Source organism: Neofelis nebulosa, chromosome X (genome assembly GCF_028018385.1).
Source record: "Neofelis nebulosa isolate mNeoNeb1 chromosome X, mNeoNeb1.pri, whole genome shotgun sequence".
Classification (NCBI taxonomy): domain Eukaryota; kingdom Metazoa; phylum Chordata; class Mammalia; order Carnivora; family Felidae; genus Neofelis; species Neofelis nebulosa.
Genome location: NC_080800.1, coordinates 5,211,061 through 5,283,003, shown reverse-complemented (window position 1 = coordinate 5,283,003; position 71,943 = coordinate 5,211,061). Strand labels below are relative to the sequence as shown.

The 71,943-nt window shown below is 43.9% G+C and overlaps 1 protein-coding gene and 1 long non-coding RNA gene across 12 annotated transcripts in view; one reads left to right on the top strand and one right to left on the bottom strand.

Annotated features, from left to right (window-relative positions):
- Window positions 1-6,515, bottom strand: part of LOC131503113 (uncharacterized) — a 545,963-nt gene extending 539,448 nt beyond the window's left edge. For 3 of the 5 annotated variants that reach the window (XR_009257325.1, XR_009257327.1, XR_009257329.1), the window contains exons 1-2: window positions 6,272-6,495; window positions 2,147-2,214 (exon numbers count right to left, since the gene is read on the bottom strand). This is a non-coding gene — a long non-coding RNA (uncharacterized LOC131503113). Of the gene's footprint in view, window positions 1-2,146; window positions 2,218-6,271 lie in introns of all 5 variants that reach the window. The other 2 variants (XR_009257328.1, XR_009257326.1) reach the window with 2 other exon arrangements.
- Window positions 6,516-22,713: 16,198 nt separating this feature from the next.
- PNPLA4 (patatin like phospholipase domain containing 4) lies at window positions 22,714-53,669 on the top strand. Of its 7 annotated transcripts, none has more exons than XM_058712389.1 (8): window positions 22,714-22,991; window positions 24,496-24,680; window positions 28,555-28,649; window positions 28,817-28,952; window positions 38,063-38,143; window positions 40,578-40,643; window positions 52,547-52,699; window positions 53,423-53,669. In XM_058712389.1, the coding sequence occupies exons 1-8, from the start codon at window positions 22,820-22,822 to the stop codon at window positions 53,561-53,563; spliced, it is 1,029 nt and encodes a 342-aa protein (XP_058568372.1). In that variant the 5' UTR covers window positions 22,714-22,819; the 3' UTR covers window positions 53,564-53,669. The 7 variants fall into 7 exon arrangements, with proteins under 7 accessions (XP_058568372.1, XP_058568374.1, XP_058568373.1 ...); XM_058712394.1 differs by having other exon boundaries at window positions 22,966-23,081; XM_058712393.1 differs by lacking the exon at window positions 22,714-22,991 and adding an exon at window positions 23,314-23,426.
- The last annotated feature ends 18,274 nt before the right edge of the window (window positions 53,670-71,943 follow it).

The window sequence follows — 71,943 nt, the reverse complement described above, 5'->3', positions numbered from 1 at the left end:
TACGGAATAATCAAGCCCAGGTCCTGATTCTAAGGACATAGATGGGAGCGGGTATGAAGGATGCCGACCGCAGAGGTCTGAATCCACCTGTATCATTTCCTAGCTCCATGAGCTGGGACGAGTCACACAACCCCTTCTGTACGTCATCTCCAACCTGAGAACCATACTGACACGCTGTTTGTAATGCCCATGTAAGTACTGCACGACATTCTACGTGGCAGCCCTTAGCAGTGGGCCCAATAAATATTAATGGCATTAGGATGGCTACTAGATTCCTTTCCTCTCTCCCCCTCCCCTGCTTTTCCTACCATAACTACTACTACAGCTAGAGCTAATAATAATAATAATAATAATAATAATAATAATAATAATCATCCCTGCTATTGGCAGAGTAAATGGCCCTTTAAATAGACAAACTCAATTATAATAAACCCTTTGAGCTACTCTTTACCCCCTTCCCATACACTCTGCCAAAGCAGCAACATGAAGCGTGAACGACCTTCAAAGATGACGCTCTACGAAACCAGACACCCCAGGAGTGCACCAATGTTGAAGTCTGGCCATCTCTGTGTGACACGGCGAAGGTGTGATGAGACTGCACGCAGATGCTAAGCTGCATTGAGAAGCAGTGACCAGACGTGCCGCTCCAATCTGCCTTCCAGAATGAACCGAGACCCACTGCAAGTGGAGCACTGGCTGCCAGCCTCCAACCGCAGCACCTCCAGACTTGCCGCGGTGTTGAAAGTAAGGCCCGGCTCGTGCTGGGGAAGCCGCCAGCCAAGGGTGGAGCACAGTGGTGGGTATGAGGGGGCGGCCACGGTGGCCCCAGGAGCTACCACGCTGCAGGCAACCCTCCCGTCGGCCCACCCTGTCTTGGGGGGGGCAACGCCACGTGTGGTTCTCACCACCCAATCCGCTCCCAACTCCCCCATCCCTTCCCACGGATCCGATCACCGTGGCACGAAGGCTTCCCAGTGAATTACGAGCCCGAAGCACCCCAGACATTCCAACAACTCGACACAACTTAGAAACGGTGAAAAGGATAAATTATGAGCAACTGTTTTGTTCCAAAATGCTATTCTCTTATGATTTTCCAAGACTTTATTTATTTGGAAATTTCTACAAAGTCACAAAATATGCTTGAGTAGTCTAACGGAGCCCCTACAACGTGAAGCTGAAAGAGGGAAAAAAGTGATTATGGCTCATGTCCTAGACACGTCATCTTTGTTTTGCAAATTAAATTTGTGATGCCACATTAGCTCAAAGATACGAACATTTTAACAATTCCACATCTGCAAACTGCAAGAAAAACAAATGAGATTTTAAAATGTATTCAGTTCCGAGGACCTAGCTTCCTGCAGGATCTATTTTTCATCCGAAGACAGAAAAACTATTCTAAATGACTACATTTCCATTTTCACCATTTAATTTCATCCTCATTGTTGTAATTCATGTTTTTCAACATATTTAAAACATCGAAAATAATGGAAACCTTTGTGATAGATGATAAACTAAATATTAGTTTGATCTAATAATCTAAATATTCTTCATATTACTACCATCACAGTTAGGAATAATAAAATTGGTACCATGTGACAGGGTTCTCTGTTCTTTGCAATATGGATTCATTTGGATTCAGATATGTTTAGAATTTTAAGTCTAATCATCATCTTGTATATATTAACAACTACTTTATAGACTATTTTCTCTGCTGAATTACTTGTTTTTTATGTCAGTGTTTTATGTTTTAGGATAGTGACAATACAGTAATTATACAGTTCTCACTATGTGACAAACAGTATTCTGTGCTCCTTACCTGCATTAAGTCATTTAGTCTCAGATGCATTCTGTAATTTGGGTGTAATCATTATCCATCATGTATAGATTAGGAAATGAGGAACAGAGATGTCAAGTAACCTTCCCAAGGTGACACAGCTCCAAGCGGTAGAGCCTGGATTTGAACTGTCAGCATGAACCAGGAAAAAGAAGTGCTGACTCATGTTAACACCCATCAATTAAATGTGTGGTCTATGGGTGTGTCAATCCACATGCAAACTGAGTAATTTTAAATCGAGTGGATATGACTGAGACAAACGTATCCCAGTTTTAAGATGGAAATACACACGGTCCTTGTCAAACTACTCACCCCGAGGACGCGAGACATGCTCAGTACGCCTTGGCAGCCCGGCCTCTCTCGTTCGAACTGCTGAAGAGCTGCTGGGATGGAGATAACGAATTAGCAAGCCAGACAAGCAAATCCATCCTAGCGCTTAGATCCATCTGGGATTAGAGCAGAACAAGGATTTTTCAGTCGTGCAAGCATCATTTCATCAGACTTCCTGCGGTCGATCATCAGTAAGCGGTCGCTGAGTACGTACTGCAACGCCCTCCGCTAAATCCTGGGGCTTTTCAAAGGTCTGACTCGGGGCGCCAGGGTGGCTCAGTCGGTTACGCATCCCACTTCAGCTCAGGTCACGATGTCACGGCTCGTGAGTTCAAGCCCCGCGTGGGGCTCATGCTGACAGCTCAGAGCCTGGAGCCTGCTTCCGATTCTGTGTCTCCCTCTCTCTCGGCCCCTCCCCTGCTCACTCTTTGTCTCTCTCAATGTGTCTCAAAAATAAACATTAAAAATAAATAAAAATAAAACCACAGGTCAAAGGTCTGACTTGAACAGGCTACTGAAGCCACAGTTAACCACAGTGCTAACTGAAGCCTTGGCTATGACAAGTCTCTAAAGGTAGTCTCTAAAGGCCCGATTAGTACAGTCTCTAAAGGCCCCACACCACCTTGGAATTTCAGTGACCAGTATTCAGCTGAGAAGTCATGTGTCTTTCCATCGACCTGACCCCAGGGATGGGGTTGGGCGGGAGTCTCTATCACCCTGGGCCACCTTCCATGCAGGACTTACACTCCTGTCTCAGACTGGCCAGGAGTCCTCTCTGTCCATCATGACAGTCTCATCCACAATTACGTGTACACACAGCAGTCCATCAATATCGCTGAATGACTACATTCACGCATTGCGGAGACAACTCATAACCTCTTAACGCAACTACGTGGGACAAAACACTTGAAGGGATGGGCTCTAAGGGGTGGGTTTCAACAAACCTACTATATTACATTATACACGTCCTCGTCTTCACGCATTTAAACTTCTAGCATCAAGGCTCATGGCATGTCACAATTTATAAATTCATTAAGACCTAAGCTCAAACAGCTTGGTTGTTAAAATTTGTGGGGATGCGGGGCGCCTGGGTGGCGCAGTTGGTTAAGCGTCTGACTTCAGCTCAGGTCACGATCTCGCGGTCCGTGAGTTCGAGCCCCACGTCGGGCTCTGGGCTGATGGCCTGGAGCCTGCTTCCGATTCTGTATCTCCCTCTCTCTCTGCCCCTCCCCCGTTCATGCTCTGTCTCTGTCTCAAAAATAAATAAAAACGTTTAAAAAAAAAAAAAAAAAATTTGTGGGGAGAGGTTACCTAGGTGGTAAAAAAGCCTAGCAGCTAATTAAACATCAATACCTAACCTGTGTTCTGTTCTCATTCATGAGTGCACACTTGTATATGCTCACATCATCTTCAGCAGTCTGGGTTACTGATTAGATGTTGGAAGCCACATATGGAAATAGGAGTCTTACACACCTTTAATTGTATTAGCTTGTTCACTACATGATCATTTAAATTACTGTCGGTTATTTGGCTAGGTTATCTCATACTAATGGCCTTTTATACAATGTTCTGTATTCAAATTTGAGATAGGAATCTCTAGGAAGTAAATTATACACAACATTCACGTATACATGTGATATATACATCACACCTTAGTTTTACATGTACTCACTAGGTCTCTAAATCTGTATGTGTACTCTCTGAATTTTCTATAATGAAAATGTGCTTCTTTAGAAATTAGAAAAATATTTTACACTAAATCCTAAACTAATTTATTCTAAATGAAATTCTAATAGGACTTGAGTGCATTCGTGTGTGCACACAAGCAGTTTCACCACCAGTTTTCAAGTCCTAGATATTTTGTATTAGCTCTAACTATGAGAGCTACTGAATAATTGTACTAGCCAATACAGAAATTCTTATGCCTATTTTTTATTTTTTAAAGCATTCATGTATGTAAGTATGTATGTAAGTAATCTCTACGCCCCCAACACAGGGCTCAAAGTCACGATCCTGAGATCAAGACTCGTGTGCTCTTCTGACTGAGCCAGCCAGGTGCCCCACCTTCCAATTATTTTTTAAAGTTAACTTTCTGGGGTGCCTGGATGGCTCAGTCGGTTAAGCGGCCGACTTCGGCTCAGGTCATGATCTCGCGGTCCGTGAGTTCGAGCCCCGTGTCGGGCTCTGTGCTGATAGCTCAGAGCCTGGAGCCTGTTTCAGATTCTGTGTCTCCCTCTCTCTGACCCTCCCCTGTTCATGCTCTGACTCTCCCTGTCTCAAAAATAAATAAACGTTAAAAAAAAAAATTAAAAAAAAAAAAAAAAAAAGTTAACTTTCTTCGGGGCACCTGGGTGGCCCAGTCAGTTAAGCGTCCGACTTCAGCTCAGGTCATGATCTCGCGGTCTGTGAGTTCAAGCCCCGCGGAGGGCTCTGTGCTGACAGCTCGGAGCCTGGAGCCTGCTTCGGATTCTCTGTCTCCCTCTGTCTCTGCCTCTCCCCCACTTGTGGTCTGTCTCTCTCTGCCTATCAAAAATAAATAAATGGAAAAAAATTTAAAAATTTTAAAGTTAACTTTCTTCACACACAAAAAAATAATAATTCCTAAAGTGGACTTAATAAAGTAGTAGCTAGGTGGCACCTCAGTAAACATTTTAAATAAAAATAAACATTAAGGGGCACCTGGATGGCTCAGCTCGTTGAGCATCTGATTCTTGATTTCAGCTCAGGTCATGATCCCAGGGTCATGGGTCGAGCCCCGTACTGGGTTCTGCACTTTGCATAGAGCCTGCTTGGGATTCTCTCTCCCTCCCTCTCCCCCTCCCCCATGCATGCTTACACCCATGCACACATGGGCACACTCTCTCCCTCTAAAATAAAAAAAGGAAAAGAAAATCCATCAGCCTCAGAATACAGACACAGCTATAAAGTACAAGAGGAAAATAAAATTTTAAAAATTAATAAACACTGAAACCATTTATTAATTTAAAAATTAATAAATAAACACTGAAATCTGGCTTTTATTCGGGACAGAACCTAGTTCATCTACATTTCAAATCAGTAAGTACCCTGCAGGTTACAGGTGAGAAAGGCAAGAGATGAGGGGGACAAAAATGACCACTAATCTAACTGAACTGCTTTCTGAGGTTTACAAAGTTAATTTTGTACCGAGATTTCAGTCACTGACTCTGGTAAGCAACAAAAGTAGCCCTTGTGATGCAGCAAGGAGATGATTAAAAACCAACAAACTGCTGTGAACCGTTTCTCACTCCTCTGTGCAGGTGACGTGGGGCATAAAATATAGGGAGGGGAGACTCAGCCGTTTCCACCTGGAAGGAGGCCACATGAAACTGAGGCCTCCTTGGACCCATGGTTTCTTGCTGGCATTTACACCCTTCTGGGGTGGGCAATGTCCCCCTCAGGGGGCAGTCTGCAAATACTTACAGAAAACAAAACGCATCCTGAACATTCCGGGAAGCCTATTTCCGCACGCAGGCCGGATCCACCTGACATCAATTTTTATTATGCACGTCCTCTTGGGAGGATATAAGCCCACTCTTCTGAAAGTCACTCATTAACTAAGGGCAACGATTTCTGAGAATCTGCTGTGCTTAATTGCTACCATCACTTTAACTGAGTTCCTTGAACAAAATCAAGAATCACAAGTGTCCTCAGCTCTTTGATAGCAGCCAACGTACAACCACGGGGAAAAGGAAACTGTAAGAGTGATGACAGTTTTTTTCAACAGAGTATACACTAAGACCAGCCTCTGTTTATTAGGTTCCAGTGAAACGGTTAACGATATAGCCCTGAGCACAGATGAACCTGGGTTTCTTTCCTTTGCTTATTGTCCAGATCATCTGGGAAAAGTGTCTTAGTGGGTCTGTGAGACCACTCTATGTCCTCCTGAGCATTTATTGTGGGGACTGAGATGGGGAATATACGGTCAGCAAAGACTCTGGCACATAGTATGGGTACATAGTATGTTAGCTGGTTGTTATTAACGCTTACTATTTTCATGCACAGAACATGTAATCAACTACAAAGGGCACCGTACAAAATTTCAGGAGCGCTTGTCCAGCCCAGGAGCTTCCAGACCTTGGTACCTACCCTCATCAGTGATCAGTGGTTGGACCAGAGACGGATCCAGATGTATAGCTGACCAATCATATGTTCTCTCCACCAGAAGAACAGCTATCCTTAGTGCCGTCTGCTGGGTCTGAGGCAATGTAAACTTCCCAACTGAGGGGCTCCCACATCGGCCACGTGCACCTTGAGAAACAAAGAAAGTGGATCTCCTGAGACAAAAGAAAATAAAACATGCCGATGTGAATCCACAAGAGCCTGGCAATCCAAAGCAGAGGTGTGGTGTCTGAGGGATTTCCCTTCCTAGTGTCCATCCTCTACACTTCCATCTTTCCCTAGCTTCATATTCTTAAATTTTTTTCAATGTTTATTTATTTTTGAAACAGAGAAGGAAACACAGCAGGAGCAGGGGAGGGGTAGAGAGAGAGGGAGACACAGACTCTGAAGCAGGCTCCAGGCTCTGAGCTGTCAGCACAAAGCCCGACGCAGAGCTTGAATTCACCAGACGTGAGATCATGACCTGAGACAAAGTCGGATGCTTAACCAGCTGAGCCAACCAGAGCCCCTCCCTGGGTTCCTATTCTAAAAATAATTTTTTAACATATATAATGACTTTCACTTTTTCTCTCAGCAACCAATGGGATCTTAACTAATGCAGTGAATCTCGGGAACAGATTATTTTTAAGAGGTAATTACTTAAGTCTTTCAATTTATAAGTAGGATCCAATAATCAAGACAGTCTCATTTCAGGTATAGCAGAAAATGTCTTCTCTCCCCTCTTCTTCAAAGATAACATCTGAGTATACAGAAGAGTATTTCCGAGCAAGACTTACTTGATGGGCCCCAGGCCCAGAAGGACCCACATTTAAAGATCACCATTCTGAAATTCGTAATAATTTTATCTTTCAACTTGTGTTTGCTTAAGATTTTTTTTTAAGGTCTTATTTTTGGGGCACCTGGGTAAGTCAACAGGTTGAGCGTCTGACCCTTGGTTTCAGCTCAGGTCATAATCTCATCGTCCATGAGATGGAGTCCCACTTGAGATTCTCTCTCTCTGTCACTCCCCCATTCGCCAATGTGCGCTCTCTCTCTCTCTCTCTCTCTCAAAATAAAAAAAAAAAATGCTTTAAAAAATATGTTTTAGTTTTAAGTAATGTCTACACCCAACGTGGGGCTTAAACTTACAACCCCAAGATCAAGAGTCACATGCTCTACTAACTAAGCAAACCAGGCACCGCTTTTTTTAATGTTTTTTTATTTTTGAAAGACAGCAAAAGTGGGGGAGGTGTCAGGGCAGGGGGGCCAAAGCATCCGAAGCAGGCTGTAAACTAACAGCACTGGGCATTATGCGATGTCAACACGAATAATAAAATTCATGCCGGTAACTTAAAATTTTAGTTTTTCTTCATTTAGAAAGACACGAAATAGTAAACAATATACTCTATGACAAGTTGAGAGAGGTGGACTGTGGAGATATGGAAAAGGTTTTGAATGGCACTTCCCCCCTTCTTTTTGAACAAGAGTTCTTTTGTTTTCCTCCCGCATTGGACCTTGCAAATTGTATCCAGCTCTGTTCCTGGGACTTTTTGGTGCAAATACAGATGGAAGTTCTGATCGAGTGGCAGGCTCTGCCTTGGTCTATGCTGCCACGGTTTGCTTCCTGGTCTGGGGTTCACTGAGGTGTCCTCTGGCATTGTGGAGCGTTAATTTTGTTCCTGATAGTAGGGTCACGATGCTGGTTTTTGTTCTGGTTCTCAAATGCCACCAGGACTCTGCATCCCAATCTCAGGCTGGTCCTGATTCTCCTAGCCCTTCTATGACTGCTCATCAGGCTGAACGGAAGCTTCTAGGCTCTCTGATCACCATGCTAGGCTTATTTTAGCTCAGGCTCTCTATTCAGGTACCTCCTTGTGCCAAACCTTCCCATGGCTCCGGTCCCACACTGGCTAAATTGGGAACGTCTCCAAGAACAGTGGTTTTCAACCCTGGCTACACATTAGGCTTCCCTGAGAGGCATTTGCTTGCTTGTCCTTTCCTAATAATACGGATGCCAGGAATTAGTATGCTGATTTTCTTTCCTTTTTTTTTTTTTTTTTTTAATTTATTCTGAGAGACATATAGAGAGCAAGCAGAGGAGATGCAGAGAGAGGGGGAGAGAGAACACCAAGCAGGCTCTGTGGTATCAGCACAGAGCCCAAAGAGGGGCTCGAACTCACAAACCGTGACATCATGACCTGAGCTGAAATCAAGAGTTGGACGCTTAAGCGACTAAGCCATCCAAGCGCCCCTCGCATGCTGATTTCCTATGTCATTGTCCCGCTTTCCTTCTCCCAGTCTTCAACGGTGCTAGTGGGTGGGATGGGCTTTCCCCCTTTGCACAGGCGGGGACTTGCCCTAAATTATATCCCCATTTCCCCGCATCTATGGGGAGCCTATCAAAATTAGTAGTCCTCAGATCATCACGTCACCTGACGAGGAGGCCACAGCTCAGAGGCTGCACTGAAGATTTAGGCATGATGGTGCCTCCTAGTTTGAACATGCAGAGAGAGAAGGGAGGAGGCCCCAAGTCTAAGTCATGAGAATCCCCATTTCCTCGCTGGGTGCAGGATGAGCCTCTAAAGATCCGGGGAAAGTACGGCTGGACAGCTAGCGTCACTTCTCACTCTGTTCATGGAATGTCTTTGTGAAAATGCCTACTGTGAACACCTGTGAATGGACAGCTACCCTTGACTCTGGTACTGGGGAAGCAGCACGGTAACACGGTCGACAAATGAATCCTGGCTCTGCTAATGGTCAGTGATCTCAAGAAAGTGAGCCTCCTCCTGCTGCTCAGCCAGCCTTAAAAGGCGGGTGCCGCTGTAGGGACTCAACTCACTGCGTTCTTAGGAATATTACCTGCATTGGTATTCCTAAATTGCTTGAGAGAGGCGAAGTGCAAACACCATGTGAGAGTGTGTTAAATAAATAAACACAAATACAAATTGGACAGCACTTATGTTTTCCCTTAACGACATAAAATACAAAGCTAATAAAAAATATATTCAGAGGGTTTTTGTGTTGCACAAGGTACCACAACGATTTACGATTCTAGTAAAGAAAATAAGAGGCATGAACCAAATATCAGGAATACGTGTAAATAATGGAAACATTCCATGATTTCAATAATTACATGCCAACACGTAATGAAAATATAGCCTGGGTGGGTGTTAAGTACTGTAAAAGTGTGGTCGCTGATGTGCTTGACTACATTGTTACAAAAGTATTTATCTTCTAAAAATTAAGCAAAAATGTTATTTTATTTTATTTTATTTTTCTTTATAACATAAAACGAACTTAAATATTTGTGCTCACAGAATGGTGAAATTAAGCTTAATCACATGTAAACATTATCTTATGAATGTTTCTTATTTATTTTTTTTAACGTTTATTTATTATTGAGAGATACAGAGAGAGCATGAGCATGGGAGGGACAGAGAGAGACACACACACAGAATCCGAAGCAGGCTCCAGGCTCTGAGCTGTCAGCACAGAGCCCGACGCGGGGCTCAAACTCACAAACTGCGAGATCATGACCTGAGCTGAAGCCGGACACTTAACTGGCTGAGCCACCCAGGCACCCCTTATGAATGTTTCTATACACTGAAAAATCCAATTTTTTCCTAAAATGGAAGAAGAAATATATGGTCACCTTTGGATTTGAACTAATTTCCTAAAATTTGAAGTACATGAAAAATAAATAAATAAAAATAAAGTTTGAATAAAAAGAACCATTCAGGGATGAAGAACTCAATAACTGAAATTAAAAGTACACTAGAGGGAATAAATAGTAAATCAGAAGAAGCAGAAGAACGGATCATCAACCTGTAGGACAGAGTAATGGAAAGCAACCAAGCTGAACAAGAGAGAGAAAAAATAATAGAGAACTCCCATCAAAATGTACCCAAGGTGCGGGGTGCCTGGGTGGCTCCATCGGGTAAGCATCCGACTTCAGCTCAGGTCATGATCTCACACTCTGTGAGTTTGAGCCCTGCATCGGGGTCTGTCCTGACAGCTCAGCCCGGAGCCTGGAGCCTGGAGCCTGCTTCCAATTCTGTGTCTCCCTCTCTCTGCTCCTTTCCTGCTCACGCTCTCTCTCTCTCTCTCTCTCTCTCTCAAAAATAAATAAACACTAAAAGAAATTTTAAAAAAAAATCTACCCAAAACAGTTCACACCAAGACACAAGTAATTAAAAAAGCAAACAGTAGTGATAGAGAATTTTCAAGCAGCAAGAGAAAAGAAAGCAGATACCCACAAGGGAAACCCCATAAGGTTATCGGCTGATTTTTGAGCAGAAACTGCAGGCCAGAAGGGAATAGCAGGATATATTCAAAGGGCTAAAAAGAAAAACAAAACACAAACAAACAAAAACCTGCTACCAAGAATACTCTATCCAGCAAGGCTCTCACTCAGAATAGAAGGAGAGATACAGGGTTTCCCAGACAAAAGTTAAAGGAATTCATCGCCACTAAACCAGCCCTACAAGAAATGTTAAAGAGGAGTCTTTGAGTGGAAAGGAAAACCCATAGGAAGTAAGAAAAGTAGAACGTACAAGTATTTTTTACATCCAAAAAAATAAATTGATGAAAAGTATGACACTACATACCTAAATTGGGAGAGGGAGTAAAAATTAAGTCCTTTTAGAATGGGTCCAAACTTAACCAACTTAACATAGAGTGCTATATGTATGTCATATACAAACCTAATGGTAACCACAAATCAAAAAATCAGTAATAAACATGCAAAAAATAAAAAGAAGTAAAAGTATATCACTAAAGAAAGCCAGAAAAATGTGAGAGGAAAGAGTCAAAGGAAGGAGTAGAGAAGAACTACAAAAACCGTAAGCAAGTAACAAATGACAATAAATGGATATCAATAATTACTTTGAAAGTAAATGGACTAAAGCCTCCAATGAAAAGACATAAATAGTTTGTATGAAAGCACAGAACACCCCAAACAGCCAAAGCAATCTTGAAGAAGAAAAACTGGAGGTTATCCAAATCCCAGCTTTCAAGATAAAGTCCAAAACTGTATTAATCAAAGTAGTATGGTACTGGCACGAAAACAGACACATGGGTCAACAGAACACAATAAAGAGCCCAGAAATAAACCCACATTATATGGTCGGTTAATCTTTGACAAAGGAAGCAAGAATACACAATGGGAAGAAGTCTCTTCAACAAATGGTGCTGGGAAAACTGGACAGCAACATACAAACGCATGAAACCGGACCACTTTCTTACACCACACACAAAAATAAACTCAAAATGGATTAAGAACCCAAATGTGAGAGCTGAATCCATAAAAATCCTAGAACATAGCACACGTGCTAATACCTCTGACTTTGGCCGTAGGAACATTTTTCTAGATATGTCTCCTGAGGCGATGGGAAAAAAAGCAAAATTAAACTATTGAGACTACATCAAAATAAAAACCTTCAGGGGCATGTGGGTGGCTCAGTCTCTTGAGAGTACAACAGGTTGTGATCTCTGGATTCGTGGGTTTCAGCCCTACATCCAGCTCTCTGCCGTCACTTCGGAGCCCTCTTTGGAACCACCTCTTTCCCCCTCTCTGCCCCCCGCCCCCTGCTTGTGCACATGCGTGCACTCTCTCTCTCAAAAATAAGCGAACATTAAAAAAATAAAAATAAAAATAAACAGGTTCTGCACAGCAAGGAAACAACCAACAAAAGTAAAAGACAACATACCCAATGGGAGAAGATATCTGCAAATGACATCCCTAATAAAGGGTTAGTATCCAGAATACATGTGAAGAACTTACACAACTCAAACACACACACACACAAAAAACCCCAAATAATCCAATTAAAAAACGGGCAGAGAACCTGAATAGACATTATTCCAAAGACATCCCGATGGCCAACCAACACATGATAAGATGCTCAACATCACTCATCATCAGGGAAATACAAATCAAAACCACAATGAAATATTACTTCACATCTGTCAGAATGACTAAAAGGAAAACACAAGAAACAACAACTGTTGGCAAGAGTATGGAGAAAAGGGAACCCCTGGGCACCATTGGTGGGAACGCAAACTGGTGCAACCACCGTGAGACACATTCTGGAAGTTCTTCAAAAAAAATCAAAAATAGAGGGGCGCCTGGGTGGCTCAGTCAGTTAAATCTCTGACTTCAGTTCAGGTCATGATGTGAGAGCAAGTGAGTTCAAGTACTGCACCAGGCTCTGTGCTGACAGCTTAGAGCATGGAGCTGGTTTCCGATTCTGTGTCCCCCTCCCCCCTTCACGTGCACTCTCTCTCTCTCTCTCTCTCAAATATAAACATTTCTTAAAAATTAAAAATACAGTTGCTATATGATGCGATAATCCCACTACTGGGTATTTACCCAAAGAACACAAACAAGGTTGTGAGTTCGAGTTCCATGCTGAGTATAAAGATTACTTTTAAGACTAACCTGTAAAAAAATACAAAAACATTAATTCAAAAAGATATATGCACCCCTATGTTTATGGCAGTACTATTTATAACTGGCAAATTACGGAAGCAGCCCAAGGTCCGCCGACAGGTGAAAGGGCAAGAAGACGTGGTCTATATACAATGAAATAGTTCTCACCTACAAAAAAGAATGAAATCTTGCCATTTGCAACAAGAAAGATGGATCTGCAGAATATAATTCCAAATGAAGTAAGTCATAGAAAGACAAACACCATATGATTTCTTTCTATGTCGAAGTTAAGCAACAAAACAGGGGCGCCTGGGTGGCTCAGTGGGTTAAGCGTTCAACTCTTTGTTTCGGTTCAGGTCATGATCTCCCGGTTTCATGAGGTCGAGCCCGTCACCAGGCTCTGCACTGGCAGTGTGGGACCTGCGTGGGATATTCTCTCTCTCTCTCTCTCTCTGTCCCTCTGCCACTTGCCCTGTCTCTCTCTCAAATATAAACTTAAAAAAAAAAAAAAGGTAACAAAACAAATGAACAAAGAAAAAGAGACAAAGTAAGAAAAAGATTCTTACATACAGAGAACAAACAGGTGGTCACCAGAGGGGCAGTGGGTGGAGGGATGGGGGAAATAAGTGAAGGGTATGAAGAGTAGTTACCATGAAGACCACTGGGTAATGTACGGAATAGCTACTGAATCACTGTATTGTGCACCTGAAGTTAATACAGAACACTGTATGTTAACTGTACCACAATTAAGTTTATTTTTTTTTAATTTTTTTAGTATTATTTTTCAGAGAGAGAGAGAAGGGGAGGGGCAGAGAGAGGGGGAGACACAGAATCTGAAGCAGGCTCCAGGCTCCGAGCTGTCAGCAAAGAGCCCGACGTGGGGCTCGAACCCATGAACCGTGAGATCACGACCTGAGCTGAAGTTGGACGCTTAACCATCTGAGTTACCCAGTGCCCCACGTTTTTTAATCAAAATTGAATTAAATAAATAAAATTTGGAGTATCTGTACGTGAAGTTAAAGGAAAATTACACTTCAGAATTACAAAGTCTTTTGAAGACCCTTAAACTGATGGTCCATATGGAGTGTGTTCTACATTTATAGTTGCTTTTTGAGATGTGAATCTGCAGCTACTCAAGGACGACACTATAAAAAGCTTACTTTCTTAATATGGCACTTTCAAAGTATGCCAAGAGTGGGATAATGTACTCCAAGGTGAAGAGAGAGAGAATAAGGTACTGGAAAGAAAGCCTGGTGCTTAAAATGACAACACAGGTACAGCTAATTGCCTTCCATGAGAAATTTACAAACACAAAACAAGTATGAGGCCAGCACACGGGAGGTAGACTTCCCTAGGTGATGGGATGTTGTTGGAGTGACCTGAACTTGCCATCTTTCCTACGAAGAGAATGGATTTTGTGTTTTCATTATTTTAAGTACGTATGCCCACAGGGATCTAGGACAGTTCATCAGAACTCGGGGATGTTTTTCCCCTGCACGGAAAACTGCATCAGTCCATATAATTCAACAAATACTACCCCGTCGTTCTCCCACATCTTCCTAGTTCCTGCTCTGTGGCATGTGTGCTGAAAATCCAAACCATAATAGGAGATCTTGAACTTACAACTGTCTTTTACATGTCAGGCTGGGTCCTTTCAAAATTTCACTTTGACTTCCATTTCAGATTTTTTTTTTTATAAATTTTTTTTAATGTTTCCTTTTGAGAGACAGAGAACAAGTGAGGGAGGAGCAAAGAGAGTGGGAGACAGAGAATCTGAAGCAGGTTTCAGGCTCTGAGCTGTCAGTGACAGAGCCCGATGTGGGGCTCGAACCCACAAACCATGAGATGGTGACCTGAGCCGGAGCCGGATGGTTAACCCACTGGGCCACCCAGGTGCTCCTCATTTCAGATTGCTGACCCATTTTACCTGTTCATTTTGTAGTTTTCCAAACAGGGAATCCATCTGTATAGTTGGGGATGTCACTTTTATCCTAGAAATTTTTGAAGTCGTTGTAAAGAATGTTTTTGAAAGTTTGTGAATTGTGTATCTATTTGTGGCTTTAAAATAAAATACAAGATGTTCAGTGAGCACTCACTCAATGGCAACCATACGCTTTTTCAAAGTGCTTGAAAATTAGAGATGAAAAGGCATTTGGAATTGCTTCCTATTCTGCAAAATGTTTTTGGTAGAAGGGCATTGTCATTTTCGTCATTGCTGTCAAAAACAAACATTTGCTAGCATCTATTTCTTTAACGCTAAGTGTAAGGTAAGATCTTGCTTGGGATGCCTGGCTGGCTCAGTCAGTTAGGCGTCCAACTTCTGTTCAGGTCATGATCTCACAGTTCTTGAGTTTGGGCCCTGGGTGGGGGGTCTATGCAGACAGCTGGGAGCCTGGAGCCTGCTTCGCATTCTGTGTCTCCCTCTCTGCCCCTCCCCTGCTTGCACTCTATCTTTCCCTCTCAAAAATAAACAAACATTAAGATCTTGCTACAGCTCTGAGCCCCACACCTTCCTACAGGGGAATTTATCACAGGGAAACATTTCCATCCATTTACACTGACTTGATGAGCAACACCCCAAATATCCCATATAACTCAAAAAAAAGGCAAACAATGCCATAGCTAATTCAGTGCTTAACAACATGTATGCCAAGTAATATCTACTGTACATTCAAACATAATTAATACTGCAACTAACCTTTGAAGGCATCAAACATCACAGCTGTGTTCTTATTTCTTTGGGGGAATAGTCACAAGATGAGTATGTATTGTGCAGTTGTATCTAGTCGAGGAGTAAATAAATTTTTCCCCTGTCTTATATAGAGATCATACCTGCACTTTCACTTGTGTTTAATTCAACAGGTATTTATCGAACACTGCAGTGGATACATCGATGTAGACTGCCAGCCTCTTCCTAAGGACGGGGGCCCAGGCAAGTGCAGACTTTGGAACGCTTCCATCTACCTGTCCGTTTCTTGCACGGCACATGCTCACTGAGTCACGTCTGTGAGCATCTGTGCTTTGTCTTGACATATTTTGTGCATCTGTTAGCGAGATGTATCCTAAGATATCAGGTTTTTTAGGTCTGGGAATTGACAAATCCTTTTTCTATACAAATTAATGGCAATTGCTTCTGTGCCTCACATCATTTCAGCTAACGAAAGATTTCATAAGGATTTTCCACTTTCAGATACCAGGAAATCTGTAGTACAATTTGCTGCTCACAATTACTGTTCCAGAGATATGCGGATATGCATGTGATAAAAACAGAGTCTTTTTCTAAGTCTGAAAGGAAGACAGTAAAGGAAGAGCTTTTCCACTGATAGGCTAAGGGGATGGGGGGGGGGGTCACAGCAGCCTCTTGGGGATGCTCTGCCTGTGGAATGAAACAAAATGAAAACTGAGTGCTTGATCCAGCCATACCTGCAGGTAGCCCTACCTCTAAACTTCTAGATTATTTTAACCAGCAATTCTCTTCCTGCTTAAGCCAGTTTGATTATCTGATACATGCCCACTAAAGATGCCCAACTCTTATACTTACTAGTCTATACTTACTAGATGCCAGCAAAAGCAAGAAGCACCAGTCTTTCCTACCAATGAACTCTGAACACTGTGGAAGCAACTACATCTCTACTGAAATAAAAACTTATAAAGGGTATGGCAACACCTCGTGGACCAAAAAAGAGGAGGGTATGGTGAATACTGAACGATATAATGAGGCAGCAGCACCTGGTTTAGGCCTTGAAGAATAAATAGGGCTTAATAAAATAGAAAAAAAAAAAATGTGCAAGGACATTCCAGCGAGAGAAAAAAAAATTTAAAAAAACAGTGAACTAAAGGCAGAAAGTTTATCTTAAGATTTTTCCCCCTAATCCCTAGCGCAGTCCTTGTCATATACTAAACACTAAATAAAGTTTATTCAAAGAACAAAGGCATAAAGATAAATGATTACCAAAATGATTTCTCTGAGTTAAGACCTTGCTCACTGACATACATTGCTCCTACTGGAAATTATGTTCTTTTATAATAACCTACTTTGTGACACAGCTTCCAGGAAAAGTAACCAGAAAGAGTTACTGCTGTCATTGATACACGGAGAAAGGGCAGCTTTAATTACTTGCTAGACTTGCTTTTTTTTTTTTTTTCTTCTTTGCCAGATATAAACAAGTTCTCTAAATGCCATAAACAAATCTATAGGTCACATTAAAGACTTCTACCATTTTTCAGTAAAGTTTTAAGTATCTAAATACAAACACCAGTTACAAATTCCGGCCAGAGAAAGAACTGAAGGAAGAAACGAGGTTCTGAAACCTTTCATTGCCAAATAGCACAACCCTCAGCACCTAATGAGAGCTTACTATGTTATTAATTCATTTTTGTACATGAGCACTTATTAATTCGTTTTTCCAACCGTGTAGGACAGATCTGTGTACCAGGGGTGTTTTGGTCTGACGGGGATCTCGGCTGATAATCTGCGTCTGTGTGGATATGGGAAAATGGTTTTCTTTCTAAATTTCCACCCATTATGTGTGTTTTCCCTTTCCCCATTGTTGTAAAAGTTATACGCGACGGTGTTTATGAAGGACCATAATGTCAAGGGAGGTCAATAAATGAAGTAGATGCTCAGGAAAAGAAGGCATTTTGCAAAACCAAAAGAGACTGAAATCCTTAGTTTGTCCTCTTGAAATGAGGTGATTAGATAATTGGAAGTTCTAGCAATTAGGGTGCTTCTTTTGCTAACAGCAGCAATAATAAATACAGAGGTCTGCATTAAAATACAGCATTTTGATAAAATTAATGAAGCTGAAGTCACGAACGTGGACATTCTGCTTATCATTCAACAATTTCACTTATTTGACACTGACGTTATTTCCCTAATGATCTCCTCCACTGTAAGAAAACCATCTGAAGGCTGGCAAGAAGGATGCTATCCATCCACCTGTAGGAACTGTGGACCACGACTGTGGCCAATCAAGGGTAGAGCTGTTTCACAACAAAGTATACGGGGCAGCAAACACAGATCTTGTTTCATTGGGCTTTCCAAGATATTTGTAACCTTGGGGCGCCTGGGTGGCTCAGTCCGTTGAGCAACCAAGTTTGGCTCAGGTCATCATCTCGAGGTTTCTGAATTCAAGCCCACTTCGAATCCTCTGTCCCCCTTTCTGTGCCCCTTCCTGCTTGCGCTCTCCCAAAAATCTTTTTTTTTTTTTTTTAAATTAGGACTCGGTATGCATTTGGTGCCCCAATTCCACCACTTCCGTATCAAAGATTGAAACCTCTTTGCAACAAAATATATTTTTAAGTATGCAAATTTTCAAACGTCTCCTGCTCTATCTTCTGCTTATGTAGAATATCAACCACAAGTAGTGTAATTAATTCCGACACAATAGTAGAAACACTCAGAGAATCTTCACCATCCCTATTTGTCAATGCAAATGTATAACATATTGGGAATGTGTTAAACTAGAAGGAAGCTTAAATTTTTTTTAAAATTTTTTTAATGTTTATTCATTTTTGAGAGACAGCGAGTGGGGAGAAGCAGAGAAAGGGAGACACAGAATCCAAAGCAGACTGCAGACTCTGAGCTGTCATCCCAGAGCCGGACACGGGGCTTGAACTCATGGACAACGAGGTCACAACCTGACCTAAAGTCAGACGCTTTTAACCGACTGAGCCACCCAGGTGCCCCCCAAAATTTTAATTAAATAAAAGCTTATAAACAAGTGTTACATTTTAAAAACGTCTTTCATAGAAACTTGGCATTTAATTTCTATGCCATACAGACAACTTGATATTTAATTTCTATGCCATGTTTAGAAGAACGTATATATTGTTAGATGCATCCAATCATAAATAAATCACACTGAAGAATGTCTACTTTGTGTTCTTATGGTGTCAAAGAAAGGCCTTTTGTTATATACATGCAAAAGAAAGAATACGTGTATATTGCACATATAATTCAAATAGTTTTTGAAACAATATTCTCCCTTTTAGAAAGGATTCACCCAGTGCTCTTTCAAGGCATTAGTTTTTCCCGCAAATTTCTAGTAAAGAGAAAACAGATGCAATGGAGGAAGTACGTCTGTTAGTGACACTGTCTTGTTTGCAGGACGTAGAAAGTGAGTTCTAAGTACCTTAAGAAAGCAAACAGAAAAGGGTGAGTGCAATGGGGGAGTGACCCACAGACGGTCACTGCTGCACCCACAGGCTCAAGAAATGCCGTCACACCTACCCCTGGTTGTGTCTTCCTCAGCCCTGGTTCCCCTGAAGTCACGTTTACATGAGGGCTGGCTCCCTCTGCCATTCATCGATGACTTCACGTCCTTCCTCAGAGAGAGGAATCCCTGGGAAGGGATCCAGTGTATCTCCCTGGGTTCGGATGGGACGTTCTGTGCCATGACTGCAAAAGTGCCCTTCTCTGAATTCTGCGGTGCTCTCTAAACAAGGGGACGCTTCCACGAGGCACGGAGGGTGTGCTGACATCATCTACCATTAGGACCTGACGCCCCCATGGAAAGGGCACTGCTGTGAGCTCCAATAGTGTGGCCACACTGACCTGAAATCAGTAACAGTGTGCAAGATTCTGGGAGGAGGTGACAGGGGTGATGAGTTACCAAAAAGGAGAGGACAAGGCTGTTGCCAGGCAATGAGAGCCAGTCCCACAGAGGTATTAACATGCGGTAAGACGCCAAGATGGGAAAATGACATCACCGTACACGGAGAGTGTGGGAAAGAGCTCAGAAGGTCCCGGAGCTTGCAGCCATGAGTTAACAAGGCATACAGGAACCAGAAGCCTCAGGATGAAGGCTTCCAAGATCAGGCAGGTGAGATGAGGCAAACAAGGCAAAGGGCCCCCAGGACAGAAAAGGTATAGGGACAGGAAGCCTCAGGATGAAGGCTTCCAAGGTGAGGTAATCAAAATAACCAGTCAGGGCAGAAGTGCCCCCCAACTTAGTACAAAGGCAGAAAGCTGTTTTTTTTGTTTTTTTGTTTTTTTTAAGTTTATCTATTTACTGAGAGAGAGAGAGAGAGAGAGAGAGAATATCCCAAGCAGGCTCTGCACAGTCAGCACAGAGCCCAATGCAGGGCTTGAGCTCATGAAACATGAGATCAAAACCTGAGCCACAGCAAGAGTTGGACACTTAACCAACTGAGCCCCCAGGCGCCCATGATTGCTGAGCTTTCAAATCAGCTGCATGAGAATATGCTTCACAGGAAGGAAGGACCACAATAGGTAAAGAGGACTTTAGACGAGGTTGCCCTGAGCGAAGCTAATTAGCAAAAGTCAGTGCCTTGTTGGCCCTGAGGTATCATGCTCTATTTGTCTCACCCCCTAGGCCGGCTAAGACCAAGAGACAGGGCGCCTCACGACTGACTGCCGTTAACAACCATCTGCCCGGCACCAGGATTTTGTTTTGTATTGACCCAAACCCCTAACTCCGCATACCTTCAAGACCTCCTTTCCCCCACGCCCAGGAGTTAATGTTCACGGTTTCATCGTCTCTTTGTGCACGTCCATCACGCTTGTAAAAATAATAATAGAAACGGACCCAGGACCCTTCCTCAGGGCTCTTGTCTCCTCCTGGACATTACCCTCTTTTGCAGTTCAAGCCTGCGTCCGCTCTCTTGCTGGACAAGACAGAACTCCAGAGCCTATGACAGGAGAGTGGACTGGAAGAAGAGGGTAGACTCAGAAATACTGAGATGACGTCCTGTCCTGGGGGCAGAGGTGTGACAAGTACCCCTTACCCTGTCCCCTTCTCCGTCTTTATGGCACAGTTGATAAAATGCTGTGGGAGGACGCTGGGCACAGGGAAAGGAGAGGCACGTCTCCACCTGCGCTTTCCTGCCAGGTGCTCCCGTGGGCGGTCTCTCTGAGGGCAGCATTTCCTTCCCTGCAGCTCGGCGTTCACATGCCTGCACAGGATCAGGTCTCTGTAATTATAAATCAACCGCCTCCCTGTCCGTACAACCGGCATTTCTGATGAGGGAGAACTCCATTCTGCTCAACTCTGTAAGCCCTGTACCAGCACAGTATCTGTAACACAACGTATGCTTGACGAATGTTTGATGAATGGCTCAATAAACCAGTTCAAAAGTAAATTACGAAGGAAAATAGAGAAGCAAAAAGAAGCAAATGAACTGGTAAAAAATGTTCTTAAAGGGCAATTAAGTTACTATATATTCACACGAGTAATTCACTTAAATGCAACAACCCAAAACACATACTTACTGATGATGGACCGAGTGTTAATGACTGGCCTTTAAAATATGAAAACAAATGTGAATGGGTCTTATATTGTTCCTTACCTTGGGGAGCTGAATTTTTTAAGTTTATCTATTTATTGAGAGAGAGAGACAGAGAGAGAGAGACAGAATCCCAAGCAGGCTCCGCACTGTCAGCACAGAGCCCAATGCAGGGCTTGAGCTCACGAAACATGAGATCAAAACCTGAGCCACATTAAGAGTCGGACACTTAACCAACTGAGCCCCCCAGGCGCCCATGATTGCTGAGCTATTGGAATCAGCTGCATGAGAATATGCCATGGGGTAGAAGAGAAAAAGGAGACTAGTTTTTAAGACAGTTTAAAACCGTAAGAATTAGGGGCGCCTGGATGGCTCAGTCGGTTGGGCGTCCGACTTCAGCTCAGGTCACGATCTCGCGGTCCGAGAGTTCGAGCCCTGCGTCGGGCTCTGGGCTGATGGCTCAGAGCCTGGAGCCTGCTTCCGATTCTGTGTCTCCCTCTCTCTTTGCCCCTCCCCTGCTCATGCTCTGTCTCTGTCTGTCTCAAAAATAAATAAACGTTAAAAAAATAAAAAATAAAAAAACGGTAAGAATTAGTATATGTCCTGCCGAAGCGAGCACTAAAACGGTAAGAATTAAATTGTGCAGCTTTTGGAACGCTTTTGCCATGACACTTAAATGGCGAGGAATCTCACTCACCAGCAGGTGTGGTAACAGCGTGGGATCTCAGGTTTCCTTTAAGCGATGGCTCCCGTGGTCATGTTGTTCATCCAGGCTGCCCAGTGACCAAGTTTTCAGCACGCTCTGAATCAGCCTGCCGACAGTGCTCACACACAGGAAAGAGTTGCCGTCTCACCACCGCCCCAGCCTCTGGCTCTGGGGACTTTGTCTCTCCGGGAACTGGCAATGCTACCACGTCACCTGGAGCCAGATCACCCCACCAGCTACACCAGGGTTTCACAAGCTTCAGGGTGCATAGCAATGGGGTGAAGGGGGAGCAGGGGGCTCTTAAAAGGCAGATGCTGCTTCAGGACACCCGATAGGAGGCCCGGGAGCCTTCCTTCCTAGGACGCTTCCCGGAGGATGCTCTCCTGGCAGGACCACCCTCCACCACGCTCACGGGGCGGTGCAAGGAAGAAAGAAGGGAGAGCTCGTCCTCCCCGATTTCCTCGACGTACACTTCACCTTCCCTTCCCGAAACTCTAAGGGCAGTGAAAACCTCTTCACCTAACGGAGTCGCACTAGGCTTAGACATTAGGGTGTGTTCAGGACCCCCGCTCGCTCTCAGAAGGCTATTTAGGAGCACGAACACCAAAATCTGCGCACTCATCACATCCGGGGCTCTGGCTTACAGCTAGCGCTGTGGGCTCAGGTCCTGGCATCCCCAGTGCCGGAGGAAGAAAAAGCACAACGTGAAGGCCATTTGGGGAGCCCCCCCCCCTCACCCTTCACTTTCGGGCCAAGACACTGGCACATGTTTCAGATTCTCCTATAGTAGCTGCGGTCAGGGTAAATCTGTCCTTCGACAAAGGGAACCTGGAGAACCTTCCACCAGGAATTCCAGCCTCGCTTATTCTCAGATTAGACAGAGAAGCCGGCTCACTGGGGATGCCAGCGGGCTTGGCCACCAGGTCTCAAGTCTATCCGGAGCCAGCAAGCGAAACAGAGGCCATATATTGAAGGCCCGTGCGGGAGGGGCACGAGCTTTACGGTTTAGCACCAGCTTGCACGTCAGCATCCCACTTTGCAGGTTTGTCAGCGGAGAAGTTCCCGGGGGTGAGGCAACCCGCGCAAGGTCACAAAGCCTAAGGAGCCTGAGGCTGTGCACGCTGCCCCAAGCCACAGTCCGGCCTTTCCAGCAATGCCTACAGAACAAGTAGAGAGGGGCGCTGAAGAGCAGCCAGGCGTCCGGCCACAACGCCGCCCGTGGACCCCGCCCTTTGGGCCAGCAGGACCGCCCCTAAAGGGGAAGGGGGAGAAAAGGAGGAAAACCACTTCCGGGAGACAGCCGCGAAGAGGGCCAAGCACTTCCGGTGCGTAGCGACTGAGGGTCGTTCAGGGTCAGTGAGCTCGCAAGCGAGGGGTCGGCTAAAAAGCGCAGAGGGACTACAACGCATCGCTAGGTATGGGAGACAGCAGGACTGGGGACGAAAGTGTCGCCGCTTACCCGCGTCCGGGGACGCCCGGGTCAAGCGTCCGAGTGCGCGCCGCCATGTTGAGTCCAGTGGTTTAAATAGCTTGGGCGGGGCCGCGGGAGGCGGGGAGGCGGGGGGGGGAGACCTGCGTCACCCTGACGGCTTCAGCGCCGCCCGCGTAGCTCCGCCCCGACCCCTTCACGAGACCTTCCTGGGCAGGCGCGCCGCGAGCGTGGGCCAGCCCTGATAGGCGGGGCCTTGTTGAGTGACGGCCAGGCCCCGCCTTCCGGTTAAGGGGGCCGCTCAACATGGAAGTGCCTCAGGCCTGCATTGGTAGGGCGGAGCTCAGGGCGGGCGCGGGGCGGGCTCCAGGTCGCTCCTCCGGGTGGGTGGGTCGGAGCTGGGCCCCAGAACCCTGTCTGGTGTGGCGGCGATCCCCACGCCACCGCCCCCTGGCAGCAGACGGAAGCAGGGCCTGCGCCGGCCGGCCTCCCCGGTACGGAGCGCCCCCACTCCACTTTGCAGATATTAACCCAACCCCGGGGCTCGACTGCGGTTGGGCTGAGCCTCCTCCCGCCCACAAGGGTGGTCTCAGGTTCCTAAATTCGAGGCCCAGGCCAGGTGCCTCATTCGAAGGCCCCGGAGTCGTTGGGGGGGGGGGGGGGGGGGGTTGCAGAATGGGAGTCCTCCAGGTGAGCAGCGTTGTGGGCTGCTTGATTTCATCCACGTGGTGAGGCCAGGTGCACTGAGCCTTCACGGAACACTTCTATCGTTCACGTTATCACAAGCAATCAAGGAACGGGTGCGGTTCACATATCTTGGAGCCTTCAGTTGCCCTTGCCAGTCATGACCTTAGTTTGTCTTGAGAAACTTGGTGATGAAAATGTATGGCATTAATGAATAATCGCTCATTGCCTTATGGAATAGTCGTGGGCATCAGTATTTTTTTGGTTTTGTTCTGTTTTGAATATATGGATGCTTGCAATGGAAATGTGGGGCAATGGGAAGGGGGACTTTTGAAATGTAGTGATGCATTTGCAAAGAACACATGCACCCTTCCTTAGGGTACAAAGGTCAAAAAAAAAAAAAAAAAGCCTTGCCGGTTGTAATTTGACGTTTCTTGCCGAGTACTTGTACATTGCATAATATATGTGATGAATAAATATGGAATGTTGTCTTTTTTTAATTAATAAAACTATATTGAGTCAAGGGGAAAGGGGAAAAAGTTCTCCTGAAAATTTTGAGTATTTAATTAGACTTTAATTGAAAATACTGTGCTTAGCACAGAGAATTATATATTTAAAGAAAGCCTTGGAAGGATGTCTATCCTAAGACTCAAGCCATGTGGAATAAGCTATACCGATTTACAGCATTTTTGTCTTTTGTTTCGTCAATTTCACAGCTCGAATGAAGCACATCAACCTGTCCTTTGCAGCATGCGGGTTTCTGGGCATTTACCACTTGGGGGCAGCATCGGCACTTTACAGACATGGCCGAAAGCTCCTGAAGGAAGTCAAGGCCTTTGCAGGGGCTTCTGCGGGATCCTTGGTTGCTTCCGTCCTATTAACAGCACCAGAAAGAATAGAGGTAATTAAGTGGTAACTAGGCTGTGTTCCTCGTCAGGAAATTAAGACCGAACCACAGAGATGAACGTTAGCTGTGCTAAGTTAACTACAGAGAAATAATCCTTTGCCTGGGTAACAGAAAAGGTTAAGACTTTTCTTTAAAAATTTAATTATTAGGGATCTGTGCTCTAGATTCGGGAAGGATTATTTGGGGTGACAGTGAGACAAGGAAACAAAATGCCTTTTTTTTTTTTTTTTTTTTTTTTTTTTTTTTTTAACTCTTGAGTATTTAGTCTTAAGATTCCAGCTCGGTTTCTTTCAAGCAAACAATATTTGTTTTATCTGATCATGAGAACACAGGGCCTGTTTTCAAGGCCCTGAGCATGTGGCCGATAACGCTTTGTTCACTCCTATTGACAAACAGTTGTATAAATGAAAACGTGGGCCAATAATTTCTATTAAGTGGAATGATACAGGGGTTTTATTTGTTTTTCATTCTCAGTCAGACGCCATGAATTTCAAGCGATTTATCCAGAAGTAATGAAAATAAGCTTCCATTAGGCATTTCACTGAAGGCATTCTATGTGGTAAAAATGTGTTTTCTGCTTCTGGACAGCAATCATGCATCTGCTGACTGGGAGAGCGGTCTTTGTAGGTAGAGAATATCACGTTCATTCCTTCCTTACGTACTCTAGTGGCTTTAAGCGGTAATCAAATAATAATTAACACATTCATGCACAAGAATAAATTTAAGTCACATTTAAAATTTCAAAACTACAAAATTTTAAACACCCAAAATCTTGTTCTCAAATCGATGACAAGCTTCTTATGGAACAGAAGCTGGATATGAGGCCATTTGGAAATACACTTCTTGTCTTCCCGTCTTTATATGGTTGCTTTATTGGTAACGAGGAAGGTGATGGAAAACTGTATACAGGGCACAGAATGAGAACCTGAAGGCAGTGAACATATAACTAAGGTGTGAAAACCCCCTAAGTTGGCAGAATCCTATGGTTTGGATTGCAAAGTAGTTCTATTCCAGAACTTTTTGAGGCAGGGGTGTACTAAGAGATTGTTTCCTCCTCCCTAGTGCCGTCTTTTCTGTAGGTGGGGCAAACCCCCAGCTATGGAATTAAGTAGGCTTGATTTTGAATCCTCAGATTTTGAAATGTTTTAATTGTGGGGTCCTGGGTGGCTCAGTCTGTTGAGTGTCCCAACTTCAGCTCAGGTCATGAGCTCACGGTTCATGAGTTTGAGCCCCGTGTCGGGCTCTGTGCTGTCCACGCAGAGCCTGCTTTGAACCCTCTGTGTCCCTCTCTCCCTCTGCACCTCCCCTGCTCGCTCTCTCTCGCTCTCTCTCAAAAATAAACATTAAGAAAAATGTATTAAGTGTGATTTAGAATTAATGTGATTTGGAAATTCTGCCATAATACTGGCCCTTAACTGAAATTCTGTGATCAGATAGTGACGTTTTATCTGGATTCGAGATGTGATACCATATTGAAGCTAGATTACCTGTTCTATGTTTTTTCAATGAATTGGAAACCCATCTTATCGTCTAGTTGTGTTGCTGTGATTGGGTTGGTTGGTAGGTTGGTAAAGGGGTAGGATTTACTGGGTGTTCACACTGGAAGGTGGAGAATGATTCTCTGTATTAACCTAGAGCATCCGCATTTCTCCTTTTTCAACATAAATTTTCAGCCATGTGGTTTAAGGTTATTTTATTTCTCTTCTTTTCAACACTTGAGATACACCACCTGTAGGATCGCTCTGAGTTTTTTAGCACACTGTTTTGTACTTAGTCACATCCGTGTTAGCTCAGCTCTTGCTGACAGTTCCTCGAGCTGTGTGGTGTTGTGACAAATACGTGAGTAATTAATCCAGTTCAGAGCGTATGCATGTATAATTAAGAGGAGCACCTGATGCTGGGTGTATTTTAGGCGGCAGGCAAATTTAGATGTTGATATGTAAGAGCTCAGTGCTTCAAGCCTTTCCTCAGCCCTCACAGTTTGCCAGGCACAGTGTTAACACACAAAGTCCATTCCTTAATAAGTTTCCATTGTGATCAGGGGTGTGTGTAACTAAAATTAACATAAGAAAGGAGGTTAGGTGGGCTGTCCAGCTTAGTGGAAGGAGCACACACTTGGGGGGCCGTCTCTCGCGGGGGCTTCCTGATGGCGGCCCGTGTCCACTCCCACTGCCGACAGACCACCCACCTCACAGCACTTCGGGTGATTTTGCCCAAACACAACTCTGATTCTCTTATCCCCTCGACCTTCCCCCCACCCACCCACCCGCCACTCCCGGCTCTCTTTTGACTCAGCATAGGATCCAGATTTCTAAGCATGCTTCCCAAGGCCCTAGGTGACTTAGTCCTCACACGGCTCACTGATGATGACCTTCAGGTCAGTGTCCCTTGCTGGCCTGTGCTCACAGATGTCTCTGTCTTCCCCATCTATTCCCATCTCCTGTCCAGCTCCTACGCATGTCACACGCTGTGGGAGGCTCTGGTTAACGCTCACTGTATTACTTTTCTTCTTGCTGCTACGATAAAATGTTTTAGTGGCTTAAAACAGCACACATTTATTCCCTTCGAGTTCCGGAGGTCATAATTCTGGAAAGGTCTCGCTGGACAAAATCAGATTGTCAGCAGGGCCGCGCTCCCTCGGGAGGCTCCAGAAGAGAATCGGTTTCCTTGCCTTTTACGGTTTCTACAAGCAGCCTGCATCCCTGGGGTCACAGCCCCTCCCTCGCTCTTTCACCTTAAGGACGGCACCTTCAGATCTCTCTAAGGCTGATACTCCTGACAGCCTCTTTCACTTACAGGGATCCTTGTGATTATACTGGCCTCACCTAGGCAATCCGGGATAAGGTCCTGTCTCAAAACCTTTAACCACATCCGCAAGATTGCTTTGCTCCGTGAGGAAACATGCACACAGTGCAGGGACCAGAATGTGGACATCTTTGGGGATGAGAGGCTTCATTCTGCTTCTCACGCCTTCACGGCTCTCTCACAGTGCTCTGGGCCCCACGCACTGAGGCACCGCTATGTCTCATGAGAGCAAGGGATCTTTGTATCTCGTTCCGGCTGAGTCCCAGTGCCTCGGACCCCATCTAGGTTGCTTAATATATGAATTAATAAAGGAAAGATAGACCTGGTTTCAAATACGACTCTGGAGGATTTTTGCTGAAAAATTGAGAAGGAAGCTTAATCTTTCCAAGCCTCAGTCTTCTTACCTGTCAAGTGGGGTGATTATATCCATCTTGCAGGGTTATGTGAGCATGAGCTGACAGACACTGCATCCGTGGATACCAGCACATTAGACCCACCCCGCTGCCCAACTCCACGCCCCTCAGAGACTGTTACAAACAAATACCAATGCCCGAGACTCGACTCGAAAGACAAACGGCAGTGACCATGACTCCCCTCTCGGTCGTTCACGGTATCATTTATAATCAGTACTGTCGCAGTCAGACTGTTCCAGAGGCCATAGAGTTGGGATGGGAGAGGAGGTCAGTTGTGTTGGAAAAACGTATAGCAGAATGGGTCCTAAATGAGCATCAGAATTGAGACTTCAAGGATTCCCCAGATGTGGCTGAAGCCATTTGAACTCGTTTGAAAAGAAAAGAAGGGGGGAAAACAAAAAACAAAAAGATGGGATTTTGGAAAACACAGAGCCTGCCTGGGGACTAAGAACGATGGGTGAGGGCCAGGTCAAATGGGGATTCACGTACCTGTGAAGGAAAGGGGCCCCCAAACTCTAAGGGTTGGGTTTACAGGATGTAGGGTCCACGGTTCCTTGTGTGATGGCCACAGCATTCTGGAAAAAGAAGGAATGTGTTGTCGTTATTGTTACTTGGAAATCACAGGGTCACCTATTCATTTTCTTTTCCAGGAATGTAATGAGTTTACCTACAAGTTTGCCGAAGAAATCCGAAGGCAGTCTTTTGGGGCACTAACACCCGGCTATGATTTCATGGCCCGATTGAGGTATACCTCTGTGTATAGAACATTTCCCCCAAAGCCTGTGAAGACGCAGTGTGGAGGACACTCTGTGTAAACCGTGGCAGGCTCAGCACAGAATCCTCCCTTCTAAAATATTTACAAGGCGTTCAATAATTCAAGGTGAGTGACGCGAGTCACTTTTTCTTCTTTAGAAGCGGAATGGACTTGATTCTCCCTGCCAATGCTCATGAGCTGGCCCACAACCGACTGCACGTATCTATCACCAACACGAAAACCAGACAAAATTACCTGGTCTCAAAGTTTTCCTCCAGGGAGGACCTTATTAAGGTAACACAGCCGCATCTCACGTTTGAGGAATTCGGCGAGTACTGATTTAAATACTTCTCCCAGCAGTGAGCATCACCACGTTCTGTAGATCCAGGTTTCACATCACACCTGATAGATGATGCGCACTCAACAAATCATGTGTTTGGGGATCGATTGGCCAGTGTCCCCGGGTGTCACACAGCGTCACTTGGGTGCAGCTGAGCAGGGTGGGTGTACTCTTGAAATGACGTAGCTGGTAGGGAAGACAGGGAAGACAGATGTGATTACTGCCCCTTTACTCTTCTGTCACGGAGGAGAAAGGGGTGGAGAGATTTTCCATGACCTGCCAGCGGGAATGCCCTCTGGACCCCAGGTCTCTTGGCTTTTCAGTGTCCTGTCCCATTGGATTCTCCCATTTTGTTTTCATGCTTTTCTGTGCAAACGCATTTGAAAGTTGCTCACTGGTGGATTTATTATCTCCGGGAAATACTTTGGCTAAAGTTGCAAATAACAGTGTGCTTGCTAAGGTAATACATCAAATATTTGTAAATTGGAAAGAGTGCACTTTTCTTGCAGAAGCTGGGCAGTTTTTTCCTTTCCTTCCCCCTTTGTGGGAATCATGGCCAGCTCTGGATGACATGATGGAGGATGTGTGTTTGGTTACAGCAGTGGGCAATGGGTTTGGAGCAAAAGTTCCGCCTGAATTACATGATAAATGCATTGATTTTTACTATCGAATCATACTGTTCGAGTTTTACTGTGTGAATGATATAATTTGAAATACCTAATGAAATGTTGAACTGACAAGCGAAATTACTTTGTGACTTAATAGATTAGAATATTTTTACTTGCTGTGCTGACTGTGCTAGTCTCTCGCTTATAAATTAATAGTCTTTCTATCTTAGAAAAAGACATTTTTCTATAATCTCACAGAGACTTGCAAAGTATAAAGGGAGAAACTGGTCAGTGCACACGTGAATTGTCACAATGTGCTGATGCCAGTACAGATACAGGAGGCTGTCAGTGTGTTAGAAGACCTCTTCTGGTTTGCACGGGAGCAGGACCGCAGTCGCTGTGTCATAAAACAGGTGGACTTCATTCCAGTCACTTCCTCCTCATTGCATCTGTCCTTTGCCTACCCTGTCCTCACTGGCGGAGCCCTGGTGTTTCCTGTCTCCCGTCCTACCTTCTTTATCCCTGTTCACCCGCTGCGGATTTTCCTGCTTTATGACTTCATTTTTACCGTCGGTCTCTCTTCACTAGAATGTAAGCTCTGCGTGGCCAAGAGCTGCTCTGTTTTCTCCACTCTCATAGTCCCGGCACCTGGCACGGCTCAGTGAGTGACTACGCATGAATACGTAAACGAACTGCAGAGGCATCTGTCACAGTGGCCTCGTTTACGATGAAAGAACAAAGAGTCTGGATCCTCCATGTAGAGTGACCTTTACAGAATAACTTAGCTGGGGCACCGGGGTGGCTCCTTCAGTTAAGCTTCCGACTTCGCCTCAGGTCATGATCTTGTCGTTCCCGAGTTCGAGCCCCACGTTGGGCTCTGTGCTGACAGCTCAGAGCACAGAGCCTGCTTTGGATTATGAGTCTCCCTCTCTCTCTGCCCCTCCGCTGCTCGCACTCTGTCTCTCTCTCAAAAATAAATAAACATTAAAAAAAAATTAAAAAACAAAATAACTTAGCTGGTCAGTGGCCCTGCTGGGAATACAGCCCAGGTCTCCGAAATTCTACGTGATTACGTGGAGATTATCATATGGTGCATAAAATTGTCCTCCTCTGAATTACTTCTTTTTTTTTTTAATTTTCTTAAGTTTACTTATTTTGAGAGAGAGAGAGAGAGAGAGTGCAAGCGGGAGAAGGGGAGAGAGGGGAGAGAGAGAATCCCAAGCAGGCAGAGCCTGACATGGGGCTCGAACTCACCAACCACGAGATCATGACCTAAGCCAAAATCAAGAGTCAGACGCTTAACCGACTCGGCCACCCAAGCGCCCTGTCTCTCAATTCCTTGTATGTGGCAGTGTGTTTGGCTGAATAATGGCCCCCAAAGATGTCCACACTCTAATCTCCAGCACTTCTGAATGTGTCACCTCACGTGGCAAAAAGAATCCTATAAATACAATTGAGGTAAAGATCTAGAAATGGGGAGATGATCCCAGATTATCTGGGGGGATCCAAACTAAGTCTGTGAGTCCTTACAGATGGAGATCTTTCCCGGACGCCAGGCACCATTGCTCGTTCTGAGCCTTAGAGCCCTCTTGGAAATAGAGCACACACATAGAGGGCGCTGTGGCCGCTCCCCTCCGACAGCCAGCAAGGCACAAGGGGACTCCTGTCCAGCAGCCTATGCAACAGAACTCTGCCAGTATGTGAATGAGCAGGGAACACTCCCCCTGCAGCCTCCCAGAAGGAGTGCGGGCCAGTCCCAGCTCACTTTTAGCTCCAGGAGAGATGCCGATCACTCGACAGCATGAGGACGGATTTGTGTTATTTTAAGCCTCTCAGTTTGTGGTAATTTGTTACAGTAGCAACAGCAACTATTGCAGTGAGTAAACATGATTTTTTTTTTCAATTTCCTTTGTTTTGGATAATAACTATTCAGAGAATTGGTGTAATTACTTGAGTTCATTGAACAGAAGAGAAATAGTTGACACAAATGTGTTATATCTTGTAAGGAGAATAATTGAATAATTAACATTTATCCTAGCTTCTACGAGAAGCATTTTAAATGTTTAGCTGAACGCTCTAACCTTTTTCAGAACGGAAAATAGGAAGGATAGATATTTCCTTGATGGTAGACAGTGACTGTGAAATGTCTGATATCCGTGCCTGGAATACTTGGGAAGCATTTGGTTCCGGAGTAGGACCGGCAGAGACTACACGAGGAGAGGAGAAGACTCGTGGAGGCGGAAGAAAGCCCGCTCCCTTCTGGGTGGGGACGTGACCAGCTCACGTGGTCTGGGTAGCAAAGAGGCCAGTGGTGGAATGCTCTGAGAAGTGCCACGTGCAGGGTGGCCCTTCTGACCACGTAGAGCCGCGGGGAAGGAGAGAAGGAAGCTCAGAGACAGCTTTTCCACTTCCCTCACGGGGAGACGGGGAGACAGGGAGCTGCGAGGCCTCCCAAAGCCAGGAGGGGAACCAGCCCCACGGTGCACAGCTGGTCTCCTGGGGGCCTTGTATAGCTGGGTCTGAACACAGCCTTGGGTTTGCTTCCTGGGTTTTTAAGTTTATTTACTTATTGTGAGAGAGACAGAGGCAGGGAGAGAGGGAGAGGGATGCCAAGCAGGCTCCGTGCTGTCAGCACAGAGCCCGATGAGGGGCTTGATCCTACAAAGCATGAGATCACGACCTGAGCTGAAGGAAGAGTTGCACGCTTACCCGACTGAGCCCCCCCAGACACCCTACCATGTTGCATCTCACACCCATTTTATCATTAACTATTTATTCCCTCACCAACTAGGGCTTTTTTTGTGTTTGTTGTTGTTGTTGTTGTTAATGCTGGGCTCCTTATTATCCACCAGCTGACTGCCAGTTCTCATTACGGAGCGGGTGCCTGTGTAAAAGTGTGCCCGCATGGGCGCACACAGGCCCACCTGGAGTATTGCATGTTTTATGTGCATCTCCCAGTGTTTCTATCCCGGTCTGCCATTTCCTGGCAGTGTCCTCTGGGGCTAATTATGTTGGAGCCTCAGTTTGTCCAACCGTGGAATGGAGGTGAGAAGTCAATCTGTGTCACCATGGAGAGCACATGGAATGAAGCATGGAAAACGGTGTTTCAGCAGTAAAGCCCTGTGTGCATGTTGGTTAAAGCCAAAATTCAGTAAATGTTCAACAAATAAGGCACTCAGCCACACACGTGACCGGTTAACATGTCCGTATGAGTCTGTTGTCAAATTTGAAGTGTCACTGCTTTCTTTCTGGGGAGTACAATTCACCTTTGCTTACATATTGCTTTTCTTAGTTATCATCTGCGTTCACGCACAGTGTGCTAACCTAAATCTATAACATCTCAGGAAATGCATTACTACCCAGTTTTGCCACCTTTTGGCATTTAATTTTACACCTCTTTACCATTAGCTTCGTTTTATAAATTTGCTTTTGTGCGATGACTCATACTTAACTTTCATTGATTAACTCTGCCTTTAGTTGCATAAAAGATTACTCTTTGATTTGATATCTGTGCTGATAGATTATTTTCTGTGAACCTCTGTTAACCAGTTATGTGGTCCAAAGATTCCCTTAGCGTTGGATTTCCATAGTGTTCTGCATCTTATGTCCACAGTGATTTAACTCAGTGCTGTGGTCTGAATGTTTGTAGCCCGCCCCCACTCCAGTTCAGACAGTGAATGCTGAATCCCTGACGTGATAGTGCCAGGAGGTGGACCTTTGGGAGGTGAACAGGTGATGAAGGTAGAACCCTCCCACCTGGGGGATCAGTGCCCTGATAAAAGAGAGCCTGCACAGCTAGGTCATGCTCCCTGCCTCGTGAGAACACAGCAGGAAGCAGGCTCTCAGCAGGCACTGACTCCACCTTGATCTTGGACGTCCCGGCCACCAGAAATGTGAGAAATCGATGTCTGTTGTCTGTAAGCTACCTGGTCTGTGGCTCCCAAATGGACCAACACAGGAAAGTGGGGCGCTTCCGTAACACATACCTACGCATTCGGAAGCAGCTTTGGAACCGGGTAGCAGACAGAGGCTGGGGGACACTAGAGGTACATGCTAGAAAGAGCCCCCGTTGCCATGAATGGACCTTTAGAGGTGATCCTGAAGAGGACGCGGAAAAGAACGAGAAGAGCTGGAGAGAGAGCCGCCATATTCGTGATGAATCCCTAAGGGCCTGGAGACAGAATCGGTAGGACTGTGCATGGCACAGCCATTCTGATGAGGTCTCGGAAAGAAACAAGGACATGTCCTCAAACGCTGTAGGAGCAAGGCCCTCCTTGCTATGAGGGAGCAAAGAACCTGCCTGAACTGTGTTCTTGTCCCAGCGTTTTCTGGAAGGTTGAACTTGGAAGTGATGAAAATGAATACTTGATGAGTCCTCATTCTAAGCAGAGCGTTGAAGGAGCGGTCTGGTTTCTCTTGACTGCTTATATAAAATGCAAGAAGAGAGAAATGACTTAAAGATGGAATTGCTTATCAAAGGCAAGGTAGAACTTAAAACTTTGGGACTTTCTCAGCCTGTCCTTATTGAAAAGAATGACAGCCTCTTGGGAACAGAACTGGAAGAGGTGGCTAAACCAGTCATCTGATGAGGCTGTTGTCAGCCTTATAAAGAGAAGCCAGGACTAATGTCCCAAGACAATGGAAGTATGACCCCTGAGGCATCTCAGAGAGGTCACAGGAGGCCTGCCCCTCTCATGAGAAGCCCAGAGAATAAGGGCAAGTGTAGACGCACCCTCACCTCTCACAGGCCAGTCCTCCCTCCCTGCCTTAGAGCCATGGGAGAGGGCCCACCATGGAGATCCCAGACAGAGCGCAGTGGGCAGAGGGTTCCAGCCCCAGGGAGCCTCTGGCAGGAGACTGAGGCACAGAGGTTGGGCCCAAGCCCTGCCCAGCAAAGCTTCAGGGGCAGGACCCTGCCCCCATGGGCTTGTAAGGCACAACATCAAGCCACAGAGGACTACCCTCCAGCCTTCAAGTCTAGTGGCACTGAAACCCCCCTTGGGTTTCAGACTTGCTCTGAATGCTTCTTCTTGCCTTCCTATTTCTCCCTTTGGAAGGGGACCTTCTCTGCTGTGCCTTCTCACTGCATATTTGGGAAACGCATAACCTGACTGATCTAATAGGTTCCCAGCTGGACAGCAGATTGCCTCAGGATGAACAGTACTTCAGGTCCCACCCAGAGTTGAGTTAGATGCTATTTGCGTGAGGCTTTGAGCTTTAAACTTTGGAATGGATGCTAGAGCAACTTAAAACTTTTTTGGGTACGGGGAGGGGATGAATATATTTCGCATGCAGGAAGGACATGAATTTGGGGGAGGCAGGGGTGAAATGCTAGGTCTTGAATGTTTCTGTCACCACAATATACGTTGAACCTAACTCCCATGAGATGCTATTAGCAGGTGGGGCCTTTGGGGGTGATTAGGTTATGAGGGCAGAATCCTCATGAATGAGAACAGTGCCCTCATAAAGTGACCCCAAAGAGCACCCTGGCCCCTTCGGCCACATGAGGACACAGTGAGAAGATGGCTGTCCATGAACCAGGAAGTGGGCTCTCACCAGACACCAGACCTGCTGGTGCCCTGTTCTTGGACTTTGTGCTCCCCAGAACTGTGATAAATGTGTATTGTTTAGAAGTCCCCCAATTTATGGTATTTTGTACAGCAGCCAGAGTTGACTAAGACACTCCGTGTTGGGGTTTTCCCCCATTGTTTGTATACCACTATAAGTCACACCTGTGGTGTGCAGGTGTTATTTTGTGCAGAACTCATTGGTGCTGAGTATGCCCCTCCCTCTAGTAGTGACTGAGCAGAGACAGGGAGGCACTTGTGAACTGTGCTACCAGGCAAGTAGGAGATGAGCCCCAGAGGGAGGATCCCTTTATACAGTGAAACCAGAGCCCCGAGGGGCCCCCTCCCCCAAACACCTCCCTTGTTCTCATCAACCAGGGACATCCATTTGGGGTGCCACACCCTTTTTGGGGATGAATTGTGGGGGCAGATAAAAATGTATCCTTGGAGGATGAACTCCACTGATCATTTCTGTGGGCTTCGTGTGTTGAGGAGATCAACACCAAGTTGAGGTCAGTTTCTGCAAAGGCATTTGGTACCTTGGTGATGGAAAGCCTAGCCCTCGTCTTCGGTGGAGTGTGGGTGGGACCACTGACTTCTCAGTGCCTTAGCTTCTCTGTCAGTTGGAATGCACATTCCCACCTACCCCACAAATTGCTATGCAGATCAGCTGCAGTCATGTGTGTGGGGGCACTTACCAACTCAGGGGCCCTCGCTCTCCAGGCTCTTGTCCCGTGTGCCATAGGTCCTTAGCCATTCCTTTACTAGCGGGTCCCATTACACATTATCCCAGGAATTCTGGGCTATCTTTCTTCACAAGGAAACATGCAGCCAGGAAATCCAAGCGCATCTTAATATCAGCCTTCAGCAAAGTGTGACAAGGGAGGTAAATCCTTTGTTTCTAAGAAAGTCCTAGGTCACTTCCTCAGCTGAGCAGACGTGATTGTGAAGTTAACTGTGCCATGGCGTGCTGGTGGTGGCCGCTTGTGTGCATTAGGACCAAGCGCTGAATTCTTCACATTGTAAAACCGGTGGACACAGGTAGTCTGAGCTGGTCATTTGACCCAAGTGAATGCTCCTGGATCGATAGTCCCAGGAAGGCTTTCGTGCAGAACCGCGCCCCGCTTGGGAAGAACCACCCTCTCTCTCTCCATCGTGCTGAAGTCCCGTGTTGCCGCACGCTTAGCGAGAATGCTCTTACGGCAAGATCTTTGCACATTTCGCCTAGTGAAGGTGAACGAAGGCCTGATGTAAGATTGTTCATTATCCTGGGAAGCCTGGGAAGATAAATTTGACCGTGTCTTTGAATTTCAACTACACCAGCAGGTTCTGAATAAATAGCCAGCTCCTCATTAAACTCCACAGCAAACTTTAGGCATAAATGAAACTTGTTGGGAATTCATTCTCGAAGGAAGCCAGGCCACACAATTTTCTAAACACCCCTTTTCTATAACATGTAAAATGAAAAGAGCTAGTCAGAGCGTGCATTGAATATGCACTTGGCAATGTTTTGTGCATTCCTAGAGGATGTCACTAGCTTTTATTTTTATCATTGTATATTTAGTAAGAATGAGACAAAAACGCAAATCAACATTCTAACCTCTGTGCACTGTTTAAAGTACTGAGTCCTGTGATGGGCCATGAATGGCAAGACCCAGATGTTACATCCGTGTGTCAGCCACAATGCTATTGACATTTGGGGTCTGATACTTGTCTGTGGTGGGGGCTGGCCTGTGCATTAATAGTTGTGTAGAAGCATCCCTTGACTCTACCCACTAGATGCCAGTAGTAACCATCCCCCCACCACCACACACACAATTGTGACAAATAAAACTGTCTCCAGACATCGCTAAATGTCCCCAGGAAACAAAGACACTCTTCCCTTCACTGAGAACCTCTACTCTATATGTGTGGAGCTTTATTGGTGAGAAAAATTTCACTGGGAAAACAACGAGGTAAGACACGCTGTATGGACATGTTTAGACCTACTGTGTGTCCTATTACGTGGCCTCAGACTGTGAGTCTTCGCCTCTTTCCTTCGAACGTTCCATTTGCTTGCAATAAAATGGCGGCAAACAGACCACGAATAAGACAGAACACTTAGTTCTCTACTGTGGAAGCTAATTTTCCCACTGAACTTGGTCTGATATGCAAATCAGCAGCCCACGTACAGGGAAAGTGAGTTATGTCAGAATAAATACATTGATTTGGAGGACTGACAGGTATTTTCTAGTTCACTGCAGTCCTCATATCATTTAGGAAGATTCGTACTCTTCTTATCTGTAGGAAAGTAATTGAATAGCATTTTTCAACCAAACACCGAAAACACTTGCAAGCATTAACTTGTGAACTTTACATTATACTCTGACACGGAGGGGGGGAGGAAAAACACATCATTCTGATTCCAATGGTGGTAATTTTTTTTTTTTTTTGCAGGGCACATATGATTATTTATGCAGCATAATGAAATAAATCGTTATATTTACAGAGTGTCTTTGGTTCTTTAAAGACCCTTAAGTACTGTAATTTCACAATATGTCTGCTATCCCCAGAGCGTTCCAGTGATTGCTACAGCACGATGTTGCTTTTTGCCAAATTACTTCATTAAATAGCCACAGCGTGTCTACAAAACATACCTAGGGCCTGTAATTGTTTTTTTTTTTTTTTTTTTTTAAAGAGTAGCCAATTGATGATAGAGCCAAATTCATTTAGGGTGAATGCAGTGACAATGGAAACTGTGCACAGCCTTTCTCTGGAAAACACCCAAGTGCTGATGTCGTGGGGCTGAGAAGGTTGGCTCTGTCCTGTCAGCCCCCACTGGCTTATGAAGTAATGCCCCACAAATCACCCGAGATGATATTCACTCCTGCTTTCCTCTTTGTATAACAGATTTGCCTAGCATCACAGCTCACCATTCTATCAAGCCACACATTTCAGGAGGAAGGCGGGAGCACCTGGGCAGCTCAGCCAGTTAAGCAACTCTTGATTTCAGCTCAGCTTATGATCTCACGGTTCATGGGATCAAGCACTAAGTTGGGCTGTGTGCTGACAGCGCAGAGCCTGCTTGGGATTCTCTTTCTCCCTCTATCTTTCCCCCTCCCCTGCTCGCTTTCTTCCTCTCTCTCAAAATAAACATTAAAAATAGAAGAGGGATGCTAAGGACAGGCATGTCTACAGTCTTGTTTGTAGATGGTTGACAAATCTCATGCAAGATTGCCATTGTGCTTTGGTTTGATGATCTGTTGTCAACATCTTGCAATTCTTTTTTTTTTTAACTTTATTTATTGATTTTGAGAGTGTGCATGCAAGCAGGGGAGGTGGGGGGAGAGAGAGAGAGAGAGAGAGAGAGAGAGAGAGAGAGAATCCTAAGCAAGCTCCATGCTGTCAGCACAGAGCCCAATGTGGGCCTCAATCTCACAAACCATGAGATCATGACCTGAGCAGAAATGAATAGTTGGATGTTTAACCGACTGAGCCACCCAGGCACCCCGACATCTTGCAATTCTTAATACCTGTATTTTCATTTTTCACTGGATACACAGATGATGTCGCTGGTTCGGGCACCCAGCACCAGCCTGGAACAAGAGGGATATGTGATGCATGTCAGTCCTTTCCTTCTTTCCTGCCGAGTCTTGGTTTGTGCTGTTCTACCACTCACACCTGATGCCCCAGATGTTTCCAGGCCACCTGTCAGGAGCCCGTTGCCATGGGGACTGTTAGAACCTCAGCCCTTGTGCTCGACACGTCCCCAACATGGGCGAATCCTTGTTTGTCCCACTGAACCCCATCAAGGGTGCTCATCTGCATTCCTGACGTGGAGATGGGGAGGTGAAACAGGCATTTGTGGGGTCTGAGAAGGCCTGACCGACCATGCAGGAGGCACAGACCCTGTCCCTTCAGCACTTTTCAGCAGTGAGGAGCCACGAGCCTTGTTAAGAGTTGGGACCACTGCACAGAGAAGCCAGTGCCAACTTCCACGACGCAGAAATAAAAGTGGTCCAGCCAGGTTACACCCCACAGAGGACGCCTCCTACAGAAAGTGCAGTTGCTGGTGACCGGATCTATCGTTACTCACAGTTCAGAATATACATATTGGCCTTGGAGAGCTGACCTCAGAAAACATACCTACGCTATTGTTTCCCTGGGGAAAAATGCTCTGTGAGTTCTAAATAATTCTAAACAGGCGATTTGCAAATCAGTTTTGGGGCCGTAATCCATTTCTGAATAATATACGCCCACCCCACCCCTGCCAAATCTCATGAAATCCTTGACAAGAAACAGTTACTAGTTGAAAGATTCTAGCTTAAATATTCAGTATCTACTGCTGTGTCTTTCCAAACAGAACAGTAGCGATTTGGAGACTGCACTAGAAAAAAGAAAAGAAACATGTAAATGTCAGAAAAGCTCCCAATGCCCAAGTTCTGTTGGAAGAAATGCTAATGTTCTAAATGGCGACCTTTTTCGCCTTTTTCAATAGAAGATAACGCGTACCTGCTGTCCCAAGCTGCTGCCGTCGCATTATATATGCAGACCATGTTGCTAGCACATGAAATGTGTCGCTCCCGTTAGCAACATCATGGGGACAAATTAGAATCCTCCCAAGCTGCAGGCTGGTCTCCTCTCTAATAACCACAGGGTTTGCTCCTCTGAAAAATAAGAGTGCAACCTTATTTTTATTTTTTTCAAGTAAAGTCTACCCCCAACATGGGGCTTGAACTCAAGACCCGAAGATCGAGCCACACGCTCCACAGACTGAGCCAGCGAGGCGCCCTCCACAGTGCAACCTGAGAAATGATTTTTATAGCATATGACAGAGCATCGTGAATAATTTATTTGCAGCCTGTACGTGCTCACGAATGTAGACTTCCCTGGAAGTTAAATTTTCTAATGACCTTGTCGTCTACAATTAAAATAGCGATTTTACTCAGGTGAAGTCAGTTGAGTCACAGAACATGGAATCTCGCCTCTGTGTTCAGGGTCTTTTCAGACAGTAGAAGTGTTACCTTCTCCTTAACTGTGTCTGGTGTGCGGTTGAAATATATAGAACTGGGGCGCCTGGGTGGCTCAGTCGGTTAAGCATCCAACTTTGGCTCAGGTCATGATCTCGCGGTCCGTGAGTTCGAGCCCCGCGTCGAGCTCTGTGCTGACAGCTCGGAGCCTGGAGCCTGTTTCAGATTCTGTGTCTCCCTCTCTCTGTGACCCTCCCCCGTTCATGCTCTGTCTCTCTCTGTCTCAAAAATAAATAAACGTTAAAAAAAATTTTTTAAAGAAATCTATAGAACTTAATCTTTTACAGTGAACATTGTTATTTTTGGAAAAACGTAACATGTTTTACTAATACATCAAGTGTGTTTTGTGTGTGAACGCTTACACTTGCGGGCTGTTTCTCTGTTTCCTCCTCCAGGTTCTCCTGGCTAGCAGCTTCCTGCCCATTTACGCGGGCGTGAAACCAGTGGAGTACAACGGGCAGGTAACCTTCTTATCACTGATGAATCATCAGGATTCCCTGGATTAATACGTTTCCTTTCAAGGATCCAATTTTATCATTATGCTGGTGATTCCAAATCAGTTTATATGATTTTTTTTTTTTTGTAAATAATTTTGTTTTTAACAGAAAAGAAATCAAGTACGGGAGGCATGGCAGCAAGATCTTGACACTCAGAATGATGGAGGTGCCCCTTTTTCCATCTGGTTATAAATGTTATCCCTTTTGTTAAAAGAAAAAAAAAAAAGACTAAAAGAATTTTTAAAACAGTAAACAGCCCCTTCAGGCACAGCTGAGCTGCCAGCTGGGAAAAGCCTCAGGGCTCTGCATGTGACCACCACCACCCCCCCCCCCACCAGCACCCACTCCTTCCCCTTCCCCAACCCCCACAGGAGCCCCCGGCCAGGCAGCAAGCCCCTCCCCGGCCCTGCACTTCCCCTGCAATCCAGGACTGCTCTCTTCGCCTGCCCCCCCCCCCCCTGCACTCCAGGCAGGAGGGAAGGAGAGAGAGAGGGAGGGAGGGAAAGGTGAGCTAATACCTGCCATCTGCTCTCAGGCGGGGCTGTGGGCCAGCTCCTCTCTGCCTTCTGCAGCCGATGCAGTAAAGGTTCATTATCCTACCTACCCACCCTCTCTGGCTCCTGCATACAGGCACACCCTGTAGAACAGATACTGTCTCTCTAACACATGCCAGAGAGCCGTATTTATAAGCAAATACACTAACTACTTAGCACACACCAGAGATAGGCATTTTAAAATCAAAGACAGTATCTATTTCAAACATACCACAGTTACACATTTTATCAAATAAATTATCTACTTAGCACATACCAGAGATAGGCATTTTAAAATCAAAGACAGTATCTATTTCACACATACCAGAGTTAGGCATTTTGTAATCAAATACAGTATCTACTTAGCACACACCAGAGATATGTATTTGTAATCAAATACAGTATCTATTTAACCCATACCAGAGCAATGCATTTTATCATCCAATACAGTATCTAGTTAACACATACCAGAGATACATATTTACAATCAAATATAAGCATCTATTTAAAATATACTAGATATGTATTTATAATCAAATAGAATATCTATTTAACACATACCAGAAATATGCATTTTATAATCAAATACACTATTTAACATATACCAGAGATATGTATTTATAATCAAATACAGCATCTATTTAACACATACTAGAGATACATATTGTATAATGCAATATAGTATCTAACACATAGCCAAGATCAGGCACATATTCACAGATGAATAAATGCCATTTGTTTTATTTAGTATATATATACATCATATGCACTTACTCCTGAGTACATGAAAAATGTTTAATATCTGTCATTCATTCATTCACTCACTCAGGGACTTCGAGGGCCCTGTGCACAGTACCTCTACTCAAGGAATTGGTGATCTCACAACAAAGGCATCGATTTTTGTGATCTCGCAAGCCCTCCTGATTTTCTTGCTTTGAGCATTCTTGGTCTTTCCAGGCCTTTGCCGTGCTTCCTGTACACTTCTGGGCCCAAATTGGTCTGCCCAGGACCGTTGTCTAAAGGGACACACGGGGAGAGAGAGGCACAGAGATGTTAAGTAACCGGAAAAGCCCTGTAGATGCAAAGTTGCAGAGCCTAAGAGGGACAGTTCAGTTCAGCTCTGTTTATTAGCCATAGGCATACAGTCCAAACAGAATGCTAAAACCCTCTTTGTGACTGTTTAGAAACTAAATATACACTGATCTTTTTTTTTTTTTTTTAAGAGCAACAAAATAATTTAAACATCAGTTCATGGAAAGCAGGGTTGGGTTTGTTTTTTTTCCCCTACTGTTGGTACTTTGTCTCAGACCTAACAGGTATTTAGTTCCCAAGGAGTGTGAGCTACGTTGCCATCTAAAAATTTGAGAGGTACTGTACTTTATTGTAATTACTTTAAGTTCAATAGCATTTTCCCTCCTATTATATGATAGGAGTAAAAGTTAATATTTATTTTTAGCTATAAATTTTTATTAAGGTGGTACGAAAATCAATGTTATCTTATAAACTAACTTTATAATGATCTGAAATGTAATGATTTTACTTCAAAGTATGATTGTGGAATATATAATAATGATAGAAGTGGCTAAACATAGAATATACAATAATGATAGAAATGGGCAAAAAAACTCTAAGGTGTCTTAGAGATGACATGTTATGAAAGGGGGGTTGGGGAGTCAAGAGTCCCCAGAATTGCCAATGTGATCAATAATTAAGAGGTAGCAATTGAGCAGGGAGGATGTAGATGTAGAATGTGCTAGAAAGGAGGTGGGAATTTCAGAAAGGGAGGATGGAAGCAAGGTTACAAGAGCTGGGGCGCCTGGAGGCTCAGGCAGTTAAGTGCCGGACTCTTGGTTTCGGCTCAGCTCACGATCTCACACTTTGTGAGTTTGAGCCCTGCATCAGGCTCTGTGCTGACAGTGCAGGGCCTGCTTGGCGTTTTCCCTCTCTCTCTCTCTCTCTCTCTCTGTCTCTCTCCCTCCCAAAATAAAATAAATTAAAAAAAAAAAAAAAGTTACAATAGAGCTGAGCCCCAGAAGCCAAGGATGCTCTAACGCTATGCTAAACAGTTTCCTGTACAAATACTAGTAAACGTATTATGAATGAGGTGCAGGTGATAGAGGCTTCTAGCTTTCTTCCACTGTGACCTTTCCTCTCCTTCCTTATGACAGAATCAGAGTGGTTGGCTGGACATTTCCAGACTTCCATTGTAGCTAGGTGAGGCTCCCATTTAAGTGCTGGCTGGTGAGCTATAAGCTGGATTACTGTGGGACTTACAGGAAGGGAGCTTGTATACCTTTCTTTACTTCCTGCTGCCCAGAACCTAGCTGTGATGACTGGAACTGCAGCAGCCATTCTGCATCATGAGGTCACCAATCCCACCATGGAGATGGCCGCAGAGTGAGCTGGAAAGACGTGCCCTGAACGACTTGGGGAGGCCACCCTTACCAGTCCACTCTCCATTTTCCTTGTAGTGGAAAAAGCAGTACAACTCATGCTGTTATTGTTTTCTATTGGCTGCAACAGAACCCCCTCACCTGTCACGGGATGACTGCGCTGTATTTTGCAGACGAGGAGAAAGGGAGGTTCAGAGATGTGCATTTGACTTCACAGAGGCCACCTAGCTAGTGAGTGGGCACCTTTCCCAGGATGATCTCCAACGTTTGTGTCTCTGCCGTGTCTCCTGCCCCAGTCTGTCTAGTTTGTTGCCCATTACCTGTGTCTCTGCAAAGTAGACATGTGACACTTAATTTTAAGGTCTCCTGAAAGCATCAGGTTTCCGTTGTACTTTACTGCTGTCCACAAAGAGGGGGTCCTGAGCACACGGTGAGTGACACAACCCTCGGAGACCTTGTGCACATATGCACACACTTACCAACATTCTGGCCTCCTTCCGTGCTCACCACAGATGCTCTTTCAGCCTGAGAGCCTCCCACAGTTTCTGTAGGATTTGTAGGCCAGCTTGCTTGCTGGAATCTTTCCATTTTCAGCCAAACACAAACTGATTTAAATGCAGCATTTGCCAGTGGGTGTGAGCTTTTCCTATGACTTAAATTACAGAAAAAATTCCATCATGCTGAAAACACGTCTCCTGTTCTAGGTTTTAGTGTTTTTGTGGAAGTCAGGTCTTGATTGGTTGGCGGGATTTGGTTGTTTTTCTGAAGTGACTGAGGTGACAGCAGCAGCAGGGGACAGAGCAGTGCCCTGTGGTGGTGTGGCCTGGTGAATATACCGTGTGGCCCACTTGTGCGTTCTCGCTCTCTCTCTCTCAAAAATAAGCCTTAAAAAAAATTTAAAAAAAAATAAGTTTCATACTTTCGTAAGGCAGATTAACTTAATAGACAGTATAATTCCTTCCTAACCTGTCTAGTAGTTATTTGACGTAGTCTGATGTCTATTTCCTTTTCCTAATTTTTTTTATTTTTTTAATGTTTATTTTTTTTTTTTTTTGGCACAGAGAAAGCATGAGAGGAGGAGAGACAGAGAGAGAGGGAGACACAGAATCCGAAGCAGACTCCAGGCTCTGAGCTATCGGCACAGAGCCCGACGCGGGGGTTCAAGCTCACGAACCTTGAGATCGTGACCTGAGCCCAAGTCGGACACTTAACCGACTGAGCCACCCAGGCTCCCCTTCCCTAATTTTTTAAAAAAGTTATTTGTTTATTTAGAGAGAAAGAGAGGGAGAGAATCACAAGCAGGCTCCACACTGTCAGCACAGAGCCTAATGTAGGGTTTGAACTCACAAACCATGAGATCATGACCTGAGCTAAAGTCGAACTCTTAACTGGATGAGCCACCCAGGAGCCCCTTCCCTAATTTTTTTAAAAGTTATTTGTTTGTTTGTTTATTTATTTATTTAGAGAGAAAGAGAGGGAGAGAATCCCAAGTGGGCTCCATGCTGTCAGCACAGAGCCTAATGCAGGGTTTGAACTCACAAACCATGAGATCATGACCTGAGCTAAAGTCAGACTCTTAACAGAATGAGCCACCCAGGAGCCCCTTCCCTAATTTTTTTAAAAGTTATTTGTGTGTTTGTTTATTTATTTATTTAGAGAGAAAGAGAGGGAGAGAATCCCAAGCGGGCTCCACACTGTCAGCACAGAGCCTAATGCAGGGTTTGAACTCACAAACCATGAGATCATGACCTGAGCTAAAGTCAGACTCTTAACTGGATGAGCCACCCAGGAGCCCCTTCCCTAACTTTTTTAAAGTTCTTGTAGGTTTCCTGCTTCCTCTTCTAAGACCCTTTTTAGTACCCTGTTTATGGTAGATAGTCATTAGCCGCTGAATAAATGAATGAAGAACAGAAACATATTGAAGGTCAGACTTGTATTTCTTACTCATGAATCTTCTGTCAGCATATATGGCCTCTGAATGTGCATCCTCAGAAAACGCCACGTTTTCACAATTCTTGACATCAATTTGGAACAAGCATGAGCATTTTCAAGAGGAGGTCTTAACTAACAAGTTGTCTTGTTTGGTTTTTTCAGTGATAGCGTTAGCATTGGCAATGGTCTAATTGCCATTAATCGCTATGAAGACTAATAGGTCATAATAACAGAAGAAGATCATCTCTAGGACTGATGGTATGCACATCACAAGACAAGCTTTAGGGTGGTTTTTTTTTTTCTTTTTTCTTGCCTGAATTAGAATTCAGGCAATATTTTCACTATGTATTATCTAGACAAAATTTAACATTGAATTATTCTAGTCTACTGAGCATTTTGTATGGGATATGGATTATTAATTCTTTCATTACTGACATATTTGTGGGAAAGACCGTCGTGGAATACTGTTACTACGTATTTGTATCTAACTATTACCATAATTCTCCTACGTCTATTTCTTCGTGACTTAGACGTTTCACACAGATAGGTGGTGCAGTCACCAACACAGTCAACAGCAAGTGGTAACTGGCCTGGCAACCGACCAGATTAGGCTTGATGGGAATCTGGATATCAAGTCAGTTATTCCGACGGAGAAGGTCTTAGTTTTCAGCAACATCCTAAAAGTTTTTGCACTGTCAGTTTGAAAAAACATGTTAGTGTTCCAGGGAATATTTTTGAGGTAACATTTATACTGTCACTGGCTAAACAGCTGTAGCATTTTCTGAAAATTAAGTATCTAAAGTCATCATTTTTGAATCAAAAATCAGAAATTCAAAAGTTAAGACAATAATGTACCAATAATCTTTAGTAGAAGTACTTTAGGGTTTTTAACCTCTTCTTAAATTTTTTGTTTTAAGTTGTCTCCCTGTGATTAAGGAAAGACCATAGATCTCTTCCCCCCTCCTGCATTTCTTTATCTCTAATGGGAGGGTCTGACCTACATTTGGGAGAGTGGGTATTTCCTTGTCTTTCTGTCTCTCCCTCCCCTCTATTTTGAGAATCAAGAACCAAAAGTGTTCAGGGGCACCTGGCTAGCTTAGTTGGTTAAGCATCCAGCTTCGGCTCAGGTCATGATCTCTCATGGTTTGTGCGTTCAAGCCCCGCATCAGGCTCTGTGCTGACGGCTCAGACCCTGGAGCCTGATTCAGATTCTTTATATGCCATGCCTCTCTCTCTCTCTCTCTCAAATAAGTAAAATAATACATTAAAAAAAACACAAAGCCCAAGAATGTTCTGTGGGACATCACTATCTGTCCTCTATATCATAAAAGAAAATAAGGCATGTGTGCCATAATTCCTTCCCCCGTCCCCATCTCCTGTACCCTGCAGAAATCAATTATTTTTTTAATTTTTTTTGGATGTTTTTATTTATTTTTGAGACAGAGAGAAAGCACAAACTGGGGAAGAGCAGAGAGAGAGAGAGGGAGAAAGGAATGGAAGCAGGCTCTGTGCTGACAGCAGAGAGTCTGGGGTGGGGCTCGAACCCCCCAGTGGTGAGATCATGACCTGAGCAGAAGTCGCACACTCAGCCAACTGAGCCCCCCAGGCACCCCTGCAGAAAACAACTCTGATCCTCCCTGCCTCCCTCAGACACCGCCGCTTTACGGTGTGTGTGAAGGAAGAAGGGAGGTGAGAAGGCCAGCTGCACCCCTTCTGCCCGCGTACCCCGTGGAAGTGCCTGGGAAACACGTTCTGTAAAGCGTTTAGTGAGCGCCCTGGCATGTGGGGCGTGCAGTGTCTGTTGAGCCAGCTACTCAGCTTTGCTGTTTTGGTGGAAAAGCAGCACAGCAGTGTCTCCGAGGAAGGGCATGGCTGTCTGCCAATAAAACTTTATTTGCAAAAGCAGCCACAGTTTGCCAGCCTGTAACTTAGAGTGAGTGACCCTGCAAGCCTCACTTTCTGCTTCTGTAAAGTCAGGAATCTGATTACACCAGCATGACCTTCCTTTGCAACAGCATTTAAACTAAGTAATAGGGGAGACGTTCTACCAACCATTAAGCCCTGCGCTATGGTACTTAAAATAATTATAGACATCAGCGTTTCATTGCTTGTTCTGACAAAGTGGTTCGTATCCACTTGCTTTTTTAAAATTTATTTTGAGAGAGAGAGAGAGAGAGAGAGAGAGCAGGGGAGGGTCAGAGAGACAGGGACAGAAAGAATCCCAAACAGGCTCCGTGCTGTCAGCATGGAGCCCGAGCAGGGACTGAACTCACCAACTGTGAGATCATGACCTGAGCCAAAATCAAGAGTGGGCTGCCGAACCGACAGAGGCACCCCTGTACTCACCTGCTTTTCGAGCCAGATACACCTGAAGACGATTCAGCCGTGCCTGGAGACTCTGTCCCGGATGGATGTACCACAGTGCCCACCACGCATCCAGGCACACGCTGTGGACATCACCTGCTTACGTTTTTCCCCTTTAGTTACTTCACAAGAAGTGCTCAAATTCCTAAACCCCGGGCGTGTCCTTAGGTTCCCAGGGCACCTCAGCGAGTACCCCAAACTTTGACAAGACCTGACACATGGATGATGGTGACAGTCACCAAAGTCCCTTTATAAGTGATACCAAACTGTCATGGGAAGAACAGCACAGGGGTCTTTTTTTGTTTGTTTTATTAATTTTTGTTTTTTCTGTGAAATATTCTGGAATCATAGAAGCCCACGGCAGTCGTTCGCACCTTACAGAATGCTGGCCGCGAGGTGGGCAGCACGGAACACTTGCAGGAATCGGTAGCAAAGAGCCAAAGAATTCATGGACAGCAGTACTTATGATGCAGGCGTTTCAACTAGACCACACTGAATACAAAACATTTCCATTTTTAATTTGGGGCCGAGGAATGTTTACTGCTATTAGTTACTAGCGATTTGGCTGGAATCAGTGTGCCTGAAAGAATGTGCCGTTTTGTTCTGGAAAACAGTGAGGAGGTTCCTCAAAAAATTAAAAATAGATCTACCCTATGACCCAGCAACAGCACTGCTAGAAATTTACCCAAGGGATACAGGAGTACTGATGCATAGGGGCACTTGTACCCCAATGTTTATAGCAGCACTCTCAACAATAGCCAAATTATGGAAAGAGCCTAAATGTCCATCAATTGATGGATCGATAAAGAAGATATGGTTTCTACACACAATGGAGTACTTACTACGTGGCAATGAGAAAGAATGAAATATGGCCTTTTGTAGCAACGTGGATGGAACTGGAGAGTGTGATGCTAAGTGAAGTAAGCCATACAGAGAAAGACGGATACCATATGGTTTCACTCTTATGTGGATCCTGAGAAACGTAACAGGAACCCATGGGGGAGGGGAAGGAAAAAAAAAAAAAAGAGGTTAGAGTGGGAGAGAGCCAAAGCATAAGAGACTCTTAAAAACAGAACAAACTGAGGGCTGATGGGGGGTGGGGGAGGGGACGGTGGGTGATGGGTATTGAGGAGGGGATCTTTTGGGATGAGCACTAGGTGTTGTGTGGAAACCAATTTGACAATAAATTTCATATATTAAAAAAAGAAAGAGAAAGAACGAAAAGAAGAAACAAAGAAACAAAGAAAAAGAAAGAAAGAAAGGAAGAAAGAAAAAGGAAGGAAGGAAGAGAAAGAAAGAAGAAAGAAAGAAAGAAAGAGAAAGAAAGAAAGAAAAAAGAAAGAAAAAGGAAGGAAGGAAGAGAAAGAAGAAAGAAAGAAAAGAAAGAAAGAAAGAAAGAAAGAAAAAGAAAGGAAGGAAGAAAGAAAAAGAAAAGGAAGGAAGAGAAAGAAGAAAGAAAGAAAGAAAGAAAGAAAGAAAGAAAGAAAAAGAAAGAAAGAAAGAAAGAAAGAAAGAGAAAGAAAGAAAGAAAGAAAGAAAGAAAGAAAGAAAGAAAGAAAGAAAGAAAGAAAGAAAGAAAGAAAGAAAGAAAAAGAGAGAAAGAAGAAAGAAAGAAAGAAGAAAGCAAGCAAGCGAGCGTTTTTGGGGGAATGGTCTAGATCCATTCCCTAGAACACGCATCAGCAGCCGGAGGTGCTGCGTCCAGAGTGCCCGAGCTGGCAGGGTCACCGTGAGAGAGGTGCTGGTCTGCTGCACATTCAGTCAAGTCATTAGATAAGCTGTACGTTTCCTATAGTCCTTTATGCAATAAGAATAAGCTAACAAGAGTGAAGCAAATTTGGACAAAGACTTTTCAGTTCCCGGAAACAGCACTCATTAACCCTGTGATACATTAGAACACTTGGCAGTGGGATGAGCCAAATTGCCCTCTTTTCCTTAAATTGAGTGAAGTCACATGAGCTCTCAAGTCCCATGACACAAGGTACATAGTATCGATATCCCTTGATGAAAACTAAGCACAGTTCTACGTCATTGGTCAAATATCCTATTGAGACTATGAAAGACAATTTGGGGAGGTGTTTTTTTTTTCCTGTGGTTGTTAACATATTATAGAAATTGGTATCCATGCCCAAAGCAAAAGAAGAAAAATAAGACAAACAAAAACAAACTCTGAGACAATAAGGCACAGAACCGCATATTTTGGGGCCTTCTCACTGCAAATCTCCCTTTTAAAAATTCTTCCTGCGTGGGTCAGCCACTTAAGCCTCCAACTTCAGTTCAGGCCATGATTTCATGGTTTATAAGTTCGAGCCCCACATCGGGCTCACTGCTGTGAGCACAGAGCTGGCTTCACATCCTCTGTCTCCCTCTCTTTCTGTCCCCGCCCCGCTCCTGCACACGCGCTCTCTCTCTCCCTGTCTCAAAAATAAACATTAAAAAAAAAACCTGTTTATATAAGCATATATATACACACACAATACACACAAACACATACGAGTATGGGAGTTAAACACAGACAACCACATATGAATGTGTGTCTATATAATGTAATTACATGGTAAGGCATGTGACATTCTTTTAAAAATAATGATATGCAAATCATGCAGATCGGTTTTCTTTTCATCTTGATCTGCTTCTGTTTTCTGCAACAGCAAAATGTAGTCCCCTCCACTTTTCAACATAGGGTCCACTCGTCATTTACTTGTATGCCCTTTCGGGGAGCTGCTGCTGGCCAAAGCCATTGCAAACAGTGCAGTGCTGATCAGTCACCAGCTTTAGCAATAAAAACAAGTAAAAAACATTTAAAAAAAAGACACCTTAGAACAAAATGAGTGTGTGTTTTAACCAAGTTCAGGACGTTGTCTACCAGCCCTTTCTCCCTCCCTCCTGTGCCTCTACGCTGAGCGGCACAGATATGCTTTCCCTACATGACATTCTCAATGTTCAGGGGAAACTCAGCCTGCAGAATTCTGCGGTGAGGATTCTTCTCTAGGGGCTTGTCAACCATTACCAGATTTTTTTTTTTTTTTTGCGCCTATCAACTGAAAGCTATTTCCAATCACAGATATAACTTGGAGATTTTGCACTTCAGCTGTGTGTGTGTGCACACACACACGTTTATTTATTGTTACAGCAGATTATGTCCTCACGTTGGAACAACGGTGGCCTGACACTCTGTGGCTCTGAAATGGACAGTATAATGAGGCACCTGCGTGGCTCAGCTCGTTGAGCACCTGACTTCGGTTCAGGTCATGATCTCACGGTCCGTGAGTTCGAGCCCCGCGTCGGGCTCTGTGCTCACGGCTCGGAGCCTGGAGCCTGCTTCGGATTCTGTGTCTCCCTCTCTCTCTGCCCCTCCCCTGCTCGTTCTCTGTCTCTTTCACCACACGGTTGTGCGGAAGCCTCTAAAGCTTCTCTTACCTGCTCTGTCCATCCCTCTCCATTAGGCACGGGTCTGAAAGAAAACAAAGAAACCTCTTGTGAGTAATGTCTGGTTTTTTTTGTTTTTGTTTTTTTAATGTGGTGCTTCTCATTCTTTCTGGCTTTAAAACCACATGTCTTGGGACGCCTGGGTGGCTCCTTCAGTGAAGCGTCCGACTCCTGATTTCAGCTCAGGGCGTGATCTCACGTTTTGTGAGTTCTAGCCACACGTTGGGCTCTGTGCTGACTCTGCGAGGCCTGCTTGGGATTCTCTCTCTCTCTCTCTCTCTCTCTCTCTCTTTGTCCGTCCCCTGCTCATGCTCGCTGTCTCTCAAAATAAATATATAAACAAACTGAAAAAATAAATAAATAAAAACTCACATCTTAAACTCAGGTGCCACTTTGGAAGTAGAAGGATTTCTGGTTGTTCTGGTTATTTTTAAGTTTGCTGCAGGAAATGCCAATGTCTAGTTCTTATAACAAAAATGGAACATCCCATTTGCTAGTTGGTTATTCAGGATCAACTGTAAACTTGGCTTTCCACTCTGATTAAATAGTGAGCCCCAGTCTTATTACATGTCTTCTCATGCATCCACCGGCATCATAAAAATTTAGGTATGTCGTATTTAAAATAATCTACTAGGGGCACCTGGGTGGCTCAGTCGGTTAGGTGTCTCCCTCTCTCTCTGACCCTCCCCATCTTGCACTCTGTGTCTCTCTCAAAAGTAAGCATTTAAAAAAAGATAATCTGAAAGCTTTAATTTTTTTTTAACTTTTAATTTATTTATTTTTGAGAGAGAGACAGAGGGAGCAGGGGAGGGGCAGAGAGGGACAGAGAGAGAATCCCAAGCAGGCTCTGCACTGTCAGTGCAGAGCCTGATATGGGGCTTGAACTCACAAACCGTGAGATCATGATCAGAGCTGAAACCACGAACCAGATCCTTAACTGACTGAGCCATTCAGGTGTCCGTCTTCTGAAAGTTTTTAAACAATTGGAGAGGTTTCCTGATTTCTGTCAGCTTCTCATTCTATGGGTAAATGATCTGTGTAGAAAGATTTAAAAAATCACCCATCGGATTAGTCCCTGTAAACAGTAATTTAAGAGCATAGAAGAGGCTTTGATGATATTACAAGGAAGGAGTCCTGTTGAAAAATCTGTGTTTATCTGCTCTACGTGGGACGTGTCTCATGGACATGTGCTGACACGGGCTGTTTCTTTCCACAGAAGTGGGTGGATGGAGGCCTCACCAACAGCCTTCCCATCCTCCCTGTCGGCCGGACGGTGACCATCTCACCCTTCAGTGGACGACTGGACATCTCCCCGCAGGACAAAGGGCAGTTGAATGTGTACGTTAATGTCGCCAAACAGGACATGATGGTGAGTGATGTGTCCAGTGATATTTGAAGTCACCTGCCTAAGAACTTCCACACGCTTCCAAAATGTTGGAAGCTCGTTGATAATGTTATGTACAAAGTGCATGTTCTCAGTAATATGGTTTTTTACTAGTTTCCAATACATGTTATGCATACGGATGTGAGTATGCAGACCTGTCACCATTTACTGTCCGTTTGTGAAAAGTTCTTCTCTCTTCACTTCTTCAGGTCAGTAAACTAGTGGGAGAATTTCAGGGCAAGTTTAAATTAGATCGTTTATTGGTTTAAAACCATGGTGATAATTAAGTGTCGCAAAGTATTGGAGGAAAACTCGACTGAAGAACTTACATATTGACTTCCTTAGCCTCGTCTAATCGTTCTCACCCCGAGGTGATATTACACTTAGGAGACAGTGGCGATGCCTGGACACGTTTGCTTCTCACATCTGCTAGGCACTCCTGGCATCCAGGGGGTAGAGGTGAGGACTGGTGCCCAACATCCTGTGATGCGCAGACAGCCCCCACAACGCACAAGTATGTGTCCCCACACGTCACTAGCATCAAGACCGAGAGACCCTCATCTAGCCTGTGGGTGAAGTTAACCTTTCAAGTTGGATTTTTCTCCTACAGACTTTTTAAGCCCCTAATTGTACCTGTGATAAGAAATCTCAGGTTACATGTCCCTGTACTGTAATGTCTCATAGCTTCAATTTGTCTTTCTGTTCTAGCTGTCTGTGGCTAACTTGGTGAGGCTGAACCAAGCCCTTTTCCCACCAAGCAAGAGGAAAATGGAATCTCTGTATCAACATGGCTTTGGTGACGCCATTAAGTTTTTACTTAAAGAAAATTGGTTTGAATCGAAAGCTTAAAAGTTTATAATGCAAAACAGATCTCACGCCTTTTTTTTTTTTCTCATTTTTATCCACATGGCTTTTGATGGATGTTTCTAATTAAATCCCTTTTTTAAAAAGCCTATCATGGGGCGCCTGGGTGGCTTGGTCGGTTAAGCATCCGACTTCGGCTCAGGTCACGATCTCGCGGTCCGTGAGTTCGAGCCCCGCGTCGGGCTCTGTGCTGACAGCTCAGAGCCTGGAGCCTGTTTCAGATTCTGTGTCTTCCTCTTTCTCTGACCCTCCCCTGTTCATGCTCTGTCTCTCCCTGTCTCAAAAATAAACGTTAAAAAAAATAAATTAAAAAAATAAAAAATAAAAAGCCTATCAGGATTCTTGATTACTAGTTTTCGTGTCCTTTGAAAGATTTAGAAGGGTCAGCAATTTGGATAAACCGTGGAATGTCGAAACAGGACCACCACCAATGCTGTCTTCCCACACAGAATGTGGCTGCGTGTTTTTGCGGTGAAACACGCGGGCGTTTCTGTGACATGCCAGTGTCACCAGGGCTGGAGGAGCAAAGGTTTGCTTCTCACGGGTGGACGTGACTGTGCCTGGTAGAGGGTGGATGGGACACAGTAGCCCAGAAGCCCAGCAGATTTGGACACTAGGTAGGGTTTCCTCGTTCTTGAGTAGAGGATTATTCCATCCCCACCTTCCTCCTTTTAAACCCCAGCTCCCCAGCTAACGTGATGATCAGCCTGTCTTGATGCTTCTCGGTTATGAACCCGGAGCTGCCATTAATAATTCTCTGTCTCCTTATCTCTGCATCTCTCAATCTCCTTCTGCCTACATACTGATGTCTCGCTCTCTTGCCCCCTCTGTTCCTGCAAGGCCATACCTCACTGGATGTTTAGCCATCAGTCAATGGACTGGATGTATCTACTCTAGAAATGTCAATAATATACTACTAAATATGAAGCACCAGTTCAAGCACGTAGCCTAGTAAATAAGAAATAAATCCAAAGTAATCATTCATTTATTATTTCAAGTCATGTTCTACTGATTCTAGGCCTTCTATTGTTTGAGTGGCTACCCTATCACATTGAAGACTTGTCTGTGGGTTTACACTAATTCATGGACACAGTGTGCAATCTGAAATCTGTTTTTATGGGGCTCTGCGAAGCATAAACTCTTAATTACCAAGAGGCAGTTAGAAACAAACCAGCTTCAGTGCATGTTTTAGCTGTTACGCATTTCTTTTACCACTTTAACCCTTTCTTAAAATCAGTTTTATGGCTCTTAAAAGCCCCAGATACACAATTTTTAGCACATAGCACCAACTATTGCTTCTTTTCTTATGACTTAGGCAGAGACCCGCTACAGAACAGGGATACTCCTTGGAGTATGTGTCTCTTGTTACTTTAGTGAGTTAGGCAGAGACCCGCTACAGAACAGCGATACTCCTTGGAGTACGTGTCTCTTGTTACTTTAGAAAACAAGTAGTTCTTAGTCTGTTGTTTTATAAGTGACCTGACAATTTTCAGTTCAATGTCACATCTGTTCATTCACCAGATTTTCCCCTTTTTCATTTTACATGAACATCCCATTCGTATGGTATTTCAGTAAATTCTTTCGGATGCCTCCCGGAAGCAAAGACAGATCTTAGCGTGTTAGACTTCTAAGCTATCATCCATACCACTTAGGTCTTGGAGCATGTTGGTGGACAGTACTTTCCTTGAGGAACACAGTGAGATCCCGGACAGATGGGTGTGCAGACCAGTAGCCTTCCACCAGGAGGGAAATGTGGAGGCGGGACACTGTGGAATGTAATTTGTGCATGCTGGGGTGCCACACAGGGCCCCCGTGTGAAGCAGGTCACAGAGCAGGCTCTGTCGTGCCCAGAATGTGCCCTCACGCATCTCTGATGATCGGAAACCAGGCGCTCCCAGCAGGCTCTGCAACAGGATCGACATCAGTATTGGGAAGGGCTGTGGCACTGGTGTGTGGAAAGTCTGAGGAGACTCTCAGAGCCAGATCCTGATATGTCTGCAGGGTAATTACTGTGATCGTCGCCCTGATAAGCCCCCGGTTCCCTGTTGGGGCCAGATTCCTTGTGCCTTTGAATCTGTCATTTAAAATTTCATTAGTCTAGGGGCGCCTGGGTGGCTCAGTCGGTTAAGCGGCCGACTTCGACTCGGGTCACAATCTCGCGGTCCGTGAGTTCGAGCCCCGCGTCGGGCTCTGTGCTGACCGCTCAGACCCTGGAGCCTGTTTCAGATTCTGTGTCTCCCTCTCTCTGACCCTCCCCCATTCATGCTCTGTCTCTCTCTGTCTCAAAAATGAATAAACGTTAAAAAAAATTTAAAAAAAAAAAAATTTCATTAGTCTTTCTGTTCTCTTCAGTAACACTCTTTCCTTTGTAACTATGGGAACCCGCTGTTTCCATTGACAATCAGAGAAAGTAGATTTGGGTTTGAAGTTAAATAATACTGTAAAGGAGAAAGCAGCGTATTAAAAAAAAACAAAAAACAAAACTCTGTTACATTCTGGTGTCACAATATTGGGTGTATTGTGTGCATACCAGAAGCTTGTAAAAACACAGCCGTACGGCTCTGGGCATTGAATGATGAGTTTCAACAGACAAGGGCACTTAAAAGTGGCACATTTCAGTTATTCTGCTCTTAAGGTTCTTCTGATGATTAAAACAGGTACATAGATAATTATTTTCCCTTTTTATATTTCTACATATTAATCATAGAAAGTTTTTGGATCTAGTCCATTAATTTTACAGTTGAGGAACCAATAATTAAGGAAGCTCAGGGTTTTCAGGGTTTTTTTTTTGCCTAAGTCATTGCTACACTATAGCAAAATAAATTCGAAATTTGAAGTAATTACCCACATAAAGCAGGAAGAAAAGCAATCTGTGCAGATCAGAAAAACTGGACAAATTTTTAAACAACAATAATAATTGCTAATGATTAGTAGTAATTACTGATAACTACAAGTAATTATTATTAATTACTATTATTTACAGATTGACAGTTATTATTTGCAGATTGGGCTGAACTCACCACGTAATCACTCAGCTTTGCACTTAACCTCGCCTCTGCTGACACAGGTGAAATATCTCCTTGCTCAGGGCTGATACATATATTTAGTATTCCTCTGAGGGTAATGGCTCCTGCACTTGACTGACTTAAAGAGGGGCAAAGATAGGATTCAGTCTTTCCGACACCATAGACAGTATTTCTGAACATGCAGTCCTACACTCCTCACAGTAATAGCATATCTGTCTTAATCTGGAAATAGGGTACAATTACTTGGTCAAAACCTGACGCTTCGGCATACATATGCATGCAGACATGCGTAGGCCTGACATACGGCAGGTCATGGCACGTACCTCCTAACTGAGCACAGGTGACGCATTTAGTTACTGAATTTTTCCATTTACTTACTGTGAAGTTTTCACGTACCTACCCTGTTTATAGATATTCTTTAGGGTGCTATAGTCAAATTCACTTTTGTGGGCAGACCAAGTAAAGGGCACATCGGTGTACCATCCACTTAGGAAAAGCCACATCGTTCCAGATAGTCCAGAAGCATAGCTCTCTCCTAACCACGTCCCATCAGGTTTGCCGTATGATTTTACAGCGGTGGGCCAGCTCATGGCTGCAGGTAGATCCCTGGCTCGTAGGCTATGGTCCGTAGGCTCAAATGGTTCATGGATTTAGAACTGTGCCCAATCCCATCCTGGAAGGTGCAGGTCAAATGAGAGGCTCTAGCAGTGTGAAAGGGCCAGGATGCTTGAGAGGGGCGCACAGCCAGTGCCTTTCCCTTTGTCACAACGCAAGACATATTGGTATCCACTGCTAGCCAAGGTCACACCTCCACCATCACCCCCACCCAACCCATCACTCGCCTGGGCTCAGAGTAAATGCTGGTGGGCAGGCTGACGGTGGCACCACTTCAAACCCAGTAGCTGCTTCAGGAAAGGAGAAAATTTGGCAAAGGAGTGATCGACCCCTGGGCTTGCTCAGATGGGCGATACTTTGGCAATGGGCACACTTCCTGGTGCCCCCCGAACTTCCTACTGGCAAGGCTGTGGAGCTGGGAGGGGAAGCTGTACCGACCAGCCCAAAGGAGAAGTATCTAACGGTGCTATCAACCCCAAGGGAGTCCTCACCGTCAGTCCCTCCAAAGGGGTGGGGATCTCTTCCAGTTTGCTACTTCCTATGGCTCCTTCCACTGGCTGAACACGATCATGGCAGTTTTATCATCCACACCAAGGTGTCTTAGGCCCTTTGGGATGCTATAACAAAACACCAGAGGCTGGGTGCTCATAGACTACAGGACTTTACTTCTTACACTCATGGAAGCTACAAGCCAAGATCAAGACGCTGGCACATTCAGTGTCTTCCGGGAACGTGCTTCCTGGCTCGCACACGGCCGTCTTCTCCCTGTGTCCCCCACAAGGCAGACGGGGTGAGGGAGCTCTCTGGGGTCTCTTTTATGACTGCCCTTCAGTCTGGACCGTTTGTGTCAGTCTTTCTTTGACTTCGTGGCATGGGGAGTGTCAGTGGGAGTGTGGAAGGTTACAGGTCTGTTTCTATATTACTTTCCTCAGGCTGCTGTAGCCAATATCACAAACTGGGTCGTTGCAAACAGCAGGAACTTACCCGTTCACAGTTCAGGAGGCCAGAAGTCCAAAAACCAAGGTGTAGGCCATGTTGGTTGTTCCTGGAGGCTCTGAAGACAAATATGCTCCCTTCCTCTCTCCCACCTTCTGGTGGCTGATGGCCGGTCTTCGGCATTTCTGGCCTTTGGTCTCATCCCTTCACCATCTTGTCTTCACATGGGCTTCTTCCCTGTGCACGTGTCTGTGTCCTCACTTTTCCTTATAAGGATGCCAGTCTTTGGACTTAGGGACCACCCTAAATACAGGATGAGGCCGTCTTCACATTCTTTTATTTTTTTTTAAGATTTTATTTTTAAGTAACCTCTACACCCAACATAGGGCTCGAACTCAGAACCCTGAGATCAAAAGTTGCATGCTGTAGCAGCTGAGCCAGCCAGGTGCCCCTCATTTTGAAACTATTAGTGAATTATATCTGCAAAGACCTACTTACAAATAAGGTCACATTCTGAGGTTCTAGATGGACAGGACTTTAGGAAGTCACTATTCCACTCACTACAGTTACTTTATACGATTTTCCTGAGCTTCATTGTATCTGATATTTCCTTCTGATTGGCAGGGACATCACAGATGTAATGCTGCCTCTTTTTTTTCTTTTATTAAATATAATTTATTGTCAAATTGGTTTCCATACAACACCCAGTGCTCATCCCAACAAGTGTCCTCCTCAATACCCATCACCCACTTTCCCCTCTCCCCCACCCCACATCAACCCTCAGTTTGTTCTCAGTATTTAAGAGTCTCTTATGGTTTGCCTCCTTCCCTCTCTGTAATTTTTTTTCTCCCCCTTCCCCTCCCCCATGGTCTTTTGTTAAGTTTCTCAGGATCCACCTATGAGTGAAAACATATGGTATCTGTCTTTCTCTGCCTGACTTATTTCACCTAGCATAATACCCTCCAGTTCCATCCACATTGCTGCAAATGCCCAATCATGAAACCTACAGATAACACAATGATTCTAAACCCATATCTTTCAATAATGACACTGAATGTAAATGGACTAAATGCTCCCACCAAAAGACATAGGGTATCAGAATGGATAAAAAAACAAGACCCATCTATTTGCTGTCTACAAGAGACTCATTTTAGACCTAAGGACATCTTCAGATTGAAAGTGAGGGGATGGAGAACTATTTATCATGCTACTGGAAGCCAAAAGAAAGCTGGACTAGCCATACTTATATCAGACAAACTAGACTTTAGAGCCTGTAACAAGAGATGAAGAAGGGCATTATATAATAATTACAGGGTCTATCCATCAGGAAGAGCTAACAATTATAAATGTCTATGCGCCGAATATGGGAGCCCGCAAATACATAAAACAATCACAAACATGAGCAACCTTATTGATAAGAATGTGGTAATTGCAGGCGACCTTAATACCCAACTTACAGCAATGGATAGATCATCTGGACACAGGATCAATAAACAAGGGCTCTGAATGATACATTGGATCAGATGGACTTGACATATATATTTAGAACTCTGCATCCCAAAGCAACAGAATATAGTTTCTTCTCGAGTGCACATGGAACATTCTCCTAGATAGATCACATACTGGGTCACAAAACAGCCCTTCATAAGTATACAAGAATTGAAATCATACCATGCACACTTCCAGATCACAATGCTATGAAACTTGAAATCAACCACAGGAAAAAGTCTGGAAAACCTCCAAAAGCATGGAGGTTAAAGAACATCCTACTAAAGAATGAATGGGTCAACCAGGCAATTGGAGAAGAAATGTAAAAACATATGGAAACATTCATCATCAGGGAAATACTAATCAAAACCACAATGAGATACCACCTTACACCTGTCAGAATGGCTCACATTAACAACTCAGGCAACAACAGATGTTGGCAAGGATGCAGAGAGAGAGGATCTCTTTTGCATTGTTGGTGGGAATGCAAGCTGGTGCAGTCACTCTGGAAAACAGTATGGAGGTTTCTAAAAAAACTAAAAATAGAATGACCCTACAACCCAGCAATTGCACTACTAGGCATTTATCCAAGGGATACAGGTGTGCTGTTTCGAAGGGACACATGCACCCCCATGTTTATAGCAGCACTATCAACAATAGCCAAAGTATGGAAAGAGCCCAAATGTCCATCGATGGATGAATGGATAAAGAAATGGTGCGTATATATATATATATATATATATATACACACACACACATGCATGCAATGGAGTATTACTCATCAATGAAAAAGAATGAAATCTTGCCATTTGCAACTATGTGTATGGAACAGGAGGGTATTTTGCTAAGTAAAATTAGTCAGAGAAAGACAAAAATCATACGACTTCACTCATATGAGGACTTTAAGAGACAAAACAGATGAACATAAGGGAAGGGAAACAAAAATAATATAAAAACAGGGAGGGGGACAAAACAAAAGAGACACATAAATATGGAGAACTGAGGGTTGCTGGAGGGGTTGTGGGAGGAGGGATGGGCTAAATGGGTAAGGGGCATTAAGGAATCTACTCCTGAAATCATTGCTTCACTATATACTAATTTGGATGTAAATTTTAAAAAATAAAGTTAAATTCTAAAATATATATATATATATATATATATATATATAAACACAAATGAAAATGAAAATACAACAATCCAAACACTTTGGGATGCAGCAAAGGCAGTGCTAAGAGGAAAATACATTGCAATCCATGTCTATCTCAAGAAACAAGAAAAATCCAAATACAAAATCTAATAGCACACCTAAAGGAACTAGATGCCTTTTTCTAATTGCATTCTATCAGCTGGTACACGACTTAATCTTGGTTAAACTAACGTCTTTCAGGTTTTTTCCACTATAAGTTTACTCTGTTCTTCTTAATGATTAATACATATCTGTATGGAAGCATTTCCAGAATCATATAAATAGCTGGTTCTTCGTCAAGTTTTCAATTTGATTATCTCAATGTGGACTCGTGGTTTTCTATTCTATTCAATGGATTAAAATCTACTATCAGGATTTATTCTGATGACCACATTGGCCTTAGTTTGGTCAGTGGGAATCTACTTTGGCTGACACACCTGTCCTTTGGACAGTTCCTTATAATTTTTTGAACCATTCTTTGCTTTCTAGAACAAGATTCTCCAGGCTTATCTTCTACTTTCTTTTCCCCAGCTCTCGAATCAGCCATTTCTGCAAGTGCATTTTAATTCCTTATGGTGGAAAATGGTATTTATATTTATGGTGGAAAAAAGAGCAAAGCCATATTCCTTTGTAAGTTATGTCTCGCACTGTGCTTATGACATAACCCGCCATAAATCCTCAACAGTTGAGTAATAAATGACTTGAGGCCTCAAAGAACAATATAGTCAAGTAAAAAATATTACAAGAAGTAGTCATGAAAACATTGACAGTGTTAGAGGCGCCTGGGTGGCTCAGTCGTTTGAGCGTCCGACTCTTGATTTTGGCTCGGGTCATGATTGTGGGTCGTGGGATTGAGCCCCACGTCAGGCTCTGTGTTGAGCATGGAACCTACTTGGGATTCCCCCTTCTCTTCCTCTGCCCCTCTCCCCCTCTCCCCCCTCCCCCTCTCACACACACTTTCTTCCAAGAAAAAAAATTAACAGTAATATATGAAAATAGTACTTTTATACCAGAATTTAAAAAGTAGAACAGTGCATTCATAATAGCAAACAGATGCATAACATCTAAAAACTGCAAATGGGGTACCTGGGTACCTGGGTGGCTTAGTCCGACGCTGGGTGGCAGCGTCCGACTTCAGCTCATGTCATGATTTCATGGTTCATGAGTTCAAGCCCCACATTGAGCTCTGTGCTGAGGGCTCTGAGCCTGGAGCCTGCTTTGGATTCTGTGTGTGTCTCTCTCTCTGCCCCTCCCATACTCGTGCTCTGTAGCTCTCTCTCTCTCTCTCAAAAGTAAATAAACATTAAACTTTTTTTCTTAAATAAAAAAAAAAAAACCTGTGCAAGAACATGAAAACTCTACAGATTTACCTACTTATGTGATAATGAGATGAATGTTTCAGAATGGGAAGAATGTATCTACTCCCTACATAGTAAGGCACAAATTTTGCAAATTTAATTCACACTGTCAGTGTTTATGTTTTCAAAACATGACAAAAGGAATGTAAAATTCAACTGGCAGAAGGGCTGCTCAATGTGAGCCAACAAAGGTTAAGTGATTTTGTCACCTTCACTTTCTTTTTTTTTAATTTTTTTAAATGTTTATTAATTTTTGAGACAGAGCATGAATGGGAGAGGGGCAGAGAGAGAGGGAGACACAGAATCCGAAGCAGGCTCCAGGCGCCGAGCTGTCAGCACAGAGCCCGACACGGGGCTCGAACTCACGGACTGTGAGATCATGACCTGAGCTGAAGTTGGACGCTTAACTGACGGAGCCACCCAGGCGCCCCTGTCACCTTCACTTTCTTAATTCCTTCAGAAAATTTTTTTTTTAATTTTTTTTTTCAACGTTTTTAATTTATTTTTGGGACAGAGAGAGACAGAGCATGAACGGGGGAGGGGCAGAGAGAGAGGGAGACACAGAATCGGAAACAGGCTCCAGGCTCTGAGCTGTCAGCCCAGAGCCTGACGCGGGGCTCGAACTCACGGACCGCGAGATCGTGACCTGGCTGAAGTCGGACGCTTAACCGACTGCGCCACCCAGGCGCCCCAGAAAATTTTTTCTTAATGCCTTTTGTCGATTTTTCCAAGGAGTCGTTAGAGATGATTGGAAGCCAAATGGAGGTCACTTTTAGGCCAGTTGATTGTCAAAAACTGTTGTTGCATGTGAAGGAAAACCAACTGAAAGCACCTTAAGCCAAAGAGGAATACAAGAAGGATGATGGCCACATTTTATGGCAATGGCTGGTACCTTGGCTGGACAGTCCAGAGTATATCTAGCACACCTGCATGCAGCTACTCAAGTCACCAGATATCATCTATCTCTAGAATAGATTCTCTCCAGATGGCAAGTAAGATGGCTGCTCTCTGAGCAAAATTTATTTTTTTTACCATATAAGTGGTTACAGGGCATAGGGAGGGATGATGATGATGATGCTTATTACTATTATTTTCTTAATAGGCCTAACAGAAAGTCCAAGAGAAAATTCTGACAGGGTGTGATTGGGTCATGTGCCATCTCTGATCTCCTGTGGGGTTGCATATTCTGACAGCTCAGGCATGGAGCCCAAATGAGAGACACACTGACATATTTTTAGTACTGGCTTTTTATAAAATTGATGTTTGCCTGGTAATGTTATTGAAAGCCCGGATGTACAGTTTAATCGCATGAGTAGTGAGTGCACTGTGTTGAGTTGAGCAGAGAAGGCCAGTAAGATAGGAATGGAAAAGCCATTGAATGTGACCCCCTAGGACTATCGATCGGTGAGAGCCAATTTCATGGAGGGATGGGCTCATGAGATAAATATTGAGTTGGAAAGTTAAAACAGTTGAAACGAGGAAGACAAGATTTAGTCTTTAGTTTTCAAGTACCGCCCTGCAAAAACATTAGTAAGTCCTTGAGTGATGATCCCTTACATCCCTGGATTTCAAATTGCATTCCTTAAGCCAGTACTGGGGAATCACTTAAGAGCTTCGTAGAAATGCAGAAGTTCAGGCTTCATCCTCAGCCTTCCGAATCGAACCCGCATTTTAACTACATGACCAAGCGATTCACTGAGTTTTGAGAAATAGTGGTCAGATGCTGGTTCCCACAGCCATGTGAAGAAGAAATTTTTCCAGGAGGGCAGTAATGGCCCAAGGCACAGACAAGATTGCCGTATTTCATAGACACATTGGTCCCCAAGTTATTTGGTTTTCAAGGGATAGAGAGAAGAAGGTAAATGTGAAAGTTAAATGGCTGAATGGCAGAGAGCACAAAAAGCGTCCGTATATGTAGCACATTTCCAGGGAAAGGTGGTGGAGGCCAGATCAAAAGCCCCAGTGTAAGACTGAGAAGGAACCCTTTCTGAAACGCCAGGTCTTCGAAAGAGATGTTAGCTATGACCATCCTTTTTGAGGGATAGAGAAAAGTGAACGGGGTGTTGGCTTTCCTCGCAGAACAAAAGGCAGTGCATTTAAGTTTAGAACAACTTATGCGGAAAATGTGGGTCTGCCAGGCCAGCTGGCATTGTTTCTTCTACTGTTTGTGAAATCAAGGGCTTCTGTGGCTTTCTACCACAATCAAATAGCCGACACGAGGAAAGGAGACTAAGGACCGTGGTGGTAGGAAAATGGCAACAAGAAAGTGGGATTTATGCAGTGAAGGATCCTAGGGTGGTAACAAAAAAGCACTCTCATGTCAGAGCCCCCCCTGGATTTCAGTGAGTAGGATAATGGATCGGAAGAAATGTGCTAGAGTCTGGGCTCTCCCAAACATGGAAATACCAAAGGTGTGAGGCATTTTCTTTGTGATGCGAAATCCCATAAAACCTTCTGTACTTAGGACCATAGTATTGGTGAGCAAGTTTCTAAACTCATTAGAGAAAACGACTTTACCTTTGACATTAATAGAAAATGAATATCCAGATTCCATTACCACTTGAGGAAAGAGTCTATTAATACGTGATGGGGTGTTCTGCAGTAACTTATTTTAATGGTTAGTAATGATAATATTTGTCTTTCTACTTCCAATGGTAAAATGACTTGAGCAGTTTACTTAATAATTTAAAGTTTAAGACTTGGCAAAATCGTTTATATGTTACATTTTTACTGTACTCCAATTTTGCAAAAATCTGTTTTCAAGTTCTGTTAAATTCATTCTCATGTTTACAAGGAGGCAATGCCAAATGTTTCCTAGTAAATTCACTCTTCGGCTACCCTACTATGACAAAAGTTTTGTTCCTTCTCTTTTATGCTTAACTATCACACCTCCCCTGTTCTTTTCAAAGTCCACCTGTAACCTCGTCTTCCACGCCAGACAGGGGGAATCGGATGCTTTAATGGGAATCCCACCACCAGCTTCTCAAAACCAATTCGGCAAATCTTCCTGCACTCACTCCCCACTTCCTTTCCTTTCTCCATGCTGAAATGGAGAGAACGTGTCTCCCCTCCCGTTGCCCAGAATTTGTGCATTTACCCTGTAACCCATCACCTCTTCTCTTTCATACTTCCCAGTGCTAACAAGCTTCGCTATCGCCCAAATTTAATGTCACAAATTTCCCTGGTCCCCACTTTTCCCTGAGAAAACACCCTGTGTCTCTGCTCACCTTCAGAGCCAAATACCTCCATTTACTCCCCTCCTACCAACCCTCCTCCTTCCTGCTCTGGCTTCCTCACCCACCTCCATCCAGGCTGCTCCTGCAAGATCTCAGAGACGTGTGAGTTGACAAACACAAACGACATTTTTCATCCGTGTTCCACACACCATCTGCAAACATGCATGCTGTCCTCTTACTTTTCCTGCCGTGACCCTGGCTGTTTCCCACAGCCCTGTGCCAGCGTCTTCTTCCCACACCTCTCAGGTTAGGGATGTCAGATCACCTTGCGAGCCCACACCCCTCCCCACTCCGTCTCAGTGAGTTAGTGGGTCTTCCTGTGTAGTCCATCAGCCAATGGACTCCAAGACCCAGGCCTGGCCCCGACTTCCATCAGAGGACTCCCAGCCCCATCTATTCCACTGCCTACTGAATGCCTCCACTGCGCGGTCTCAGAAACGTCCTTCACTTAGCCGTCAGTCTCATCCCTACCATCGTGCCATCGTGAGCCACCCTCAGGTACGTTCTTTTTCAGGTGGTCTCCCCACGATTAACAATATATGCTTTTCAGTTTTTCTTGTTACCCTTTGGCTTTTAATTCACATTTTTAACTGCTCAGTTCTATCACATATTTCCCCTGCAATAGTGAACATTTCTGTTAAGAATTAATTCCAGGGGCACCTGGGTGGCTCAGTTGGTTAAGCCTCTGACTTCAGCTCAGGTCATGATCTTGCACTTCGTGGGTTTGAGCCCTGCATCGGGCTCTGTGCTGACAGCTCAGAGCCTGGAGCCTGCTTCAGATTCTGTGTCTCCCTCCCTCTCTTCCACTCCCCTACTCATGTTCTGTCTCTCTCAAAAATAAACTAACATTAAAAAAAAATTTTTTTAATATAATTAATTCCAGGGGTGTCTGGGTAGCTCAGTCAGTTGAGAGTTGGGACTCTTGATTTCGGCTCAGCTCACGATCCATGGAGTTGTGATATCGAGCCCTGCATTGAGCTCTGCACGGACAGCATAGAGTCTGCTTGGGATTCTCTCTCTCCTCACCTCCCTCTCAAAATAAATAAATAAACAAACATTAAAAAAAAAGAATTAATTCCAGTTGGAAGAGCATGCGACTCTTAATCTCAGGATTGTGAGTTTGTGCCCCATGTTGGGCTCAGAGATTACTTGAAAACAAAAAGAATTTTATTAATAGCTAATAAATACTTCCATGGGGCTGTCTTCTTTGCTTCCTATTACTGGTTTAAATATCCTAAAATAACATATCCTCAATTAGTGATTATATCATCCATGGTTTCAAGATCTTATTTGCCATAATCCAGAGGAAACTCTTTCCTTACTTTAATCTTTCCTTCACCAGAAGTTATTTCTAGAATTTAATTTAAATCTTCATTTCTACTAGCTATAAACAATGTGAGATATCAATGCTTCTGTCCTTTATAATGTTGATTCCTTTTTTATGTTCATGAATGCTATTTTTATTTCGATACCCAATTTATTTATATAGCATTTTCCTACATATCCATATTCTATTTATGTAACCAATAAAGCAAAATCTTATTAAACAAAAAGATTTCTATAGTTATTTAAACACTGATAACTCACCTAATGAAATTTTCTAATCATTTAATTCAAATCACAGTCTGATATGTCTGACTTTCTTAAATGCTTTAAGCATTATATAGAGTGCACACAGTAAGCACACATAATATTGAACGTGTTGAAAATTGCATTCACGTAGGATAATCACGTCAAAAGTACTAGTGACTTAAATTTTACAGTATTTCTTTATCATCTCTATTCTTATTCTCTCTTATTCATTATTAGAGTTGTCTTTCTTGCATTTCATCAATTTACCAACTATACACACACCAAAGCTTTCAATAATCTCACCCTAAAGATAACGAGCATTCAGACTGCGCACGGCTGAAGGTTTTGGCTGATCAACCAGTTTATTCCTGGCCCAGATCATGAGAAGTTTTTGTATGTTCCAAGTTGATTTTGCTTGACTTGATTCCTCAGCTGGAGAGGTCCTACATTTAGAGTTATCTTTAGTCCTTTACATAAGGAATTGTCCAAGTCTCTGCTTCCAATAATTGGTCAATTTTATTTTTTGGTAACCCTAGCTTTTTCCTCCAGATGTCACTTGACGTGGGCATCTCGTCTTAGTACGATTCATCATAAACCTATTTTTGTGCCACTTCTCCCTTTATTGTACAGACTCGTGTAGAGAGAGTGACTGTTTTAAGCCACCGTTGGTTCCGAAGGGGTCTGGTCCAGTGCAGTTCATCTGACAGTTTAGGTCCATGTGGCTGTTGGAAATTACTACTATCATTGTTCCTTTACCATTTAGTCCTAGGTATTGACTACTGACAGCATGATTTTTGTGAGACTAGCATTCTCAGTGATTGGTGCCTTCGAGTCTGACATGATTATGGTTATCCCTCATGCATATACACTGAACACATGTCCTGCACTGTTCAACTTGAACCACCATCAATTCTGTCCGCATGAGTTTGTCCAAATTTGGGGATGTGATAAAAAATAAAATTATCAAGTTGCTTTTGATAGCCATCTGCCCTGCTCAAGAAATAGTAGCTAAACACCCTCGCAGACTATCACCAGCTGCGACTGTAGAACCAGATTGGTCCCTTGGAAATAAAAACAGGTGTTTTACATACTATAAATACAGTTAGACAGATGGAATGTTTAGAATAAAGAAAAATACTCCTTACCTACTTATTTTAGTTCCCATTATCTTGTTCTTCCTGAATAATCTGCAACTATCAGTAAAATGTTATTTATGGGAGAAAAGAGCCATGAAAAAGTGAAAGAAATGAACTTTTGTTCACAGCATATAACAAAATTTGAAGATCAGTGAATGCAGAATGATACAGACCAGAATCAGTGCAAAGTACTGAATTACTATACGCAGTTACTGACGTTTTTTATTACCGAGTTTTGTTCTTGCTAATGTTTTTTCATTATGATGCATTTCTCTAAATGACGTGTCTTCATACTCTTGATGAATATACTCTTATTTAAAGCTCTTTTCATGTTCAGATGTTTTTTTCTATTTTCAACTTTCATGACATCAAATAGTCTGCAGCAATATTCACATGAGTTTACATTCCTGAAATTTCGTAGAGGAAAAAGCTATTTATTTTTACAGTTGCGTTCTACCTGAAAAGCACTTCAAACTGTTATTATTTGGGCTCAAGTATTTTCCCCTTTGAAGATGGAACCGTGTGATGAACAACAGGTGACATGTTAGTTTCTGGTAGGTTTACCTCCTCAATGTGAGCCAGAAGACCTTTTTTTTTTTTTTTTTTTTTTTTTAAGAGAGAGAAAGTATGACTGGGAGAGAGGGGCTGAAGGGGAAAGAGGGAGGTGTGGAGCCCGACACAGGACTTGATCCCACAACCCTGGGATCATGATCTTAGCTAAATCAAATCAGCTTCTTGGCCGACTGAGCCGCCCAGGTGCCCCTATATATCTTTTTTAAAAATAGAATGTACAGAAAGAGCTCTTAGACTGTCAAGCCATAAATATTCAGTGGGAACAGCCAAATGTCCAGCTACTTCCTACCTCATGAATTCTGAGTGTTTTTAGAAAGTTTGCATCTGCGGGCTAATCTTACTTTAAAAGTTGTGTATATGTATGTATGTATGTATGTATTTAAAAGTTGTGCATATGTTTTAATTCAAAATGAGAGCATATATATGTGCTGCCGAAGCGAGCACAAAATGAGAGCATATATAAAATGAGCAAATTAGAAGACTATAGATGCTGGTTGGGATGTGGAGGAACAGGAACCCTCTTGCACCGTTGGTGGGAATGCAAACTGGTGCAGCCGCTCTGGAAAACAGTGTGGAGGTTCCTCAAAAAATTAAAAATAGAACTACCCTATGACCCAGCAATAGCACTACTAGGAATTTACCCAGGGGATACAGGAGTGCTGATGCATAGGGGCACTTGTACCCCAATGTTCATAGCAGCACTTTCAACAACAGCCAAATTATGGAAAGAGCCTAAATGTCCATCAACTGACAAATGGATAAAGAAGATGTGGTTTATATATACAATTGAATACTACTTGGCAATGAGAAAGAATGAAATCTGGCCACTTGCAGCAACATGGATGGAAGTGGAGGGTATTATGCTAAGTGAAATAAGTCAGTCAGAGAAAGACACATACCATATGTTTTCACTCATATGTGGATCCTGAGAAACTTAACAGAAGACCATTGGGGGAAGGGAGGGGGAAAAACTTACAGAGAGGGAGGGCGGCAAACCATAAGAGACTCTTAAATACTGAGAACAAACTGAAGGTTGATGGGGGTTGGGGGGAGGGGAAAGTGGGTGATGAGCATTGAGGGGAAAGTGGGCACTTGGGATGAGCACTGGGTGTTGTATGGAAACCAATTTGACAATAAATTATATTAAAAACAAAGCAAAACAAAAATGAGAGCATATATACAGGTAAAAAAAAAAAAGAAAAGACTTTCAATCCTTTTCCCTTATGCATATGTTAAGAATAGTACTTGTTATATGATTGGTATATATTTGTTTCCTTGTGTGATATACATACACTAAAGCACATTTTTTGAGATGAAGAATAGATTTGGTTCATACTTTCTATAGAGTATATATTCTTCAACTTTTAAAACAATTTTTAATGTTTATTTGTTTTGAGGGACAGAAAGAGAGACAGAGTGTGAGCAGGGGAGGGGCAGAGAGAAGGAGACCCAGAATCTGAAGCAGGCTCCAGGCTCTGAGCTGTCAGCACAGACTCCAACATGGGGCTCGAGCCCATGAACTACGAGATCATGACCTGAGCCGAAGTCACATGCTTAACCGACTGAGTCACCCAGGTGCCCCTCGCTCATTATTTTTAAGTTGCCTTATATCAACATGCTAAAACCCAGATGGTCATTTTCTATGTGTGGTCACTTAAAGTTGTATTTATTTAAGTAATTTCTATACCCCAGAACTTACAACCCCAAGATGAAGAGTCACATGTTCTTCTGACTGAGCCAGCCAGGCTCCCCTTACGTGTGGTCACTTAGATTCTGTTTGATGTCTGTGCTTGTATCTTTGCCCACTGCAAGGATTTTCATTGGGAAAATCCCCTAGAGGTACATCTGCTGGCTCAAAGGGAACACACAATTAAAATTCCGAAAGGATCTGGGCACGATGCCCTTCACAAAAAGTTGTACCTAGATAAATTCTTTCAGCAGTTTGAGAACAGTTTTCTCCCCACCTTCACTAACAATGAATATTATTAGTCTTTGCAAATTTTATTGACCAGGTAGACAAAAATAAACAAATGGAAAGTATGCCTTGTTGTAATTTACAGGTCATAATACTCTTCAGTTGGGCTGATTTCAACACAGTAAAGATTAGTTCCATCCATATTCAGAAAATCACGCCTTAGACTATTTTCGCTATTTGAATTACTTGTTAATATATTCCTTTGCTTAAGGGGCGCCTGAGTGGCTCCTTCGGTTAAGCGTCTGACTTCGGCTCAGGTCATGATCTCATGGGTTCCAGCCCCACATCGGGCTCTGTGCTGACAGCTCAGAGCCTGGAGCCTGCTTTGGATTCTGTGTCTCCCTCTCTCTCTGCCCCTCCCCCGCTCATGCTGTGTCTCTCTCTGCCTGTCAAAAATAAATAAATGTGTCTTATTAGTCCTCTTCATATGTCCACTGAGGGGTAAACCTCTGCTCTATGGTGTAGAAGGGATGGGTAGTGAGGAAGGCCTTGCAGTATGTCCTTCTTATTTCTTCCTTCACATCCATCCAAGAGACTAGTGCCCTCAAAGGGTATCTGCAGGTGGCCTCGTTTGGCAAAGCCTCTCTTCGAACCTTTCTCTGCCTTCAAAGAGAGGCTTTCTCGGGCCAGGTGGGTGGCTCAGTCAGTTAAACGTCCGACTTTGGCTCAGGTCATGATATTCACGAGTTCCAGCCCTGTGTCGGGGTCTGTGCTGACAGCTCACAGCCTGGACCCTGCTTCGGATTCTGTGTCTCCTTCTCTCTCTCTGCCCCTCCCCTGCTCATGCTCCCTCTCTCTCAAAAATAAATAAACGTTCCCTCCTTCTCTAACCTTTTCCAAAACATAAGACTCTTAAAAACAGAATAAAGTGAGGGTTGATGGGGGGTGGTGGAGAGGGGAAAGTGGGTGATGGGTATTGAGGAGGGCACCTGTTGGGATGAGCACCTGTTGGGATGAGATGTATTTCTAAAATGAAGATGTTGTATGGAAACCAATTTGACAATAAATTTCATATTAAAAATAATAAATAAATAAATAAATAAATAAACTTTTTTTTTTAAAAAAAAAAAAGAAGATTTCTCTCAACTCCTACTTCCAAATTCAGGCACACGGGCCATTTATGGTTTTCTTGTCTCTCATGACAGACACAAAGAAGCCTATGATTTGTAATTTGCACCTTCCAGCTTGGTCACTCTGTTTAGAACTTTCTGTGCTGGCCCTGATATTTCCCAAACTGGACTGTAAAGTTTATAGGGGTGGGTTT

Coding starts and splice junctions, on each gene's coding strand:
- PNPLA4 (XM_058712389.1), top strand. CDS start 22,820: ATGCCTACAGAACAAGTAGAGAGGGGCGCTGAAGAGCAGCCAGGCGTC. Junction 28,953..38,062: donor CCAGGGAGGACCTTATTAAG/GTAACACAGCCG, acceptor TTTGTATAACAG/ATTTGCCTAGCATCACAGCT. Junction 40,644..52,546: donor CAGTGGAGTACAACGGGCAG/GTAACCTTCTTA, acceptor TTCTTTCCACAG/AAGTGGGTGGATGGAGGCCT.